The sequence below is a fragment of the Phyllobates terribilis genome, unplaced genomic scaffold, assembly GCF_046119375.1.
Source record: "Phyllobates terribilis strain yellow unplaced genomic scaffold, ASM4611937v1 Scaffold_19__1_contigs__length_20705806, whole genome shotgun sequence".
Classification (NCBI taxonomy): Eukaryota; Metazoa; Chordata; class Amphibia; order Anura; family Dendrobatidae; genus Phyllobates; species Phyllobates terribilis.
In genome coordinates, this window is record NW_027362779.1 from 11,198,460 (window position 1) to 11,270,548 (window position 72,089).

Sequence of the window (72,089 nt, forward strand, 5' to 3'; positions counted from 1 at the left end):
TCCTGACAGTGTAATCTTAGAGATCCCGGAGATCCAAGAACCTGCCGGTGTAAGTATTATAGAGGTAGATGTCTGTGTATCACCAGATCACGTGGTGTGAATGACCCGTCCAGTATTATCCCCCATATAACCAGGGGGCGCCTCTATTATTAGAGGAGATGACACTATTGCATTAGATAATAGCGTTTATATTATAGGGAATCCGTCAGCAGGTTTCTGCTCACCTATCGGATCAGTGACATCAGATGGGACATAATATAGGGGGAGACGTTTCCGCATCTGGAGATTTTCTCCAGCAGCTTCTAGATCTTAATATCATTTCTTCTTCTTCTTCTTTTCTAGGACTTGATGGAATCATTGATCCCGGCGAGAAAGCTGCGTATGAGCGACTACGAAACATCTAAGCTGATCAGCAGCGGATCTTTTGGGTGAGATTTCAGTTGGCATAAGCCACATTTCTCAGGGTTCCCTATGACAATGCTTCATCCTCTGCGCTCTGCCATTCAGTGTTATTATAGGAACATGATCTGAGGTGAAAGGTGATAATGTGACCTGGGTGAGGGTTCGGCAGACGTGGCATTGTGCAGACTTCCCATAGGTGATAATGTGACCTGGGTGAGGGTATGGCAGACGTAGCATTGTGCAGACATCCATAGGTGACAATGTGACCTGGGTGAGGGTGTGGAAGATGTGGCATTGTGCAGACCTCCCACAGGTGATAATGTGACCTGAGTGAGGGTCCGGCAGACGTGGCATTGTGCAGACTTCCCACAGGTAATAATGTGACCTGGGTGAGGGTCTGGCAGACGTGCAATTGTGCAGACTTCCCATAGGTGATAATGTGACCTGGGTGAGGGTATGGCAGACGTAACATTGTGCAGACATCCATAGGTGACAATGTGACCTGGGTGAGGGTGTGGAAGATGTGGCATTGTGCAGACCTCCCACAGGTGATAATGTGACCTGAGTGAGGGTCCGGCAGACGTGACATTGTGCAGATTTCCCACAGGTGATAATGTGACCTGAGTGAGGGTCCGGCAGACGTTGTATTGTGTAGACCCTCCCATAGATGATCTATGTAGTATTATTTAATGTATTTCTAGATGTGGATTTCCAGTAATGGTCGGACTTCTGGTATTAAACATTAGTACAGAAGATCATATAATGACTTCTATAGACGGACTGTTAATAAGGATTCACTATAAACCATGGTTTCTTCTTCTCTCCAGGTCCGTCCACTTAGTTCACCATAAAGACTCACAGAATATCTTCGCTATGAAGAAAATTGCCAAGCGGGACCTGGATACTCCAAAACATGTGGAAGGGGCCTATCTGGAGAGGGACATCCTGACATTCGCTGACTGTCCCTTTGTGACCTCCATGCTCTGCTCCTTCCCTACTAGATCTCACCTGTGTATGGTCATGGAGTATGTAGGAGGTAGGACATGTACATGTATTATATTCAGCCCATGTCTGCTGACATCTTATCACCGCTCATATCATTAGGACTTGTCCCCGTGGACGGTTACATCCCCGCACAGCATTTACTATAGATATTATGGAAAGTCATTGATGTGTGTGATCTCCCTGTATGTCCGCACTGAGCACGTCAGTATCGCCAGCTGTAGACGAGATGAGACATCACTTTATTAGTGACATGGACGACATCTCACCATGACCTCAGACTAATATTCTGTGCTCTATACATTATATCTGTATATATTCTCTCCTGCCCCAATGTCTCCGCTCACTTCTCATGATCCATCGTGGTGATCTGCTGTATAAACCCCTCACCGCTCATATTTCCTTTCTTCTATAGGTGGAGACTGTGGGACCCTCCTAAGCACCAGGGGTCCTTTATCTGTCCCCTTGGCCCGCCTGTACTTTGCAGAAGCGATACTTGCTGTGGAATACCTGCACAGCTATGGTGTGTTGCATAGAGACCTGAAGCCAGAGAAGTAAGTGCCCCCTATAGTTTAATAAAGGGGGGAAAGTTATCATTTATTACCACACAGCCCGTGAGCCTAAAACCATCTTCTCTTTCACAGCCTCCTGATTACACCGGCTGGACACATTAAAGTCGCCGATTTTGGGATTTCAAAAGTTGGTGTCATGATACCAGAAACCAACACCCACAAGGAATCATTGGAGGACATCGCCAGAGAGTTCCAGGACCATGAGGTTGGCATCACTTACAGGAACTTAGATGGTTCTTTACAAATCTCATCACACTATTGTCTCTTCTCTACGTTCTTCATTTCTAGAGAACTTTTCAACTGATATTTTATCTTCTGTCATTGAGTTTTTATGTCGAGAACTTGTCATAATAATAATTTCATCGATTCTCATTTCTACCTTCTGTTGGTTTCCAGGACTGTGGCACCCCGCTTTACATGGCCCCAGAAATCATTCTGAAGAAAGGCTATGGAAGACCTGCCGACTGGTGGTCAATGGGAATCATCCTGCATGAGTTTCTGGTGGGATATGTACCATTTCATGGGGATTCCCTATCTGAGCTCTATAAAAATATTGTCACTGGTAAGTAGAATAATCCGATCATTGCTTTGACTGGCTACATGAATTTAGTTATTTCCTCTACTTTATCTTACAGTCCAAAACAGAGGTTTTATTTTCTGTAATTTTCTATATAACAGGAGACATAATTTGGGATTGGGATCGCGCTCCTCCCCCCGATGCTCAGGACCTTATTAATGACCTGCTCAGAACAAATCCTGCACAAAGACTTGGGACAGGTAACTGATATACTTTATTAGTATTAATATTCACTTTTTACAACGAGGACTCTTCGCTCCTGTCCATGAGGATCAGCACTTCTCTATCTGCTTGCCTATTTCTAGTTCTCCATAATATAACTTTCAGTTTGTTTCCTTCGGTTTTGTCATTACTTAAGATTAAGATATACTGTTCAGATATGGAGCAGCCTCTAACAATGTCCGCATCACTTTTGTTTTTCTTTTTCCAGGAGGAGCATTTGAGATCAAGAGTTATCCATTCCTGAGTGACTTAGAATTTGAAAACCTTCTAAGTCAGAAGCCGGAGTACATTCCTCGGCTTGTTTCAGATGAGGACACCAGCTTATTTATCAGTAAGTAGAAGACGTCATCTAGACTAAGCGGCTGTTTGTCTCGTCTTCAATAATATGTGACAATCGGTTCCCATTAATAGTAGTGATAAATGGTGACTGTGTTATACTGACAACCGCTAATAACACTTCATTACCTATGTCTTGTAGATCACGCTGATACAAACAAGCCTATTGTCTCAGAGGAGGAGGACACAAGTGAGGATAATGAGAGCCTTTTCTTCCAAAATTTTGCAACATCCTCTAAAAGGCTTTCTAAAGTAAGTGATCAATAAATCCAGAATACATAAAAAGACCTCTAAAAGTAAAAAATTGAATTTCATATCTTATTTTTGTCCTTTTTTAGCTCTGTACCACCGCTATCAAGTTTCCTCCAGAGTGTACCCCGGCATCCAGCAGAAACATCTCAGAAATGTGAGTAGATTATGGGGTCATTATTGGGAGCTCCAAGCTAATATATGTGCACAATACCAAATATAGGACATAAATACCATAATATTGAATGCAGCATCCACCGCCCCATGATCAGCGGTCATTGGCTATTGGCTTCAGAATCCGCTGGAGATAACAACCCATAATTGCTGCCGGTCAGGCATTGTTAGTTTTGCCCACACTGCAGGAGATATGTAGTATTACATGCCGGCCATTGTTGCTAGTTGTTTCCATAGAAGGTAGTTTTGAGCAGGAGACTTCCCCACTATGACTTTCATATGTCCTATTAAGCCTTATAGTTGGGGTTCTTCTAGTGAGACAATCCCATTTATACTGAATTTACTTGTGATTTACACGTTTTTCTTCTTCCTAACAGGCAGAAAGGATCTTTTCCTGAATCTGCTAGAGACGATGCTATAACCAGCTTGCCGTCCTCGTCCCCATTGTCAGGTATGTACATGTCTATAGCACAAACAATGTGAATGTTGTCATCAAGGGTGAAATATTTCCACATGGTTTTTCTTTAATGGGTCTCCTATGTTATCCATGTTTCAAGGAACCCAATTACTTTGCCCATGGGCCCATACTGTGTCTCCATTTCTGTAATTTTGTACAGTATTATCATGGATTCTGTGATACATTGTTGCATCCAGTAACCTCCGCCATCATAATGAGATATCGTCTCCTATAGTAGAATATCGCTCATTAGGGATGCACCATATGGCGGCACACAGGGCGTTCACTGCTCCATATTAGTGACACATCTAATGCCCCTCATATGAGGTCATGTCCGGTATATAGGACTTATTCTGCCCTATTGTGTAATACCAGATTGTCAGGACTATAGGGGACAGGACTAGAACAATCTATGTACTATATACAGGAGCGATACAATGCAGACCCCATAACAATATGTCTTTAGTGAGTTGTTGTTTTTTCTTCTTTCTGATCAGAATTTCCAGCTGATGACGAAAAATCAGAAAATGGGAAAAAGGGGAAAAAGAGACGAGGTAAGTGTGAGAGTCATCTCCATGTTGTGTGATGTCGTCAGTGAGAATAATTCATGTGGAGCAGATGTCATCTGTCGGAGATGGGATTGTCACATGTATGATGGCTGACGATGATCCCTGACCTCTGTGTGATGAGATTCCTCTGCCGTCCGGCCACAGTGACCGCACAGTAGTATCATGTCATATGGAGTCCCATCACTTACATTATATTTCCTTCTCTTCTCATAGGTTCCATCTTCCGCCGGATCTTATCATCCTGCCGGCGTGGATTATCCAGGGCTGCTCGCGTATTTGCGTGTTGTCACCGTTCCCCTAGAGACATCTAAAAGACGGTAAGCCTCCGCATCCAGCGCCCTGAAGTCCAGCAGATCCACCATCACTGCTGGAGCTGTACAGAAGGACCTTCACCATCTACCGGTGGCCTTCTGACTGTTACATCTTTGCCCGGACAATCTCAGTATCACCTCTGTCACCAGGCTCCGCGGTATTCATACTGCTCGCAGACGTGGCGGTTACTGATCACCTGGTATCTGACCCCGGCTGTCCTCCTGACTATGAGTTTGCCTACTGATTCTGTTCCTGGTTTTGTCCCTCCCTTCTATCCTAATATTAATAAAAAAAAAATACAATTATTATTACTGAGATCTTGGTTCATCCATCAAACTTTACTCTGCATTTTGTTAACTGATAAAAATAATTTATTGACACTTCTGCTTTTAAAAGGATATATAGAGTATGCTTATAATATATATACAGTATGCTGATTATATATACATGGTGACAAAGTCACTGGCAAAGTGCTGGAGGGGAGGTATGTTTCACTGAGGCTATTAGCTTCAGTGATTTGAAGCCCATAAGTTTTACACCAGCACACTATGTGTTGAGAGGGATTAATCGGCCATTTTAAGGGCTGGGTTTTTGTGAACGACCATAGAACGGGTTGGGAGGTCATTCACCATATCTCCACCCCAGGGTGGGGACTAGGATGTATATAGTCGGCCTTCTAAGGCATTGAGTGTTCAGTAGGGCTGTAGAGAGGAACTCCAGCGCTTTGTGTCCTGAGAAGGAAAAGCTGAACTAGTGGATGGTTGTTCTCCTGAGCGGGCAGATCCCCACAGCAACACGGCTGTATGTTATGTTTTGTTTTTCCTTAGGTCAGAAAGCACGTATTTATTTTTGCTAACTCCTCACTGGCTTATGCAGCATCTACAAATAAACCAGTGAGAGACTTAAGGAGACGGCGCTCCGGTGGCTACTTCTGTGTGCAACTGAGTGGGCCGATCTACCATAGTATATATAAGGCGGCATGCGTGTCTTTGTCTGAAGATTCAATAAACTGCGCATGCGTGATGCGCAGCCTGGCTCCAGAGAGAAGCAGGCATCCAGCCGTTACAGGTAAGAGGAGGTGTATGGCGCCGGAGATCGCGGGATGCGTAGACACTGAACGCATACCGCGATCTCCGGCGCCATACTTACATACTTACCTGACCGGGAGGAGCGTTGCTGCGGCGCCTCTCTTCGCTGGAGACCGGGGGCGGAGTGAAGGCGTCAGATCGACGCATGCGCATTGCGCTATCCGGCGTCATTTTACTGAAGACACATTTACAGTGTGTCTTCAGCAAAATGGCGCCGGACAGTGCGGTGCTCCAGCGCCGCACTCCTCCCCCGGCCTCTGGCAGAAGAGGACGCAGCAGCGCTGGAGTACAGAGAAGAAAGGTGAGTATAACTGTTTTTTTTTTTGTGTATGTGTGTACAGTGTGAAAGGGATGAGGGGGCCACACATAACAGGATTGTGGGGTGAGGGGACCATGCATATATCAGGACTGGGGGGTGAGGGGTACCATGCATATATCAGGACTGGGGGGTGAGGGGTACCACACATACCAGGATTGGGGGGTGAGGGGTACCACACATACCAGGATTGGGGGTGAGGCGTACCACACATACCAGGATTGGGGGTGAGGGGTAACACACATACCAAGATTGGGGGTGAGGGGTAACACACATACCAAGATTGGGGGTGAGGGGTACCACACATACCAGGATTGTGGGGTGAGGGGTACCACGCATACCAGGATTGGGGGGTGAGGGATAACACACATACCACGATTGGGGGTGAGGGGTACCATGCATACCAGCATTGGGCGGTGAGGGGTGCCACACATACCAGAATTGGGGGGTGAGGAGTGCCACACATACCAGGATTGGGCGGTGAGGGGTATCACGCATACCAGGATTTGGGGGGTGAGGGGTGCCACGCATACCAGGATTGCGGGGGTGAGGGGTGCCACGCATACCAGGATTGGGTGGTGAGGGGTAACACGCATACCAGGATTGGGGGGTGAGGGGACCATGCATACCGGGATTGGGGATGAGGGGTGCCACGCATACCGGGATTGGGGATGAGGGGTGCCACACATACAAGGATTGAGGATGAGGGGTGCCACGCATGCCGGGATTGGGGATGAGGGATGCCACGCATGCCAGGATTGGGGATGAGGGGTGCCACGCATGCCGGGATTGGGGATGAGGGGTGCCACGCATGCCGGGATTGGGGATGAGGGGTGCCACACATTCCGGGATTGGGGATGAGGGGTGCCACGCATACCGGGATTGGGGATGAGGGATGGAGTGCCATGCATACCGGGATGAGGGATGGGGTACCATGCATACCAGGATGAGGGATACCATACACACCAGGATAGTGATGAGGGGTACCATACATACCAGGATAGGGATGAGGGGTACCATACATACCAGGATAGGGATGAGGGGTGCCACACATACCAGGATAGTGATGAGGGGTGCCACGTATACCAGGATTGGGGGTGAGGGGTGCCACGCATACCAGGATTGGGGGTGAGGGGTGCCACGCATACCAGGATTGGGGGTGAGGGGTACCACGCATACCAGGATTGGATGGTGGGGACAGGATGGGGGCAGCACAAATACAAGGAGGGGGGCAGCACATACCAGCATGGGAGACCATATACCAATAAAAATGCTCGCCACCCGGGCGTAGAACGGGTTCAATAGCTAGTAGTATATATATGCTGAATGCATATACCGTATTTTTCGGACTATAAGACGCACCGGTCCATAAGACGTACCTAGGTTTTAGAGGAGGAAAATAGAAAAAAAATGTAAGCAAAAAATGTGGTCATTATGCCCTGTTAAGGGGGAGGGGGTCTGCTGCTTACACTGTTATAGGGGTAATGTCCCCCAATTCTGTTAATATCCCCCATCCTGGTATATTTATATATACACTGCTCAAAAAAATAAAGGGAACACTGAAATAACCCATCCTAGATCTGAATGAATGAAATATTCTCATTTAATACTTTGTTCTGTACAAAGTTGAATGTGCTGACAACAAAATCACACAAAAATCATCAATGGAAATCACATTTATTAACCAATGGAGGCCTGGATTTGGAGTCACCCCCAAAATTAAAGTGGAAAAACACACTACAGGCTGATCCAACTTTGATGTAATGTCCTTAAAACAAGTCAAAATGAGTCTCAGTATTGTGTGTGGCCTCCACGTGCCTGTATGACCTCCCTACAATGCCTGGGCATGCTCCTGATGAGGTTGCGGATGGTCTCCTGTGGGATCTCCTCCCAGACCTGGACTAAAGCATCCGCCAACTCCTGGACAGTCTGTGGTGCAACGTGACGTTGGTGGATGGAGCGAGACATGATATCCCAGATGTGCTCAATCGGATTCAGGTCTGGGGTACGGGCGGGCCAGTCCATAACCTCAATGCCTTCATCTTGCAGGAACTGCTGACACACTCCAGCCACATGAGGTCTGGCATTGTCCTGCATTAGGAGGAACCCAGGGCCAACCGCACCAGCACATGGTCTCACAAGGGGTCTGAGGATCTCATCTCGGTACCTAATGGCAGTCAGGCTACCTCTGGCGAGCACGTGGAGGGCTGTGCGGCCCTCCAAAGAAATGCCACCCCACACCATTACTGACCCACTGCCAAACCGGTCATGCTGAAGGATGTTGCAGGCAGCAGATCGCTCTCCACGGCGTCTCCAGACTCTGTCACGTCTGTCACATGTGCTCAGTGTGAACCGGCTTTCATCTGTGAAGAGCACAGGGCGCCAGTGGCGACTTTGCCAATCCTGGTGTTCTGTGGCAAATGCAAAGCGTCCTGCACGGTGTTGGGCTGTGAGCACAACCCCCATCTGTGGACGTCGGGCCCTCATACCACCGTTATGGAGTGGGTTTCTAACCGTTTGTGCAGACACATCCACATTTGTGGTCAGCTGGAGGTCATTTTTCAGGGCTCTGGCAGTGCTCCTCCTGTTCCTCCTTGCACAAAGGCGGAGGTAGCGGTCCTGCTGCTGGGTTGTTGCCCTCCTACGGCCCCCTCCACGTCTCCTGGTGTACTGGCCTGTCTCCTGGTAGCGCCTCCAGCCTCTGGACACTACGCTGACAGACACAGCAATCCTTCTTTCCACAGCTCGCATTGATGTGCCATCCTGGATGAGCTGCACTACCTGAGCAACTTCTGTGGGTTGTAGAGTCCATCTCAAGCTACCACTAGTGTGAAAGCACAACCAACATTCAAAAGTGACCAAAACATCAGCCAGAAAGCATTGGTACTGAGATGTGGTCTGTGGTCCCAACCTGCAGAACCACTCCTTTATTGAGAGTGTTTTGATAATTGCCAATAATTTCCATCTATTGTCTATTCCATTTGCACAGCAGCATGTGAAATTGATCGTCAATCAGTGTTGCTTCCTAAGTGGACAGTTTGATTTCACAGAAGTTTGATTTACTTGGAGTTATATTCTGTTGTTTAAGTGTTCCCTTTATTTTTTTGAGTAGTGTATATATATATATATATATATATATATATATATATACATACACTGTGGCTCTGGGTGTTGGGGGGAACGGCAGTGGCGGAGGAGAGGGGCACAGAAGGCAGCAGCCACCTGCTGCAGCCTTTACCTGAACGGGATTCGGGCATATGATCTGACGTGGCCATAGACTATAATGGTCCAGACAGAGTGAATGTGCCCTCTGTCGTGCATCAGGTGTGTACGCCTACTGGAGGCGCAGTCTACTAAGCCTATGGCCTCGTCAGCACACACTACCGAATCCAGTTTTGTGGGGGAGTTCGGACCAAAGCCCCGACTGGTCCATGTGAAACTCCGTAAGGAAGAATGATGAGATACATACCTGCATAGACAGAGTATGAGAGTGATGAATGGATGGATAGATGGGGGCATTTTTGTCAGGTTTACACAGTGGCTGTTGGGCAGGAAAGAAATCACTTTGTGCAAACGTTGTCCTTATAGCCATGATTCCTTTTTCAGACCCCACCGCTCCACAATTTTACCACGGCCACTGATTTTACCTCGGCTCCCAGGAGGCTTCAGCCGCGCTCAACAGATTCGTCAACTTTCACAGAAGTCCAGTAGGTTCTGCCCTATTTCTGGAAACCTCCATATGGCAAATATGGATGAGACAGACGGATGATTAGATGGATGTCTGAGAAGAGGGCGCCCTGATAATGAGCATATATTACAAAGTCAGTACAAAAACAACAGGGGTCCCGGACCCTGGCCGTGTAGACTGATAACTGGTGTACTGCACTTACAGGGGGACATTAAGTCATAGGGGCCACACCAGGCAGGGACCCGATATTACAGGGTGGCAGGAGGGCGACTATTGCAAACAACATAATTAGAGCTATGGGCCCTTATGTGCAGATTATTCAGGGGCCCCATTATGCAATGCAGGCGGGATACAGAGTCCCAGCAGAGCTCAACAATGACGGATACAATGTTTTATAATGGAATTGACCTAATAACAAGGCACCAGTGTAATGGTATCAGGGGCCCCGGCAGCCGCCTGTACTCAGCTCCTATATATCAGGTGTAAGGGCCACATAGTAATGGTATCAGGGGCCCCAGCAGCCGCCTGTACTCAGCTCCTATATATCAGGTGTAAGGGCCACATAGTAATGGTATCAGGGGCCCCAGCAGCCGCCTGTACTCAGCCCTTATATATCAGGTGTAAGGGCCACACAGTAATGGTATCAGGGGCCCCAGCAGCCGCCTGTACTCAGCCCTTATATATCAGGTGTAAGGGCCACATAGCAATGGTATCAGGGGCCCCAGCAGCCGCCTGTACTCAGCCCTTATATATCAGGTGTAAGGGCCACATAGCAATGGTATCAGGGGCCCCAGCAGCCGTCTGTACTCAGCCCTTATATATCAGGTGTAAGGGCCACATAGCAATGGTATCAGGTGCCCCAGCAGCCGCCTGTACTCAGCCCTTATATATCAGGTGTAAGGGCCACATAGTACTGGTATCAGGGCCCCCAGCAGCCGCCTGTGCTCAGCCCTTTTATATCAGGTGTAAGGGCCACATAGTAATGGTGTCAGGGGCCCCAGCAGCCGCCTGTACTCAGCCCTTATATATCAGGGGTAAGGGCCACATAGTAATGGTATCAGGGGCCCCAGCAGCCGCCTGTACTCAGCTCCTATATATCAGGTGTAAGGGCCACATAGTAATGGTATTGTAGCACCCTGAGGATTCGGCTGCTACAGGGGTATTGCACCTCAGCCAGAGGTGTGATATTCCACTCCCGGGTAAGGATGGAGTGTGGAACTGAGCTTGGTTAGCTGCATGCACTACACACATCCCATTTCCGAGGAACAGACCGACGGTACTCCCACCAGTTTATGTGCAGGTACGACAGTGTCTGTTCCTGGCTGGAGTGGGAGGGGGGTGGAACATCCCAGTAGTATAGGGGCAGATAGGGGGAGCAGTCTGGGTAGAGCTAGGAGCTCATTGGGTGCTGGTCACCTGAGCTCACACATAGAGGGAGTATATAAGGTGGGCACCATCTTAGATCAGGGTCTTTGCAGAGGAGTCTTTTGCAGAAGGCTGGTCAGTCTGTCAGTCTTTTGCAGAGCAGTGGAGGAAAGCAGAGGAGCAGAGCAGCCCCAAGGCCAAGAGTGAGAGAGGAGAAAGAAAGACCCAGAGGGGGAGAAAGAAGGAACTCTGAGAGCCCAAACTAAATCAAAGGGTGAAGAGTTGGCAACAGGGTACCGGATCCCAAGCTGGCAGAGGCTACAGCACACCTTAGCCAGGAACCGGAGGCCGTAGGCAGAATCTGCCACGGCCACCCACTATATCCACCCGGAAGGCAGACCACGCATAGGGTCAGGGATCCCAGAGACAAGGGTTTACCACCAAGAGGCCCGAGGGAGCCGGACATAGGTGGATCCCTGGTGGGGAAGGCCAGAGACGAGGACAGGACAGAAAGGGAGCTCAGAACCACGCTCCAGAACTGCTTGGGGGTTGGCCGAGTCCAGGACCTGGTGGACGCAGCACGGCTCGGGTGGTCACTCAAGGCCGGAGTGACCGGTTCAAGAACAGCAGTAGGTAAACAAACCCTGAACTGCACAGCCCGACTCTGACTCTCATTTCCATCCTCACTGCACCTCCACAACCACCATCCTCTGCACCTGACCCCCTGAGGCTATACCCCTCCCGTTGGGGGTTATTCTACCTGGGCTGCACAAACACCATCAGCCTCAGCGGACCCTGCTGCAGCGGCGGCCGTAGTGACCGCAATTCAACGGGTGGCGTAGTCGACATAAAGAACTTTAGTAACATCATAAGGACTGCCACACACTGAGCTTGACACCCTGGGCACGGACCGGGTCACAGCCACTCGGAGACTACAACCCCCATCTGATCCGGCTCCGGGTATCCCCAACAACACTGGCCCAGGGGGCGCGTCAACTTTGGCGTAGTCGGCAGGATAACGTGCCCGCAACAACCGGGTACTGCGTGCCTGAAGAAAAGTACATCGTTACCTTAAAAAGAAGTCTCCCGCCGGTTCCGGAGGGTCCCCGCCATCGGGCCCCATCACAGGTCGTTTCCCGCCGGTTGTCCGCCATTTGCAGCTTTTTCCCGCCATCCATGGAGTTTCCCGCCACTGGGAGACGATTCCCGCCATTTCCGAAGATTTCCCGCCTTGGAAGAGCGGACGCCATTATGGGCGTGCCAGAGGGTGGCAAAAGGCCACCTCCCATCGTGGGCCAGGTCGAAGAATGGCGCCAAAAGCGGAAACCGCGCCCACCAACAGAGACTGTGATGCTGGAAGTGTCCATCAGCGTAAGAGAACTGCCCCTGGAACTGACAATCACCAAGTTGCCCCGGGACCACCCTCGATGTGGGCGGAGACAGAAGAAGAGAGCAAAGATGGGTGTCGCCTGGAGAAGTCTGGAGAGAGCGCACCCGGAGACAAGACGTCTGGAAGAGAGTCCAGAGAGAGCCTACCCGGAGATGGAGGGAGAGCCAGGCAGCACCGACCCAGTGGTCAGGAGCCTGATGCGGGCCGCCACTCCAGGCAGCACCGACCCAGTGGTCAGGAGCCTGTTGCAGGTCGCCACTCCAGAAGGCCTGCTGGAGATCCTAACACAGCTCCCCCGAGACCGGGAGTGTGCACAGACTGCGCTGGAGGGCCTCGCACAGAGGTTGGCCCGGGTGCAACGAGAGACGTTGGCGGAGTGGAGCCGAGAGATGGCCCAGCAGACCGAGACTCGTCAGCGGAGCACGCCACCCGAGACGAGGAGACAGACCGCCTCTGAGGATGGCGCAGGAGGACTGAAGGCCGGAGACGGCGCCGAGAAGGGAGCCGAACGAATGGAGGCAGGTAAAGGGGACGTCACTACCCCGAGCTGGGAAACCGCGTGCCTGCCCCAGCTCCCCGTCGCAGAGCCCGAAATTCCCCCTGCCGTGCCCGTCGCTGCATCGTCACCGCCGCCGACTAGGCCTCAAACGGAAGCCGCGACCCCTGTGACGTCACACGCCTCGACCTCGAGCGTGGCCAAGCAGGAAATACCACCGGCCTGGTCGCAAGGCCTAGTACCCCCGGGCGCCGCAATACCAACAGCGCCCCCTACCTCCGCGGAGCCCCCGGCCTGGTCGCAGGGCCGAGTAACCACGGGCGCCGCCGTTCTTACGGTGCCCTTTGCCTTTAAGGTGCCCCAAGCCTGGTCGCAAGGCCTGGTCGACCCGGGCGCAGCTACCATCAACGCGCCCTCAACCTCTAGAGTGCCGCACCTGGGTGAGGACCTGTTCGCCCAGCATACGTGCCCGGATGGGCAGCCCTTCGTATGGCCCCAGGAATACATCCAGCTGGAGCTGCAAAAAGCAAGGGCCATGTGCGAACCCCTGATCCCGGCTCCAAAGCCCATAAAGAGGATCACGCCCCCGCTAGAAGAGACCCAGTTTGAGTGGGATCCCACCGGAGAAGACCTCATGGGGTTCACTCAGGAGACTCGGGCAGCCGCAGCGGAGCGTGCAGAGTGCTGCCGCCAGCAGCTCGAGGTCTTTGAGAGGGAGCGGAGAGAGAGGCGGGTCCGGGAACAACAAGCCCAAATAAGGAGCGCGGAGCAGAAGAGCCGGACCAGGAGAAACCCCCGTGCAGCGCATGGTCCCCGTACCATCGGGACTGTGATAAAGTTCAATCTGCAGCATGGGTGGGGTTTCATCAGGGATCACCGCACCCCAGGCGACGTCTTCGTGACCAGGAGAGACGTTGAGTCCCACCTACCGGAGGGACACAGAGGTCGTGACCTGTATTTAGGGGACGAGGTCACCTTCACCCGGCACAAGTGTGCCAAAGGACCCTACGCCCTCCATGTGCATCGCCTGACGGAGGAGGAGCTGCGGTGTGAGGAGGAGCAAGAGGACCCGGACGGGTCTGAAACTGAAACTGTCCACAAAGAAAGAGCAGGAGGACGCCGTCGTTGAGTACGGTAGTGAAGAGACTGTATAAAGTTGCCCGTCGGGGTACAAGAACTGTTCTAGTTAAAATATAGTCCCCGTTGGGACCAGCAAATTGAACTGTTAACCCCGTGTGTCCCTATTCCCACTGACCGAGGACTGAGAGCGGTCAATCCTCCCTAATACCTGGCCGAGGACTGAGAGCGGCCATATTTCCCTTGTATATAGTTGCGCTTCCTAAAGCGCCCCCTACTGGTTTTATAGGAAACTGTTGTTTTTACTACAAGAGACTGTCGCACTTTACCCGGTCACAAGTTGCACCGTGACCAGAGGAACCAGAAACAAGAATGTTTATATGAAAAGTTTATGCTGCTGATAATGTTTATATGTTTTATATGTTTATGTTATGAAAAAAAAAATGTATGTTTGTGGATGTTTGTATCTTACAGCCCGAGGACGTGCTGTGATTTACCAGGGGGGAATGTAGCACCCTGAGGATTCGGCTGCTACAGGGGTATTGCACCTCAGCCAGAGGTGTGATATTCCACTCCCGGGTAAGGATGGAGTGTGGAACTGAGCTCGGTTAGCTGCATGCACTACACACATCCCATTTCCGAGGAACAGACCGACGGTACTCCCACCAGTTTATGTGCAGGTACGACAGTGTCTGTTCCTGGCTGGAGTGGGAGGGGGGTGGAACATCCCAGTAGTGTAGGGGCAGATAGGGGGAGCAGTCTGGGTAGAGCTAGGAGCTCATTGGGTGCTGGTCACCTGAGCTCACACATAGAGGGAGTATATAAGGTGGGCACCATCTTAGATCAGGGTCTTTGCAGAGGAGTCTTTTGCAGAAGGCTGGTCAGTCTGTCAGTCTTTTGCAGAGCAGTGGAGGAAAGCAGAGGAGCAGAGCAGCCCCAAGGCCAAGAGTGAGAGAGGAGAAAGAAAGACCCAGAGGGGGAGAAAGAAGGAACTCTGAGAGCCCAAACTAAATCAAAGGGTGAAGAGTTGGCAACAGGGTACCGGATCCCAAGCTGGCAGAGGCTACAGCACACCTTAGCCAGGAACCGGAGGCTGTGGGCAGAATCTGCCACGGCCACCCACTATATCCACCCGGAAGGCAGACCACGCATAGGGTCAGGGAACCCAGAGACAAGGGTTTACCACCAAGAGGCCCGAGGGAGCCGGACATAGGTGGATCCCTGGTGGGGAAGGCCAGAGACGAGGACAGGACAGAAAGGGAGCTCAGAACCACGCTCCAGAACTACTTGGGGGTTGGCCGAGTCCAGGACCTGGTGGACGCAGCACGGCTCGGGTGGTCACTCAAGGCCGGAGTGACCGGTTCCAGAACAGCAGTAAGTAAACAAACCCTGAACTGCACAGCCCGACTCTGACTCTCATTTCCATCCTCACTGCACCTCCACAACCACCATCCTCTGCACCTGACCCCCTGAGGCTATACCCCTCCCGTTGGGGGTTATTCTACCTGGGCTGCACAAACACCATCAGCCTCAGCGGACCCTGCTGCAGCGGCGGCCGTAGTGACCGCAATTCAACGGGTGGCGTAGTCGACATAAAGAACTTTAGTAACATCATAAGGACTGCCACACACTGAGCTTGACACCCTGGGCACGGACCGGGTCACAGCCACTCGGAGACTACAACCCCCATCTGATCCGGCTCCGGGTATCCCCAACAACACTGGCCCAGGGGGCGCGTCAGTATCAAGGGCCCAGCAGCCGCCTGTACTCAGCCCTTATATATCAGGTGTAAGTGTGGCACCCCAGGGGTCTGATTTCCACAGTAATAGCAATATTATGTCTGAGAGCAGGTGGGAGGTCTCTTGGTCAGGAATCCTGTGCATGCCACACCTCCTGCCCAGTCCTGGGAGGGGAAGAACTTCCCCTATATAAAACTGGGGCTGAGGCAGGGTTAGTTAGTTAAGAAGAGGAGCAGCTATAGGAAAGAAAGATCAGGAGCTCAGTGGGAGCAGTGCTACAAGGAATCAGGGGCTGGCAGCTGAAGAGCTCGCCATGATTGAAGAGTTACCACCGGACCCGGAGTCCGAGGCTGTGGGGACTAATCCTTACCCAGCAGCAGAAACCGACCGGCAGGGGATTTCAGGTCCTCTGGCCAAGAAACCCGAAGGCACGGTCACACGCGTGGGACCAGCACCGCCGTCGTGGAGCGGAAGCCACTAGAAGGCCCCGAGTCACCGGCCATATGGGTGAGCACCACACGGTACACTCAGGGACGTGGGCTACTTTTACCCGCCTCTAGCAAGGTAGCCAGAAGAGTACAATTAGTTGGGGAGGCCTACAACTCCGCCTGGCCAGGGGAAATCCCATCTGCTCAAAGACTGACCAGGCCCCGATCGCTAGCCAGTACTCCGGGAGGGTCTATCTTTATCACCAGTAAAGACCCTGAACTACACCGCATCGTCTCTGAGTGGTTCCTGCTACCCCCATCATCCACGTCGGCTGCCCTGAGGCCATACCCCTCCCGTTGGGGGTTATACCATCTACGCTGCACAATCGTACCACCGGCCTCAGCGGTCTGCCCTGCAGCGGCGGCCTCATAGCCGCATTCAACGGTTGGCGTAGTCGAACACCGTACCATCTACTGCTAAACTCTGCCACACAGTTTGACTCCCTGGGCACGGACCGGGTCACCGCCACGAGACTACTACCCCCAACAGGCCCGGCTCCGGGTAGTCCCCGCGTGCGCAACGCTACACCAAGTAGGCCCAGGGGCGCGTCATAAGGGCCACATAGTAATGGAATCAGGGGCCCCAGCAGCCGCCTGTACTCAGCCCCTATATATCAGGGGTAAGGGCCACATAGTAATGGTATCAGGGGCCCCAGCAGCCGTCTGTACTCAGCTCCTATATATCAGGGGTAAGGGCCACATAGTAATGGTATCAAGGGCCCAGCAGCCGCCTGTACTCAGCTCCTATATATCAGGTGTAAGGGCCACATAGTAATGGTATCAGGGGCCCCAGCAGCCGCCTGTACTCAGCTCCTATATATCAGGTGTAAGGGCCACATAGTAATGGTATCAGGGGCCCCGGCAGCTGCCTGTACTCAGCTCCTATACAGTGGTGGCCAAAAGTATTGGCACCCCTGCAATTCTGTCAGATAATACTCAGTTTCTTCCTGAAAATGATTGCAATCACAAATTCTTTGGTCTTATTATCTTCATTTAATTTGTCTTCAATGAAAAAACACAAAAAGAATTGTCCTAAAGCCAAATTGGATACAATTGGCAATAACTAAATCACACTTGCAGCCAGTTAACATGGATTATGTTATGATCTGCAACATAAACTAAGGAAAGAAAGGGAAAAGCTGTCCCTACAGTAAGACTAAGCTGAATCCCTACGATGTAGCGGGCAGCCTGTTCCTTGTGAACAGACCCGCCTTCGTCCTCGGCTAGTCTGAACAGAGACCTATAGAATAAAGGGAGGGGTCCCTAAAAGAACTAAGGACTGGGACAAAAAATGGACACCTCCTAACAGAAGTTGTTGCAGAGCAAAAATACAAACTGAACAAAAAGTACTAGAGGTCCAGAGGACCAAGCAAACTAGACAGAGATAGGCACCGAAGCACCTGGCTAGAGAGACAGGCAAAAAACACTGAAGTCCAGCAAAGCCAGAAGGGCGGAGCTGGAATATATAGGCAGCTAGTCACGTGACCGCAAAACACAAGATAGCAAAAACTAACAGGAGGGTTCTAACAGAGTAAAGTTGACTCAGCCTCTGTCCTGTGTCCTTGTGTGTACCACATTGAGCATGGAGAAAAGAAAGAAGACAAAAGAGCTGTCTGAGGACTTGAGAAACCAAATTGTGAGGAAGCATGAGCAATCTCAAGGCTACAAGTCCATCCCCAAAGACCTGAATGTTCCTGTGTCTTCCGTGCGCAGTGTCATCAAGAAGTTTAAAGCCCATGGCACTGTGGCTAACCTATCTAGATGTGGACGGAAAAGAAAAATTGACAAGAGATTTCAACGCAAGATTGTGCGGATGGTGGATAAAGAACCTCGACTAACATCCAAACAAGTTCAAGCTGCCCTGCAGTCCGAGGGTACAACAGTGTCAACCCGTACTATCCGTCGGCGTCTGAATGAAAAGGGACTGTATGGTAGGATACCCAGGAAGACCCCACTTCTTACCCCGAGACATAAAAAAGCCAGGCTGGAGTTTGCCAAAACTTTCCTGAGAAAGCCTAAAACGTTTTGGAAGAATGTTCTCTGGTCAGATGAGACAAAAGTAGAGGTTTTTGGGAAAAAGCATCAACATAGAGTGTACAGGAAAAAAAAGAGGCATTCAAAGAAAAGAACATGGTCCCTACAGTCAAACATGGCGGAAGTTCCCTGATGTTTTGGGGTTGCTTTGCTGCCTCTGGCACTGGACTGCTTGACCGTATGCATGGCATTATGAAGTCTGAAGACTACCAACAAAGTTTGCAGCATAATGTAGGGCCCAGTGTGAGAAAGCTGGGTCTCCCTCATAGGTCATGGGTCTTCCAGCAGGACAATGACCCAAAACACACTTCCAAAAGCACTATAAAATGGTTTGAGAGAAAGCACTGGAGACTTCTAAGGTGGCCAGCAATGAGTCCAGACCTGAATCCCATGGAACATCTGTGCAGAGATCTCAAAATTGCAGTTTGGAGAAGGCACCCTTCAAATATCAGGGACCTGGAGCAGTTTGCCAAAGAAGAATGGTCTACAATTCCAGCAGAGCATTGTAAGAAACTCATTGATGGTTACCGGAAGCGGTTGTTCGCAGTTATTTTGGCTAAAGGTTGTGCAGCCAAGTATTAGGCTGAAGGTGCCAATACTTTTGTCTGGCCCATTTTTGGAGTTTTGTGTGAAATGATCATTGATTTGATTTTTGTTTCATTCTCTTTTGTGTTTTTTCTTTGCAAGAAAATTAAATGAAGATAATAATACCAAAGAATTTGTGATTGCAATCATTTTCAGGAAGAAACTGAGTATTATCTGACAGAATTGCAGGGGTGCCAATACTTTTGGCCACCACTGTATATCAGGTGTAAGGGCCACATAGTAATGGTATCAGGGGCCCCAGCAGCCACCTGTACTCAGCTACTATATATGGCCACGGCCGAAAGTGTTGGCAATCTTAAAATTGTTCCAGAAAATGAAGTATTTCTCCCAGAAAATTAGTGCAATTACACATGTTTTGTTATACACATGTTTAATATTCTTTGTGTGTATTGGAACAAAAGAAAAAAACAAACAAAAGGAAAAAAGGCAAATTGGACATCATTTCATACAAAACCCCAAAAATGGGCCGGACAAAATTGATAGCACCTTTCCAAAATTGTGGGTGAACAACTTTGTTTCAAGCATGTGATGCTCATTCAAACTAACCTGTGGCAAGTAACAGGTGTGGGCAATATGAAAATCACACCTGAAACCAGATAAAAAGTGGAGAAGTTGACTCAATCTTTGCATTGTATCTGTGTGTGCCACACTAAGCATGGAGTACAGAAAGAGAAGAGAACTGTCTGAGTACTTGAGAACCAAAATTGTTGAAAAATATTACCAACGGATTTTGGGTCGCAATGTAGTGCCCAGTGTCAGAAAGCTGGGTTTGCGTCCTAGGTCATGGTTCTTCCAGGAGAATGACCCCAAACATACTTCAAGAAGCCCGCAGAAATGGATGGAAACATAGCGCTGGAGAGGTATGAAGTAGCAGCAACTATGAGAGACATGGAGCAGTTTACAAAAGAAGAGTGGTCAAAATTCCAGCTGAGAGGTGTAAGAAGCTTGTTGATGGTTATAGGAAGCGATTGATTGCAGTTATTTTATTCCAAAGGGTGAGCAACCAAATATTAAAGTTGAGGGTGCCAACAATTTTGTTCAGACCATTTTTGGGGCTGTGTGTGAAATTATGTCCAATTTGCCTTTCTTTCTGCTTTTTTGTGTTGTTGCAATACACACAAAGAAAATAAAGTGTGTATAGCAAAACAGATGTAACTGCAATAATTGGGAGAAATACTTCATTTTCTGAAACAATTTCAAGGGAGTGAACACTTTCGGCCATAACTGTATGTGTAATATATACATATATACATACACACACATACAGTTGAAACCAGAAGTTTCCATACACTATATAAAAAGACACATCTGCATGTTTTTCTCAATATCTGACATGAAATCAGAATAAACCTTTCCCGTTTTAGGTCAATTAGGATTACCATAATTTTTAAAATTTGCCAAATGCCAGAATAATGAGAGAGAGAGAATGTTTAAGTCATTTTTATTACTTACTGCAAAGTCAAAAGTTTACACACACTAAGATTACTATGCCTTTAAACAATTCTGGACTGCCCATATGATGATGTAATGTGTTTGGAAGCTTCTAATAGTTTTTTTTTCTGTAGTATCATGGGAAAGTCTAAAGAAATTAGCGAAGATATCAGGAAGAGAATTGTGGACTTGCACAAGTCTGGCTCATCCTTAGATACAATTTCAAGATACCTGACGGTGCCTCGTTCATCTGTACAAACAATTATACGCAAGTATAAACAAGATGGGAATGTACTGCCATCTTATCGCTCAGGAAGGAGACGGGTTCTGTGTCCCAGAGATGAACGTGCTTTGGTCCGACACGTGCATATCAACCCAAGGACAAAAGCAAGAGACCTTGTGAAGATGATGGCGGAAGATGGTAAGATTGTGTCAATAACCACAGTGAAACGAGTACTGTATCAACATGGGCTGAAAGGCCACTCTGCCAGGAAGAAGCCATTACTCCAAAAGAAACATAAAAAAGCCAAATTAATGTTTGCAAATGCACACAGGAACAAAGACCTTAATTTTTGGAGACATGTCTGTGGTCTGATGAAACTAAAATTGAACTTTTTTGGCATAATGACCATCGCTACGTTTGGAGGAAAAAGGGAGAAGCTTGGAAGCCTAAGAACACCATCCCAACTGTGAAACATGGGGGTGGCAGCATCATGATCTGGGGTTGATTTGCTGTAGGAGGGACTGGTTCACTTCACAAAATAGATGACACCATGAGAAAAGAAGATTATGTGGCAATACTGAAGCAACATCTCAAGACATCAGCCAGGAAGTTAAAGCTTGGGCGGAAATGGGTATTCCAAATGGACAATGACCCGAAGCATATTGACAAAATGGGAACAAAGTGGCTTAAGAATAACAAAGTCAATGTTTCGGCGTGGCTATCACAAAGCTCTGATTGCAATCCTATTGAAAATTTATGGGCACTACAAACCTGGATCTGTTACCCCAGTTTTGCCAGGAGGAATGGGTCCAAATTCCGACCAACTATTGTGAGAAGCTTGTGGAAGGATATCCCAAAAGTTTGACCCAAGTCATTCAGTTTAAGGGTGATGGTACCAAATACTAATGAAATGTATGTAAACTTTTGACTTTATATATATCAAAAATTGATTCTGCTATAACCAGGACCCTGGTAGGATAAACAAAAACATGAACACTTCAAATAATATTAACAATATAATTTTATTAGAACATAAAATAACAATAATTAAAATACCAGGGGCCTCAAATGTGAGGGACAAACAAATGCTGTACCCTATATCTGCGCAGCAAGAGTAATAACCATATATTACCCCATTACTGAAATAATGTGACTATACAAATGCACTACAAAAGATTTCAATCTGAATAACCGCTCATGTGGCAAAAATAGAAAGAAAGAAATGCATATGCTATTATAACGGTCACTAGACTATCACTGATGAGTTTGAGATACGCCTATAAAATGTAAAGCGGCAGTGCATATGATGATATAGAGTCGACTGTCCAGCAAAAAAGTGCAAAGTGCTTAGATAAAAGATAACGTATTGTTTCCAGCCTCAAAGAAACTAATGCATATAGTGGTTAATAATGTTAGTATATCTATCAGGGGAGACTGGGTACATAAAAGAGGCTGGGTACGGTCCCATAGAATAACTATAGTGTAATAGTGGCACTGTCCACAAATAGACAAAACAGCTCAACACATCATGAGAAAGAAATACCTGGTTAGAATGGCAGCTTCTAGGCAGGGTAATCACGCGTCCCTCCACCCCGACGCGCGTTTCATCAACACTTCCTCAGGGGTCGTGCCAGGGAGGGGAACGCCAGATGTTATATAGGGAGCCTAATCCAATCATGAACCGAGGCGGAGAGAAAAAGTGTGTCACCTGACTTTCCGGTATGTGTTCTGGCTGGTATACGGCGTGAGACATTCTGTGCCCGCCACAATACATGTGACTCTGCGGCTTCTGGCATTTGACCCGCAAGCCGGCAGTGCAGTCACGGACATGACGGCAGTGCGTGCCAGCAGGGTCTAAGAGCCAGAAACAGCCAAGGTCAGGGGGAGGCGCCCATAAATGCTAGCGCTCAGCAGCCATACACTCTAACCTGATCATACATAATACTAAGATGTGAATAGGCAGAAATTATGGGATTCTATTGTGTCGTGAACAAATATACACACTGATTAGTGATTAGAATAATGTTAAGACTTTGCAGTAAGTAATAAAAATGCCTTAAAACATTCTCTCTCTCATTATTCTGGCATTTGGAAAATATCAAAAATGATGGTAATCCTAATTGACCTAAAACGGGAAAGGTTTATTCTGATTTCATGTCAGATATTGATAAAAACATGCAGATGTGTCTCTTTATATAGTGGATGGAAACTTCTGGTTTCATCTGTATATGTATTGATTTCATGGCTCTAATGATTTTTGGGGGAATTGCTCAAGTTTTTATTGTAAGCATTAAAAATTTTAAAATTTTTTTTACACTTTTATATTTTTTACATATTTCTATGTCGCCAACAAATTCTGCAAAGTTCAGTTTTTTTCTCATTAATAAAACTTGCATTTTTCTAATCATTTATTGTATCATAAAATATTACACACAATGCAGATTGTTCAATTTTGCCAAAATTTGACTTTTCCCATGTGTCCACCAGTCTTGACCAGCACCGGCAAAATTTTGAAGCCTTGCGGAGCTTCTTGGGGAGAGGCTTAACAGCGCCGCAGGTTTTTCCAGCTAATCCTTCACTAAAACAGGCGTGTAAAAGGCCAATCTTCATGAAATGGGACATAATCTTGTGTAACTGTCTGCCCAGAAACAATGTAGGGCTGACAATTATCTAATAGGTTTGAGGCCTTAAAGGGACTCTGTCAGCACAGAATGACTGTTCAAACCAAGCACAGGCACTCGATGCACTCTTGCTGCGGCCAAACAGTTAAGTGCATCTTCTCATCTACGGTATTTCTATCCCTGTTACAAAATGGAGCGTCTGGTTGGATGCCCGACCACTGATCCATTCATTCTCAATGGAGCTGTTGGAAAAAGCAGAGCGCTCTGCAGCCCCAAAGGGCAAGAATGGAGGTCAGACTGAGCATGTGCACCGCTGCCCAATTCCAAAAGTGATAAAAGTGCCGCATTCTGCCCATCAGTGCCGCTCTAAGCTGTTGGACACCACCGATCACCTTGGATAGGTGATAAAGGGGTCGTCTGATGAAAAGAAGTTCTCTTGATTTATGTACGGAAGCATCGTTATAAAATACAGTTTTCTCTCATAAATTGTGAGATTTTAGTATTACGTTATACCAGGGATGGCCAATTTATTTTCCCGAGGAGCCCTCCACTGTTCTGGAGGGAAAAATCAACAGGCTGAAATCAATTCTGCTCAATATTAGAATTGATACATTCCGCTGACTCGCTGCTACATGTTACGATAGAGCTTATTGTATCGTCTATCCTTACTTGTAGTGACTCGCCCCCTGGGCCGTGGGGCTCTCGGAACCAGACAACAGGGCAATGCTGGGAGTAGTAGTGGCGACCCGGTCCCGTGGCTCAGGGTGGTCAGACCAAATGCTGTGGCAGTGTATTTGTAGGTTTTGAAAGTCCGACTACGCCACCTGTGGATTGCGGTCAGGGAGGACCGCCGCTGCGGGGCAGACCGCTGAGGCTGGTGTTGGGGGTGCAGCAGGGAATAGTACAACTCCCCACGGGAGGAGTGTAGCCTCAGAGCAATGTAATAGGATGCTGGGGGTGATGGTGCAGGCGCAGCAGTAATCACACAGAGTCCAATAATGCAGTCCAGGGTCTTTTACTGCAGATCTTATCACAGACCCACCAGGAGTACAGGGAGGAATGGACCTGGGTGTCTGAGGGCATTCGGGCGAGCTCCACTGGTCAGGGTGAGTGGGTAGGCCTACCGTTCTCTCTCTGCCCTTGCTGACTATCTCCCCCTTTAGTGGTATGATAGCCCACGTCCCTGAGCTGGCCGTGTACTACGCCTGTATGGCTTGCGACTCGGGCCCTAGGTACCTATAGCTTGTCTGTGCTGTACTGGTCCCTCTGTGTGGCGGAGCTTCCAGGCTTCTTAGGCCAAGGGACCTAAAATCCCTCGCAAGTAGATGATCTGCTGCAGGACTTGCAATTCTGACAGCCTCGGATCCCAGTGTCCGGTATGTTGTTCTCTCTCAGCCAGGACCAGCTCTCGTCGCCTCTGTCCCTGGCTTGCTGTTCCTCCTTAGCCTCCTGGACTCCTCAGCTGCCGTTGACCTGTCCCTCTCTTCTGGGAACCCTTCTGGATGCTTCAGAAGTGGGTCCTGGTCTCCCTAACCCTGCCCTCAGTACCAGCTTTTATAGGGGCAGCCTGCTCCCCCTACTGGCCTGGGACAGGAGGTGCTGCATGCTAATGGTCCATGACCAGAGAACCTCCCTCCGACTCTCAGACACAGCCTTACAAGTTTGTGGCATCCAGGCCTGGGGTGACACAGTAGCAGCAAATCCACACCATATAATTCAGTGCTTTTTATAAATCATCTGCTCCCGTTATTCAATCATTGTACGATGATAAACAGCTCTTCACACACACATTATGATGCCCCCACAGTACATTCCCCCGACAAAGTATGATGTCCCCACAGTACATTCCACCACACACAGTATGATGTCCCCACAGCACATTCCCCCCCACACACAGTATGATGCCCCCACAGTACATCCCCCCCCACACACAGTATGATGTCCCCACAGTACATTCCCCCCACACACAGTATGATGTCCTCACAGTACTTCCCCCCCCACACACAGTATGATGGCCCCACAGTACATTCCTCCCCACACACAGTATGATGCCCCCACAGTACATTCCCTCACACACACAGTATGATGCCCCCACAGTACATTTCTCCACACACAGTATGATGTCCTCACAGTACATCCCCCCACACACAGTATGATGGCCCCACAGTACATTCCTCCCCACACACAGTATGATGCCCCCACAGTACATTCCCTCACACACACAGTATGATGTCCCCACAGTACATTCCTCCCCATAAAGTATGATGTCCCCACAATAGATTCCTCCACACACAGTATGATGCCCCCACAGTACATTCCCCCCACACACACACAGTATGATGCCCTCACAGTACATTCCCCCCACACACACAGTATGATGCCCCCACAGTACATTCCTCCCCACACACAGTATGATGCCCCCACAGTACATTCCCACACACACAGTATGATGCCCCCACAGTATATTCCCCCTCACACACAATATAATGCCCCTACACAGCATGATGTCCCCACAGTAAATTCTCACACACAGTATGATGCCCCCACAGTAAATTCCCCAACACTCAGTATGATGTCCAAACAGTACATCCCCCCCACACAAAGTATGATGTCCCCACAGTACATTCCCCCACACACACAGTATGATGCTCCCACAGTACATTTCCCCCACACACAGTATGATGTCCCCACAGTACATTCCCCCACACACAGTATGATACCCCCACAGTACATTCCCCCCACACACAATATGATGTCCCCACAGTACATTCACCCACACACAGTATGATGTCCCCACAGTACATTCCCCCCACAGACAGTATGATTCCCCACAGTACATTCCTCCCCACACACAGTATGATGCCCCCACAGTACATTCCCACACATACACAGTATGATGCCCCCACAGTACATTCCTCCAACACACTGTATAATTCCCCCACACACAGTATGATGCCCCCACAGTACATTCCTTCACACACAGTATGATGCCCCCACAGTACATTCCCCCCACACAGTATGATGTCCCCACAGTACATTTCCCCCCAACACACAGTATGGTGTCCCCACAGTACATTCCCCCACACACACAGTATGATGTCCCCACAGTACATTCCCCCCACACAGTATGATGCCCCCACAGTACATTCCCCCACACACAGTATGATGTTCCCCTCTATGCCAGTCTTTTCACCGAGCTAAATACAACTCTCAGCAAAAAAAGTTGTGGACTGGCTCCGTACCGTCTCTGGCCATATTCACCTGTCCACGTGTTTGTGGTTAGGCAGTCCTTCCACTGGGGAGGGCACGGGTAATGTTGTGGGACCCATGCTTGTGGAAGGAGGAGACAATACCGGAAAAAATAATGGCGGCTGGGCACCGAGTATAGATACCCAGTCGCCGCCGCCATAAGATTGTGGACAGCTTCCGCCTCCACGAGCTTAAAAAGCCATATTTCAAGTGCAAGCAGCTGCCCAGAAATCTGGCAGTTTAGTGTTGCGGCCTGTGGGTGGGTGGATGGCTGCATACTTGCACTTGCATTCCAAGTAACAGAAAACTAAGCAGATGGTGGCCTCTATCATCATCATGGCCTCACCTCGGCACTATGAACTCTCCAGAAGGAGAAGCCAGGGCCCGCCGGAGTAGTCTCCGGTTCTCTGGTGGGCCCGTCCAACCCTGCCGAAAAGCTGCCCTGGCTAATAAAATTGTGGGGGAAGGTTTCCGGACACTCTGTGGCTGCTTTTTTAATGTGGATCGGCCATGCTTATGCATGTTATTTCTCAAAAAGCATTACAGATCAGGCCATTGTCCAACTCTGTATTCAAGAAATAAAATGCGAAAAGAAAGATGTGTGTGTGTCAAAGCACCACCGACAAGTGCGAGTTGATGTTGGACGGACTGCCATTGCTTCTGCAACAAGCTCAATTACAGGACTTCCTGGGAGAAATGACACCCAGGTTAGATACGGTTTCCCTCTATGCCAGTCCTTTCACCGAGCTAAATACAACTGTCAGCAAAAAAAAGTTGTGGACTGGCTATGTACCGTCCCTGGCCACGTTCACCTGTCCATGTGTTTGTGGTTAGGCGGTCCTTCTCAGTAAGTGCACTGGGGAGGGCACGGGTAATGTTGTGGGACCCGTGCTTGTGGAAGGCAGAGGCGATACCGGGAAATATAGTGGTGGCTGGGGAAAGAGTATGGACACCCGGCCGCCGCCGACATGAGGTTATGAAAAGCTTCCGCCTCCACGAGCCTAAAAGGCTACATTTCAAGTGCAAGAAGCTGTCAAAAATTTGTCAGTATAGTATTGCAGCCGGTGGGTAGGTGGGTGGCTGCCTGCATACTTGCACTTGCATTCCAAGGAACTGAACGCTGCAGTGGGACAAGGACGTGGATGGTGATTGTTGCAAGTCTGTAACGACAGGTCCATGGCGGGAGGCATCTTCGCATGCGCCAAGCATCTCTTATGATGGGCACACTTTTAGGCAGTGACCTGGGAGTCAGAGATGCTTCCATGCTGTTCCCATGTCTTTTCAGCACTGTATGCATGTGTCTGATGATGTGTCACACAACACATGGCCAGATAAGGTTGTAAAATGTTAAAATGACATTTCCTGGTGAATGCATTTGTGTTGGTTGAAAGCAATGCAAAAGTGCATCAAAAACGCTACGTGTGAACATAGCCCAAGGTGTGGAGGAGTATTTTTGTTTTTGGTTATTTATTTTCCCTTATATACAAGTTATAACCCTGGAAAGGATGTTCCTTAACATACTTCCCAGGAAAATCCATTTTGGTTTCGTTTTTGTATGTTTTATTGTGAGTCCGTAAAAGTGGCGTAAATACTTCTGACAACGTTGTTGACAGCAGTGACCTGGGAGTCAGAAATGCTTCCAGGGGTCTTCCCCATGCTGTTCCCATGTCATTTGAGCACTGTTCCCATCGATTTGGGCAATTTTTAGGCCCTCTGCAGACCGCCGGGGGGAGCCGCCTGAAAAATGCTCGAGTTTCCCATAGACTTACATTGGGCTCATTGCTCGGGTCGAGCAGCCGAGTATTCCAATGTGCTCGACCCGAGCATCGAGCACCCGAGCATTTTAGTGCTCGCCCATCACCATTAATGACGTAAATGATTGATCACTTGGGTCACATCATTAATTCTTCAATATTTGTCACAGTTGTTAATAGTAAACTCTGCAACCAATGAGGTAAATGTTATTGGGTAAAAAAAGACACGCGCGGAATAAATATACACAATATTTCCCATAATATGACTATTATATCTTTGAGTAATGTTCACAAGTGGCAGTTTTTTCAGGGTTATTTTTCTGCTGCTAAAACACTGCGTTTTACAGTACCAGCTTAGTGAATGAGATTTCTAAAGTCTCATTCACATGCTGCGTTTTTTTCCTTTTTTTATTTTAAATTTGCAGGATGTTAATTCTTTCAGGGGTTTTGCAACATTTTTCACCCATTCAAATGAATGAAAAAAAAAAACCACAAGTATAAACACTGCAAAAACACAGCAAATAAGTGTGGATTGTATGCAGTGTTTTTCCTGAGTACAACCTGGTTTTTGGTGTGGAAAAAAATGCTGCAAAAACGCAACGTGTGAACATTCCCTTATCCTGGTTGTGTTGTATTTGGAAATAAAAGAGGACGGCCAAAAAAGCATATTGCTAGGCAGCATGTATGTGTGTAGAGCCACTCCTTGAAGATTCCATCACAAGATTCCATGATGACATCACAGGTCATGGTCGGGCATTATGACATCACAGCTCACAGTCACTATATATACAATGTACACAGGGTCACGGCTGCCTTTGTTGGCTTCATAGTGACTGAGCGCACTTGCAGTTTCTCGCTATTCTATAGTGACTGATCGCACTTGCAGTTTCTCGCTATCCCATAGTGACTGAGCGCACTTGCAGTTTCTCGCTATTATATATAGTGACTGATCGCACTTGCAGCTTCTATGGCTGAATTACTTTTGGACAATCTTCAAGTAGAAGCTCTATGGGAGATTCTTACCACCAATCGCCCTGAGATTGTGCTTCTACCACCCGATGGCGTCCTCAGCTTCACTCACCGGCTGGTGATGGAGCTTGTAAGAGACTGCCTGACCAAATACCACCGAGGTCATCTCACCTCAGAGTATCTGACGGATTTACCTCAGAACATCAGGACATTACTACAGCAGGTAAGTGGCGGAAGCTCCGCATAACACTTCTCAATAATGGATAATAATGGTGGGATAGAAGCAGGAACGTATTAAGAGTAGCCAGGGCCCTGGGCAGTTTAGGAGCCGTGGGCCCCCAGCACCCGATGTATCACATGACATGGCACATAATTCCCTTTGATAGATCATGTGATAAGTCACGCGATTAACATGCAGGTGCTCGGGTGCACTACACATAACAGAGCGCTATACATAATAGAGCAGGGGTGGGAAAGTAATATTACTGAGGGGCCACATGAGAAATGTGACTGTTGTGTAGGCTGAAACAATAGGCTGAAATTAATTCTGCTCAATATTAACATATTAATTATATTTTATATTATTAACTGTATCACTTAATATTGAGCAGAATTAAGTGTGCTGGCATCCCCCTACATACAGAAAGAGCCCACACACATACCCTATATACAGTAAGAGCCCACACACAGCACCCTTTATACAGTAAGAGCCCATACATAGCACCAATGTACAGTATGAGCTCACACACAGAATCCTATTTAGAGTATGAGCCCTCACATAGCCCTCTATATACAGCCAAGCTCTCACATAGCCCTCTATATACAGTATGAGCCCTCACATAGCCCGCTATAAATAGCTGAGCCCTCACATAGCCCTCTATATACAGTATGAGCCCTCACATAGCCCGCTATATACAGCATGAGCCCTCACATAGCTCACTATATACAGCCAAGCTCTCACATAGCCCTCTATATACAGCATGAGCCCTCACATAGCCCCCTATATACAGCATGAGCCCTCACATAGCCCCCTATATACAGCATGAGCCCCCACACACTTTAAATATTGCTTGGCAGCATGTATTTGTGCAGAGCCGCCGCTATAAGATTCCATCACAAGATTCCATGATGACATCAGTAGTGATGGTCGGCCATTAAGACATCAGAGCTCACAGTCACTGTGTACAATCTACACAGGGTCATGGCTGCCGTTGTTGGCTCCATAGTGACTGAGCACTTGCAGTTTCTCGCTATGGAACATCAGGACATTCCACAGCAGGTAAATGGAGGACGCTCCGCACAAATCTTCTCCACAATAATGGATAATAACGGTGGGATAGAAGCTTCTTCTTTCCCCCAATATAAAACAGGACAAGACCCCAGATATGTAGTCAATGTATCTGCAGAGAGGAGCAGACGTCAGATACAATGGCGGCCTTCATTGTGATCTTTCTCATCTCAGAATTTTCATTTGTGTTTCTTTTCTTCTTTATAGGCTGAAAAAAGATCTCAATATAGAGATTTGTCTTTTGTTAAAGAACTGACCGAAAAAGTCCTGTGTGTACTGGAAGGTCCGGCCCGCTCATCGGAACGCCCGGTAAGGATCCATCATCTTCTCTATCACACGTCCTTGTTTTCTGATCTTCTCCAGATCACCAGCCAGATATCAGAAGATCTGGTGTTAGATCTTATCGGCCTCCCTGTCAGCCCCTGGCAAGCACAGGAGGTAATATGGCCGCCTGTCTCTGCTGATGGCAGTCTGTATTCTGCTGATGTAGTCACAGCTCAGTGGTGGGAAGTCTGTATTTCCGCCTCTGTCTCCCTCTATTATCCATATTAATGTTTTTGCAATGTTACCTCATCTTAATCCATTTTATCTGATAAAAGTCCTCATGATGGCATCTGATCTGTATAGTTACAGTTGGTGTGTCTGTAAATGCGGGTTTAGTCCTTCCTGATTTGTGGATTTGGTGATTTAGTGGAAGGTTCCTCGTGGTAATTCTATATATTCTATCAATCAGGAGACACCAGAAGGCGACACCGAAGACGAGCAAAATGTGACCCCAGAGACCCCTGACCCTAATACGAGTCAGCCGGGGCCGAGCAGCGATCTGACTACAGGTGAGCCGATCACACAACCTTCTACCGGAAATATCCGGATATTATAGAGAACAGGGGATAATGTCATAGTTACTCTTTCCACTCTGCAATCAAACATACAGAGAGCCAAAATGAAAAGCTTGGAAAAAGTCACGAGCCAACCAGTATACTGGGTACCACAAAGTCCTCCATAATGAATAATGGGTCTCACATAGTCCTCCATGCAGAATAATGGGCCCCACATAGTCCTCCATACAGAATAATGGGCCCCACATAGTCCTCCATACAGAATAATGCCCCACATAGTCCTCCATACAGAATAATGGGCCCCACAAAGTCCTCCAAACAGAATAATCGGCCCCACAAAGTCCTCCATACAGAATAATGGGCCCCAGATAGTCCTCCATACAGAATAATGGGTCCCACAAAGTCATCCATACAGAATAATGTGCCCCAGATAGCCCTCCATGCAGAATAATGGGCCCCACATAGTGCTCCATGCAGAATAATGGGCCCCACATAGTGCTCCATGCAGAATAATGGGCCCCACATAGTCCTCCATACAGAATAATGGGCCCCACATAGTCCTCCATACAGAATAATGCACCACATAGTCCTCCATACAGAATAATGGGCCCCACAAAGTCCTCCAAACAGAATAATCGGCCCCACAAAGTCCTCCATGCAGAATAATGGGCCCCAGATAGTCCTCCATACAGAATAATGGGTCCCACAAAGTCATCCATACAGAATAATGTGCCCCAGATAGCCCTCCATGCAGAATAATGGGCCCCACATAGTCCGGCACACAGTATAATGGGCACCACATAGTACTCCATACAGTATAATGGGCACCACATAGTCCTCCATACGAAATAATGGGCCCCACATAGTCCTCCATACAGAATAATGGACCCCACATATTCCACCATACAGAATAATAGGCCCCACATAGTCCTCCATACAATATAATGGCCCCACATTGTCCTCCATAAAGAATAATGGCCCCACATAGTCCTCCTTATGGAATAATGGCCCCACATAGTGCTCCATACAGAATAATGGCCCCACACAGTCTTCCACACAGTATAATGGCCCCACATAGTCCTCCATACAGGATAATTGACCCCACATAATCCTCCATACAGAATAATGGGCCCCACATAGTCCTCCATACAGAATAATGGGCCCCACATAGTCCTCCATAGAGATTAATGGGCCCCACATAGTCCTCCATACAGTATTATGGGCCCCACATAGTCCACCGTAGAGTATAAAGGGCCCCACATAGTCCTTCATAGAGAATAATAGGCACCACATAGTCCTCCATACAGTATTATGGGCCCACATAGTCCTCCATAAAGTATTATGGGCCCCACAAAGTCCTCCATAGAGAATCACAGGCCCCACATAGTCCTCCATACAGTATAATGGGCCCCACATAGTCCTCCATACAGAATAATGGGCCCCACATATTCCACCATACAGAATAATAGGCCCAACATAGTCCTCCATACAGAATAATGGCCCCACATAGTCCTCCATAAAGAATAATGGCTCCACATAGTCCTCCATACAGAATAGTCATTTCTCCATTATATTGCTGTATTATGTCTGTAGGATTAATATCCTCTAATACATTTTATTTCTTCATCATTTTATCACTATTTTAGAAACAACTGAGCTGTTGGATCCTGACAGTGTAATCTTAGAGATCCCGGAGATCCAAGAACCTGCCGGTGTAAGTATTATAGAGGTAGATGTCTGTGTATCACCAGATCACGGGGTGTGAATGACCCGTCCAGTATTATCCCCCATATAACCAGGGGGCGCCTCTATTATTAGAGGAGATGACACTATTGCATTAGATAATAGCGTTTATATTATAGGGAATCCGTCAGCAGGTTTCTGCTCACCTATCGGATCAGTGACATCAGCTGGGACATAATATAGGAGGAGACGTTTCTGCATCTGGAGATTTTCTCCAGCAGCTTCTAGATCTTAATATCATTTCTTCTTCTTCTTCTTTTCTAGGACTTGATGGAATCATTGATCCCAGCGAGAAAGCCGCGTATGAGCGACTACGAAACATCTAAGCTGATCAGCAGCGGATCTTTTGGGTGAGATTTCAGTTAGCATAAGCCACATTTCTCAGGGTTCCCTATGATAATGCTTCATCCTCTGTGCTTTGCCATTCAGTGTTATCATAGGGACATGATCTGAGGTGAAAGGTGATAACGTGACCTGGGTGAGGGTCCGGCATACGTGGTATTGTGCAGACTTTCCATAGGTGATAATGTGACCTGGGTGAGGGTCTGGCAGACGTGGCATTGTGCAGACTTTCCATAGATGGTCTATGTAGTATTATTTCATGTATTTCTAGATGTGGATTTCTAGTAATGGTCGGACTTCTGGTATTAAACATTAGAACAGAAGATCATATAATGACTTCTATAGAAGGACTGTTAATAAGGATTCACTATAAACCATGGTTTCTTCTTCTCTCCAGGTCCGTCCACTTAGTTCACCATAAAGACTCACAGAAGATCTTCGCTATGAAGAAAATTGCCAAGCGGGACCTGGATACTCCAAAACATGTGGAAGGGGCCTATCTGGAGAGGGACATCCTGACATTCGCTGACTGTCCCTTTGTGACCTCCATGCTCTGCTCCTTCCCTACTAGATCTCACCTGTGTATGGTCATGGAGTATGTAGGAGGTAGGACATGTACATGTATTATATTCAGCCCATGTCTGCTGACATCTTATCACCGCTCATATCATTAGGACTTGTCCCCGTGGACAGTTACATCCCCGCACAGCATTTACTATAGATATTATGGAAAGTCATTGATGTGTGTGATCTCCCTGTATGTCCGCACTGAGCACGTCAGTATCGCCAGCTGTAGACGAGATGAGACATCACTTTATTAGTGACATGGACGACATCTCACCATGACCTCAGACTAATATTCTGTGCTCTATACATATCTGTATATATTCTCTCCTGCCCCAATGTCTCCGCTCACTTCCCATGATCCATCGTGGTGATCTGCTGTATAAACCCCTCACCGTTCATATTTCCTTTCTTCTATAGGTGGAGACTGTGGGACCCTCCTAAGCACCAGGGGTCCTTTATCTGTCCCCTTGGCCCGCCTGTACTTTGCAGAAGTGATACTTGCTGTGGAATACCTGCACAGCTATGGTGTGTTGCATAGAGACCTGAAGCCAGAGAAGTAAGTGCCCCCTGTAGTATAATAAAGGGGGGGAAAGTTATCATTTATTACCACACAGACTGTGAGACTAAAACCATCTTCTCTTTCACAGCCTCCTGATTACACCGGCTGGACACATTAAAGTCGCCGATTTTGGGATTTCAAAAGTTGGTGTCATGATACCAGAAACCAACACCCACAAGGAATCATTGGAGGACATCGCCAGAGAGTTCCAGGACCATGAGGTCGGCATCACTTACAGGATCTTAGCTTGTTCTTTACAAATCTCATCACACTATTGTCTGTTCTCTACGTTCTTCATTTCTAGAGAACTTTTCCACTGATATTTTATCTTCTGTCATTGCGATTTTATGTCGAGAACTTGTCATAATAATAATTTCATCGATTCTCATTTTTACCTTCTGTTGGTTTCCAGGACTGTGGCACCCCGCTTTACATGGCCCCAGAAATCATTCTGAAGAAAGGCTATGGAAGACCTGCTGATTGGTGGTCAATGGGGATCATCCTGCATGAGTTTCTGGTGGGATATGTACCATTTCATGGGGATTCCCTATCTGAGCTCTATAAAAATATTGTCACTGGTAAGTAAAATAATCCGATCATTGCTTTGACTGGTTACATGAATTTAGTTATTTCCTCTACTTTATCGTACAGTCCAAAACAGAGGTTTCATTTTCTGTAATTTTCTATATAACAGGAGACATCATTTTGGATTGGGATCGCGCTCCTCCCCCCGATGCTCAGGAGCTTATTAATGACCTGCTCAGAACAAATCCTGCACAAAGACTTGGGACAGGTAACTGATATACTGTATTAGTATTAATATTCACTTTTTACAACGAGGACCCATCGCTCCTGTCCATGAGGATCAGCACTTCTCTATCTGCTTGCCTATTTCTAGTTCTCCATAATATAACTTTCAGTTTGTTTCCTTCGGTTTTGTCATTACTTAAGATTAAGATATACTGTTCAGATATGGAGCAGCCTCTAACAATGTCCGCATCACTTTTGTTTTTCTTTTTCCAGGAGGAGCATTTGAGATCAAGAGTTATCCGTTCCTGAGTGACTTAGAATTTGAAAACCTTCTAAGTCAGAAGCCGGAGTACATTCCTCGGCTTGTGTCAGATGAGGACACCAGCTTATTTATCAGTAAGTAGAAGACGTCATCTAGACTAAGCGGCTGTTTGTCTCGTCTTCCATAATATGTGACAATCGGTTCCCATTAATAGTAGTGATAAATGGTGACTGTGTTATACTGACAACCGCTATTAACACTTCATTACCTATGTCTTGTAGATCACGTTGATACAGACAAGCCTATTGTCTCAGAGGAGGAGGACACAAGTGAGGATAATGAGAGCCTTTTCTTCCAAAATTTTACAACATCCTCTAAAAGGCTTTCTAAAGTAAGTGATCAATAAATCCAGAATACATAAAAAGACCTCTAAAAGTAAAAAATTGAATTTCATATCTTATTTTTGTCCTTTTTTAGCTCTGTACCACCCCTATCAAGTTTCCTCCAGAGTGTACCCCGGCATCCAGCAGAAACATCTCACAAATGTGAGTAGATTATGGGGTCATTATTGGGAGCTCCAGGCTAATATATGAGCACAACACCAAATATAGGACATAAATACCATAATATTGAATGTAGCATCCACCGCCCCATGATCAGCGGTCATTGGCTATTGGCTTCAGAATCCGCTGGAGATAACAGCCCATAATTGCTGCCGGTCAGGCATTGTTAGTTTTGCCCACACTGCAGTAGATATGTAGTATTACATGCCGGCCATTGTTGCTAGTTGTTTCCATAGAAGGTAGTTTTGAGCAGGAGACTTCCCCACTATGACTTTCATATGTCCTATTAGGCCTTATAGTCGGGGTTCTTCTAGTGAGACAATCCCATTTATACTGAATTTACTTGTGATTTACACGTTTTTCTTCTTCCTAACAGGCAGAAAGGATCTTTTCCTGAATCTGCTAGAGACGATGCTATAAGCAGCTTGCCGTCCTCGTCCCCATTGTCAGGTACGTAGATGTCTATAGCACAAACAATGTGAATGTTGTCATCAAGGGTGAAATATTTCCACATGTTTTTTCTTTAATGGGTCTCCTATGTTATCTATGTTTCAAGGAACCCAATTACTTTGCCCATGGGCCCATACTGTGTCTCCATTTCTGTAATTTTGTACAGTATTATCATGGATTCTGTGATACATTGTTGCATCTAGTAACCTCTGTCATCATAATGAGACATCGTCTCCTATAGTAGAATATCGCTCATTAGGGATGCACCACATGGCGGCACACAGGGCGCTCACTGCTCCATATTAGTGACACATCTAATGCCCCTCATATGAGGTCATGTCCGGTATATAGGACTTATTCTGCCCTATTGTGTAATACCAGATTGTCAGGACTATAGGGGACAGGACTAGAACAATCTATATACTATATACAGGAGAGATACGAAGCAGATCCCATAACAATATGTCTTTAGTGAGTTGTTGTTTTTTCTTCTTTCTGATCACAATTTCCAGCTGCCAACGAAAAATCAGAAAATGGGAAAAAGGGGAAAAAGAGACGAGGTAAGTGTGAGAGTCATCTCCATGTTGTGTGATGTCGTCAGTGAGAATAATTCATGTGGAGCAGATGTCATCTGTCGGAGATGGGATTGTCACATGTATGATGGCTGACGATGATCCCTGACCTCTGTGTGATGAGATTCCTCTGCCGTCCGGCCACAGTGACCGCACAGTAGTATCATGTCATATGGAGTCCCATCACTTACATTATATTTCCTTCTCTTCTCATAGGTTCCATCTTCCGCCGGATCTTATCATCCTGCCGGCGTGGATTATCCAGGGCTGCTCGCGTATTTGCGTGTTGTCACCGTTCCCCTAGAGACATCTAAAAGACGGTAAACCTCCGCATCCTGCGCCCTGAAGTCCAGCAGATCCACCATCACTGCTGGAGCTGTACAGAAGGACCTTCACCATCTACCGGTGGCCTTCTGACTGTTACATCTCTGCCCGGACAATCTCAGTATCACCTCTGTCACCAGGCTCCGTGGTATTCATACTGCTCGCAGACGTGGCGGTTACTGATCACCTGGTATCTGACCCCGGCTGTCCTCCTGACTATGAGTTTGCCTACTGATTCTGTTCCTGGTTTTGTCCCTCCCTTCTATCCTATTATTAATAAAAAAAATTACAATTATTATTACTGACATTTTTTTTCATCCATCAAACTTTACTCTGCATTTTGTTAACTGATAAAAGTAATTTATTACCACTTCTGCTTTTAAAAGGATATATAGAGTATGCTTATAATATATATACAGTATGCTGATTATATATACATGGTGACAAAGTCACTGGCAAAGTGCTGGAGGGGAGGTATGTTTCACTGAGGCTATTAGCTTCAGTGATTTGAAGCCCATAAGTTTTACACCTGCACACTATGTGTTGAGAGGGATTAATCGGCCATTTTAAGGGCTGGGTTTTTGTGAATGACCATAGAGCGGGTTGGGAGGTCATTCACCATATCTCCACCCCAGGGTGGGGACTAGGATGTATATAGTCGGCCTTCTAAGGCATTCAGTGTTCAGTAGGGCTGTAGAGAGGAACTCCAGCGCTTTGTGTCCTGAGAAGGAAAAGCTGAACTAGTGGATGGTTGTTCTCCTGAGCGGGCAGATCCCCACAGCAACACGGCTGTATGTTATGTTTTGTTTTTCCTTAGGACAGAAAGCACGTATTTATTTTTGCTAACTCCTCACTGGCTTATGCAGCATCTTCAAATAAACCAGTGAGAGACTTAAGGAGACGGCGCTCCGGTGGCTACTTCTGTGTGCAACTGAGTGGGCTGATCTACCATAGTATATATATACTGAATGCATATACCTTATTTTTCGGACTATAAGACGCACCGGACCATAAGACGTACCTAGGTTTTAGAGGAGGAAAATAGAAAAAAAATTGAAGCAAAAAATGTGGTCATTATGCCCTGTTAAGGGGGAGGGAGTCTGCTGCTGACACTGTTATAGAGGTAATGTCCCCCAATTCTGTTAATATCCCCTATCCTGGTATATTTATATATACACTGCTCAAAAAATAAAGGGAACACTCAAATAACCCATCCTAGATCTGAATGAATGAAATATTCTCATTGAATACTGTGTTCTGTACAAAGCTGAATGTGCTGACAACAAAATCACACAAAAATCATCAATGGAAATCAAATTTATTAACCAATGGAGGCCTGGATTTGGAGTCACCCCCAAAATTAAAGTGGAAAAACACACTACAGGCTGATCCAACTTTGATATAATGTCCTTAAAACAAGTCAAAATGAGGCTCAGTATTGTGCGTGGCCTCCACGTGCCTGTATGACCTCCCTACAAAGCCTGGGCATTCTCCTGTTGAGGTTGCGGATGGTCTATTGTGGGATCTTCTCCCAGACCTGGACTAAAGCATCCGCCAACTCCTGGACAGTCTGTGGTGCAACGTGACGTTGGTGGATGGAGCGAGACATGATGTCCCAGATGTGCTCAATCGGATTCAGGTCTGGGGAACGGGTGGGCCAATCCATAACTTCAATGCCCTCATCTTGCAGGAACTGCTGACACACTCCAGCCACATGAGGTCTGGCATTGTCCTGCATTAGGAGGAACCCAGGGCCAACCGCACCAGTATATGGTCTCACAAGGGGTCTGAGGTTCTCATCTCGGTACCTAATGGCAGTCAGGCTACCTCTGGCGAGCACATGGAGGGCTGCACGGCCCTCCAAAGACATGCCACCCCACACCATTACTGACCCACTGCCAAACCGGTCATGCTGAAGGATGTTGCAGGCAGCAGATCATTCTCCATGGCGTCTCCAGACTCTGTCGCGTCTGTCACATGTGCTCAGTGTGAACCTGCTTTCATCTGTGAAGAGCACAGGGCGCCAGTGGCGATTTTGCCAATCCTGGTGTTCTGTGGCAAATGTCAAGAGTCCTGCACGGTGTTGGTCTGTGAGCACAACCCCCATCTGTGGACGTCGGGCCTTCATACCACCCTCATGGAGTCGGTTTCTAACTGTTTGTGCAGACACATGCACATTTGTGGTCTGCTGGAGGTCATTTTGCAGGGCTCTGCACAAAGACGGAGGTAGCGGTCCTGCTGCTGGGTTGTTGCCCTCCTACGGCCCCCTCCACGACTCCTGGTGTACTGGCCTGATTCCTGGTAGCGCCTCCAGTCTCTGGACACTACGCTGACAGACACAGCAAATCTTCTTGCCACAGCTCACATTGATGTGCCATCCTGGATGAGCTGCACTACCTGAGCAACTTCTGTGGGTTGTAGAGTCCATCTCAAGCTACCACGAGTGTGAAAGCACAAACAACATTCAAAAGTGACCAAAACATCAGCCAGAAAGCATTGGTACTGAGATGTGGTCTGTGGTCCCCACCTGCAGAACCACTCCTTTATTGAGAGTGTTTTGATAATTGCCAATAATTTCCATCTATTGTCTATTCCATTTGCACAACAGCATGTGAAATTGATTGTCAATCAGTGTTGCTTCCTAAGTGGACAGTTTGATTTCACAGAAGTTTGATTTAATTGGAGTTATTATTCTGTTGTTTAAGTGTTCCTCTTATTTTTTTTGAGTAGTGTGTATATATATATATATATATACTGTGGCTCTGAGTGGTGGGGGGAACGGCAGTGGCGGAGGAGCGGGACACTGAAGGCAGCATGGCTGCGGTGGCTGCAGCCTTTACCTGAACGGGATTCGGGCATATGATCTGACGTGGCCATAGACTATAATGGTCCAGACAGAGTGAATGTGCCCTCTGTCGTGCATCAGGTGTGTACGCCTACTGGAGGCGCAGTCTACTAAGCCTATGGCCTCGTCAGTGCACACTACCGAATCCAGTTTTGTGGGGGAGTTCGGACCTAAGCCCTGACTGGTCAATGTGAAACTCCGTAAGGAAGAATGATGAGATACATACCTGCATAGACAGAGTATGAGAGTGATGAATGGATGGATAGATGGGGGCATTTTTGTCAGGTTTACACAGTGGCTGTTGGGCAGGAAAGAAATCACTTTGTGCAAACGTTGTCCTTATAGTCATGAATCCTTTTTCAGACCCCACCGCTCCACAATTTTACCACGGCCACTGATTTTACCTCGGCTCCCAGGAGGCTTCAGCCGCGCTCAACAGATTCTTCAACTTTCACAGAAGTCCAGTAGGTTCTGCCCTATTTCTGGAAACCTCCATATGGCAAATATGGATGAGACAGACGGATGATTAGATGGATGTCTGAGAAGAGGGCGCCCTGATAATGAGCATATATTACAAAGCCAGAACAAAAACAACAGGGGTCCCGGACCCTGGCCGTGTAGACTGATAACTGGTGTGCTGCACTTACAGGGGGACATTAAGTCATAGGGGCCACACCAGGCAGGGACCCGATATTACAGGGTGGCAGGAGGGCGACTATTGCAAACAACATAATTAGAGCTATGGGCCCTTATGTGCAGAGTATTCAGGGGCCCCATTATGCAATGCAGGCGGGATACAGAGTCCCAGCAGAGCTCAACAATGACGGATACAATGTTTTATAATGGAATTTACCTAATAACAAGGCACCAGTGTAATGGTATCAGGGGCCCCGGCAGCCGCCTGTACTCAGCTCCTATATATCAGGTGTAAGGGCCACATAGTAATGGTATCAGGGGCCCCAGCAGCCGCCTGTACTCAGCTCCTATATATCAGGTGTAAGGGCCACATAGTAATGGTATCAGGGGCCCCAGCAGCCGCCTGTACTCAGCTCCTATATATCAGGTGTAACGGCCACATAGTAATGGTATCAGGGGCCCCAGCAGCCGCCTGTACTCAGCTCCTATATATCAGGTGTAAGGGCCACATAGTAATGGTATCAGGGGCCCCAGCAGCCGCCTGTGCTCAGCCCTTATATATCAGGGGTAAGGGCCACATAGTAATGGTATCAAGGGCCCAGCAGCCGCCTGTACTCAGCTCCTATATATCAGGTGTAAGGGCCACATAGTAATGGTATCAGGGGCCCCAGCAGCCGCCTGTACTCAGCTCCTATATATCAGGTGTAAGGGCCACATAGCAATGGTATCAGGGGCCCCAGCAGCCACCTGTACTCAGCCCTTATATATCAGGTGTAAGGGCCACATAGTAATGGTATCAGGGGCCCCAGCAGCCGCCTGTACTCAGCTCCTATATATCGGGTGTAAGGGCCACATAGTAATAGTATCAGGGGCCCCAGCAGCCACCTGTACTCAGCCCTTATATATCAGGTGTAAGGGCCACATAGTAATGGTATCAGGGGCCCCAGCAGCCGCCTGTACTCAGCCCTTATATATCAGATGTAAGGTCCACATAGTAATGGTATCAGGGGCCCCAGCAGCCGCCTGTACTCAGCCCTTATATATCAGATGTAAGGTCCACATAGTAATGGTATCAGGGGCCCCAGCGGCCACCTGTACTCAGCTCTTATATATCAGGTGTAAGGGCCACATAGTAATGGTATCAGGGGCCCCAGCAGCCTCCTGTACTCAGCTCCTATATATCAGGTGTAAGGGCCACATAGTAATGGTATCAGGGGCCCCGGCAGCCACCTGTACTCATCTCCTATATATCAGGAGTAAAGACCACATAGTAATGGTATCAGGGGCCCCAGTGGCCGCCTGTACTCAGCTCCTATATATCAGGTGTAAGGGCCACATAGTAATGATATCAGGGGCCCCAGCAGCAGCCTGTACTCAGCTCCTATATATCAGGTGTAAGGGCCACATAGTAATGGTATCAGGGGCCCCAGCAGCCGCCTGTACTCAGCCCCTATATTTCAGGTGTAAGGGCCACATATTAATGGTATCAGGGGCCCCGGCAGCCACCTGTCCTCAGCTCCTATATATCAGGTGTAAGGGCCACATAGTAATGGTATCAGGGGCCCCAGCAGCCGCCTGTACTCAGCCCTTATATATCAGGTGTAAGGGCCACATAGTAATGGTGTCAGGGGCCCCAGCAGCCACCTGTACTCAGCTCTTATATATGAGGTGTAAGGGCCACATAGTAATGGTATCAGGGGCCCCAGTAGCTGCCTGTACTCAGCCCTTATATATCAGGTGTAAGGGCCACATAGTAATGGTATCAGGGGCCCCGGCAGCCGCCTGTACTCAGCTCCTATATATCAGGTGTAAGGGCCACATAGTAATGGTATCAGGGGCCCCGGCAGCCGCCTGTACTCAGCTCCTATATATCAGGTGTAAGGGCCACATAGTAATGGTATCAGGGGCCCCAGCAGCCGCCTGTACTCAGCTCCTATATATCAGGTGTAAGGGCCACATAGTAATGGTATCAGGGGCCCCAGCAGCCGCCTGTACTCAGCCCCTATATATCAGGTGTAAGGCCCACATAGTAATGGTATCAGGGGCCCCAGCAGCCGCCTGTACTCAGCCCCTATATATCAGGGGTAAGGGCCACATAGTAATGGTATCAAGGGCCCAGCAGCCGCCTGTACTCAGCTCCTATATATCAGGTGTAAGGGCCACATAGTAATGGTATCAGGGGCCCCAGCAGCCGCCTGTACTCAGCTCCTATATATCAGGTGTAAGGGCCACATAGTAATGGTATCAGGGGCCCCGGCAGCTGCCTGTACTCAGCTCCTATACAGTGGTGGCCAAAAGTATTGGCACCCCTGCAATTCTGTCAGATAATACTCAGTTTCTTCCTGAAAATGATTGCAATCACAAATTCTTTGGTCTCATTATCTTCATTTAATTTGTCTTCAATGAAAAAACACAAAAAGAATTGTCCTAAAGCCAAATTGGATACAATTAGCAATAACTAAATCACACTTGCAGCCATTTAACATGGATTATGTTATGATCTGCAACATAAACTAAGGAAAGAAAGGGAAAAGCTGTCCCTACAGTAAGACTAAGCTGAATCCCTACGATGTAGCGGGCAGCCTGTTCCTTGTGAACAGACCCGCCTTCGTCCTCGGCTAGTCTGAACAGAGACCTATAGAATAAAGGGAGGGGTCCCTAAAAGAACTAAGGACTGGGACAAAAAATGGACACCTCCTAACAGAAGTTGTTGCAGAGCAAAAATACAAACTGAACAAAAAGTACTAGAGGTCCAGAGGACCAAGCAAACTAGACAGAGATAGGCACCGAAGCACCTGGCTAGAGAGACAGGCAAAAAACACTGAAGTCCAGCAAAGCCAGAAGGGCGGAGCTGGAATATATAGGCAGCTAGTCACGTGACCGCAAAACACAAGATAGCAAAAACTGACAGGAGGGTTCTAACAGATTAAAGTTGACTCAGCCTCTGTCCTGTGTCCTTGTGTGTACCACATTGAGCATGGAGAAAAGAAAGAAGACCAAAGAACTGTCTGAGGACTTGAGAAACCAAATTGTGAGGAAGCATGAGCAATCTCAAGGCTACAAGTCCACCTCCAAAGACCTGAATGTTGCTATGTCTTCCGTGCGCAGTGTCATCAAGAAGTGTAAAGCCCATGGCACTGTGGCTAACCTCCCTAGATGTGGACGGAAAAGAAAAATTGACAAGAGATTTCAACGCAAGATTGTGTGGATGGTGGATAAAGAACCTCGACTAACATCCAAACAAGTTGAAGCTGCCCTGCAATCCGAGGGTACAACAGTGTCAACCCGTACTATCCGTCGGCGTCTGAATGAAAAGGGACTGTATGGTAGGATACCCAGGAAGACCCCACTTCTTACCCAGAGACATAAAAAAGGCAGGTTGGTGTTTGCCAAAACTTACCTGAGAAAGCCTAAAATGTTTTGGAAGAATGTTCTCTGGTCAGATGAGACAAAAGTAGAGCTTTTTGGGAAAAAGCATCAACATAGAGTGTACAGGGAAAAAAAAGAGGCATTCAAAGAAAAGAACACGGTCCCTACAGTCAAACATGGCGGAGGTTCCCTGATGTTTTGGGGTTGCTTTGCTGCCTCTGGCACTGGACTGCTTGACCGTGTGCATGGCATTATGAAGTCTGAAGACTACCAACAAATTTTGCAGCATAATGTAGGGCCCAGTGTGAGAAAGCTGGGTCTCCCTCAGAGGTCATGGGTCTTCCAGCAGGACAATGACCCAAAACACACTTCCAAAAGCACTATAAAATGGTTTGAGAGAAAGCACTGGAGACTTCTAAGGTGGCCAGCAATGAGTCCAGACCTGAATCCCATAGAACACCTGTGGAGAGATCTCAAAATGGCAGTTTGGAGAAGGCACCCGTCAAATATCAGCGACCTGGAGCAGTTTGCTAAAGAAGAATGGTCTACAATTCCAGCAGAGCATTGTAAGAAACTCATTGATGGTTACCGGAAGCGGTTGTTCGCAGTTATTTTGGCTAAAGGTTCTGCAACCAAGTATTAGGCTGAGGGTGCCAATACTTTTGTCTGGCCCATTTTTGGAGTTTTGTGTGAAATGATCAATGATTTGATTTTTGCTTCATTCTCTTTTGTGTTTTTTCTTTGCAAGAAAATTAAATGAAGATAATAATACCAAAGAATTTGTGATTGCAATCATTTTCAGGAAGAAACTGAGTATTATCTGACAGAATTGCAGGGGTGCCAATACTTTTGGCCACCACTGTATATCAGGCGTAAAGGCCACATAGGAATGGTATCAGGGGCCCCAGCAGCCGCCTGTTCTCAGCTACTATATATGAGGTGTAAGGGCCACATAGTAATGGTATCAGGGGCCCCAGGTGCCGCCTGTACGCAGCTCCTATATTCAGCCACGGCCGAAAGTGTTGGCAATCTTGAAATTGTTCCAGAAAATGAAGTATTTCTCCCAGAAAATTATTGCAATTACACATGTTTTGTTATACACATGTTTAATATTCTTTGTGTGCATTGGAACAAAAGAAAAAAACAAACAAAAGGAAAAAAGGCAAATTGGACATCATTTCATACAAAACCCCAAAAATGGGCCGGACAAAATTGATAGCACCTTTCCAAAATTGTGGGTGAACAACTTTGTTTCAAGCATGTGATGCTCATTCAAACTAACCTGTGGCAAGTAACAGGTGTGGGCAATATGAAAATCACACCTGAAACCAGAAAAAAAGTGGAGAAGTTGACTCAATCTTTGCATTGTGTCTGTGTGTGCCACACTAAGCATGGAGAACAGAGAACAGAGAACAGAGAAGAGAACTGTCTGAGTATTTGAGAACCAAAATTGTTGAAAAATATCAACAATCTCAAAGTTACAATTCCATCTCCAGAGATCTTGATGTCCCTTTGTCCACGGTGCGCAACATAATTAAGAAGTTTACAAGTCATGGCACTGTAGCTAATCTCCCTGGACGTGGATGGAAGAGAAAAATTGATGAAAGGTTGCAATGCAGGATAGTCCGGATGATGGATAAGCAGTGCCAATCAAGTTCCAAAGAAATTCAAAGTTGTCCTGCAAGCTCAGGGTGCATCAGTGTTAGTGCAAATAAGCGCTATGGCAGGAGACCCAAGAGAACCCACTGCTGACACAGAGACATAAAAAGCTACACTAAAGTGTGCCAAAATGTATGCAAGCCAAAATCCTTCTGGGAACGCATCTTTTGGACAGATGAGACCAAGACAGAGCTTTTTGGTAAAGCACATCATTCTACTGTTTACTGAAAATGGAATAATGCCTACAAAGAAAAGAACACACTACCTACAGTCAAATATGGTGGAAGTTCAAAGATGTTTTGTGGTTGTTTTGCTGCCTCTTGCACTGGGTGCCTTGACTGTGTGCAAGGCATCATGAAATCTGAAGATTACCAAAGGATTTTGGGTCGCAATGTAGTGCCCAGTGTCAGAAAGCAGGGTTTGCGTCCTAGGTCATGGTTCTTCCCGGAGAATGACCCCAAACATACTTCAAGAAGCCCGCAGAAATGGATGGAAACATAGCGCTGGAGAGGTATGAAGTAGCAGCAACTATGAGAGACATGGAGCAGTTTACAAAAGAAGAGTGGTCAAAATTCCAGCTGAGAGGTGTAAGAAGCTTGTTGATGGTTATAGGAAGCGATTGATTGCAGTTATTTTATTCCAAAGGGTGAGCAACCAAATATTAAATTTGAGGGTGTAACGGGTCTGGGAGGCGGAACCTCTGAGCAGCTATACAAGGGGGCGGTCCTTGTAAGGAAGCGGGTGGCTCCCAGGGAAGACGGGCAGGTAGTCACGGCAAGTGACAGGGACAGTCTCTGGGTAGAAGGGCAGGTAGTCACGGCAAGTGACAGGGACAGTCTCTGGGTAGAAGGGCAGGTAGTCACAGGGACAGTCTCTGGGTAGACTAGCAGACAGGTAGCAGGTGGACGCTCCCAGGTGAGCGGGCAAGAGTCTCTGGACGGGCAGGTGGTCACAGCAAGCGACGGCAGAGCCTCCAGGTAGGCTAGCAGGCAGGTAGCAGGTGAGCGCTCCCAGGTGAGCGGGCAAGAGTCTCTGGACTGGCAGTTGGTCACGGCAAGTGACGGCAGAGCCTCCAGGTAGGCTAGCAGGCAGGTAGCAGATGAGCGCTCCCAGGTGAGCGGGCAAGAGTCTCTGGACTCTCAGGTGGTCACGGCAAGTGACGGCAGAGCCTCCAGGTAGGCTAGCAGGCAGGTAGCAGGTGAGCGCTCCCAGGTGAGCGGGCAAGAGTCTCTGGACTGGCAGGTGGTCACGGCAAGTGACGGCAGAGCCTCCAGGTAGGCTAGCAGGCAGGTAGCAGGTGAGCGCTCCCAGGTGAGCGGGCAAGAGTCTCTGGACTGGCAGGTGGTCACGGCAAGTGACGGCAGAGCCTCCAGGTAGGCTAGCAGGCAGGTAGCAGGTGAGCGCTCCCAGGTGAGCGGGCAAGAGTCTCTGGACTGGCAGGTGGTCACGGCAAGTGACGGCAGAGCCTCCAGGTAGACTAGCAGGCAGGTAGCAGGTGAGCGCTCCCAGGTGAGTGGGCAGGCTGGTCCATAGACAGACTGACAGGTGTCGGAAGGCAGACCGTCGGACCGCAGGCTTGCAAGCAGGTAAGCGGATATCAGGCAGGTATCAAGCAGGAATCTGGCAGGTGACTGGCAGGTAACTGGTAACGGGACCTGAGGGCTGAAGCAGAGTGAAGGCTTTGCAGCAACAATGCTCGGGCACCTCTGTGGCACCCCAGGGGTCTGGTTTTCCACAGTAATGTAATGTTATGTCTGAGAGCAGGTGGGAGGTCCTTTGGTCAGGGATCCTGTGCATGCCACACCTCCTGCCCAGTCTTGGGAGGGGAAGAACTTCCCCTGTATAAACCCGGGGCTGAGGCAGGGTGAGTCAGACAAGGAGAGTGGAGACAAGAAGCAGCATAGGAAACAGCAGAGTTACAAGGAGTCAGGGGCTGGCAGCTGCAGAGCTCGCCCTGACTAAGAAGATTCTTTACCGGACCCGGAGTCCGAGGCTGTGGGGACTAACTCCTACCCAGCAGCAGAATCCGTCAGGCAGGGGATTTCAGGTCCTCTGGCCCAGAAGCCCGAAGGCACGGTCACACGCGTGGGACCAGCACCGCCATCGTGGAGCGGAAGCCATTAGAAGGCCCCGAGTCACCGGCCATACGGGTGAGCACCACACGGTACACTCAGGGACGTGGGCTACTTACATCAGCTTCTAGCAAGGTAGCCAGAAGAGTACAGTCAGTTTGGGAGGCCTACAACTACGCCTGGCCAGGGGAGATCCCATCTGCTCAAAGACTGACCAGGCCCCGTTTGCTAGCAAGTACTCCGGGAGGGTCTGTCGTTGTTACCAGTAAAGACCCTGAACTACACCGTACCGTCTCTGAGTGGTTCCTGCTACCCCCATCATCCACGTCGGCTGCCCTGAGGCCATACCCCTCCCGTTGGGGGTTATACTATCACGCTGCACAATCCTACCACCGGCCTCAGCGGTCTGCCCTGCAGCAGCAGCCTCCTGGCTGCACTCAACGGGTGGCGTAGTCATCAACTATTTACTACTAATAGACTGCCGTCTAGTTTGACTCCCTGGGCACGGACCGGGTCACCGCCACGAGACTACAACCCTCCACTGATCCGGCTCCGGGTAGGCTCCCGCGTGCGCAACGCAGCGCGACACAGGCCCAGGGGCGCGTCAACTTTGGCGTAGTCGGCAGGATTTCGTGCCCGCAACCACCGGGTACTGCGTGCCTGAAAATCAAAGACTGTTCAAACTTACCAGTGGTGAAGGTTTCCCGCCATCCGGCGCCATCTTCTACCTTCTTCCCGCCATCCGCGAAGTTTTCCCGCCATCCGGCGCCATCTTCGACCTTCTTCCCGCCATCCGTGGAGTTTTCCCGCCATTGGACGCCATCTTGAGGACGCCGCGCGGGAAGAAGAGGGGCGTGGACTCCGAAAGCGCGCGAGAACTGAAGCCCCGCCTCACGTCCGGACGTTGCGTAAGGTCCTGGAAGGAGCCCAGCAGACGCCGACGTCACAGGAGCGCGACGGAAGGTCCTCAACCCTGACGATCCACTGCGGAGCCGCGGCCTACGGAAGAGGATCATCGCAAGGTAGGCCACGGTCCACTAGGGGGGAGGAAGATGTCGGATACGGAGGAGAGCTTCACTGCCTCAACCCCCGCCAGCGCTACCGCTGCTGCAGTTATGCCCTTCACCATGCCCTATATCCCGGGAGCAGCTTGGCTACCCCAGTACTCAGGGGAGTCACATACCCTGCATGACTTTAGAGAAAAGCTGGATAGCCTCTTCCAGGTGTACCCCCTCACAGAAGAGCAAAAAGTGAGCATCCTGGTGGCCCAACTAACCGGGGCAGCCAAAAGGGAAGTAAAATCCTGGCCACCTGGGAGGAAGACTGTCGCAGGGATACTAACCCGGCTGAAGGACACCTTTGATACCCGCACCTCAGCCGAGATTAAGCTTAGATTCTACGGGTGCAAGCAGCGAGCGCATGAGAGTATAAGGGACTATGCACTAAACCTACAAGAGGCCCTGAGGGCCATAAAGCAGACCGACCCTGATGGGGTGGGAAACGAGGACAGGCTATTGACTGAGCAATTTATAGAGGGTTTATATTGCAATGCCCACCGAACCCAGTTGCGGGCAATGGCCTTACAGGATCCCCATCTGGACTTTGCACAGTTCAAGGATAGAGCTATCCGGGTGCTCCGAGAACCAGCACCGGGTGGCGTTGTTACCCACAGGCGCCCAGCTATCACTTACCACCAGGAGGCGGCGCCCTTGTCGGCAGGGCCTGTGGGAGCTGATGCGCAGGCTTTGGACAATGACCCGGCTCCAGACCTACACCATCAGGTCCAAGAGCTAGCTAAGAGCGTTGCTGCGCTAACCCGAACTGTGCAGTCTTTACAGGTTTCCACCCCAGGGAAGATCCAGCTGGCATCCGGACCGGAGGACATCCCGTGGCGTCGACCAAGGAGGACCCCACCGGCCAGAGGAAGACCCAGTGACCGATACAGCGAGGACGGACGACCCATCTGCCGCCGCTGCAATCAACCCGGACATATGGAAAGGTACTGTTCTTTAAACGGGCACAACCTGGGGTAGAGGGCCAACCCCCAGGAAAAAGATCACCAGGCCCATCGAACTGGCGCGACAGATATGTGGGAGGACGTCCAGTCTTGCCTGTGGTACTGGATGGCATTCCCATGAGTGCCCTACTGGATACCGGGTCACAGGTCACCACCATCCCGTACGTGCTCTTCAAGCAGTACTGGAATGACTCGGATATTACCCGCTACCCTGACGACGACTTGAGTATCATCGCCAGCAATGGCCAGCCCGTGCCACAGATCGGATTTAAAGAGGTGACCCTCAAAATCGGTAGAGTCGAACTGGCCGCACAGGGACTGATCATTGTAGATATTGATAAACATGAGAGTCACCCAAAAATAACTCTAGGAACTAACGTAATTGAAAATTGTCTTGCAGAGGTGATTTTCCTTTTACAGCAGGTTGCCAAGAACGCCAGCTCCGGCGAGCAGCGGGTGCTCCAGAAAGAGATCCGGGCACTGATGCAACGGCAACAAGTGGAACTCTCCGGCGGTGAGATTGGTAGCGTAAGAATGTGTGACCCTTTTCCTATTGCCATGCCCCCAAAAAGTGAAATGATGATTTGGTGCCGGGCAGCTATTGGTCTGAGAGGTAGAGATTACCAGGCAATGGTAGAACCAGTTTACTCAGACAGTAGGCCCACCATTTTGACAGCACGGGGGGTGGTCAATGTACGCCATGGGAGGGTGCCCATTCGCATAATAAATATCGGGGAGAGGGAAGTGTACCTGCCCCGGTATGCCACGCTAGCCAAATTATATACCACTAATCAAAATTCTATACAATCTGTGGAACCCTTGCCTCCATCTCACCCGGAGGAAGGTAACGGCTCTAAGAAAGACATGGAGGACTGGTGTCAGCAACTACATTTGGGTACTGATTCCACTCCCTCACATCAGAAACAAGGAGTCTATCGGGTGGTTCAAGAGTATGAGAGAGTGTTTAGTAAACACCCGTTAGACTTCGGGCGAGTCAAGGGGGTAGAACACCGCATCCCCACGGGAGATCATCCTCCCATAAAAGAGAGGTATCGACCCGTACCCCCTGCACATTACCAACACGCCAAGGGGATGCTTAGAGACATGAAGGAGGCTGGGGTAATCCGGGATAGCTGTAGCCCCTGGGCAGCCCCACTAGTTTTAGTCAAAAAGAAAGACAACACCATGAGGATGTGTGTAGATTACCGGAAAATCAACCGTATCACACACAAGGATGCGTACCCCTTACCAAGGATAGAGGAGTCATTGGCTGCTTTAAGATCTGCTAACTTCTTCTCTACCTTGGATCTCACTAGCGGGTACTGGCAGGTTCCTGTAGCAGAGGCGGACCGGGAGAAGACCGCATTCACCACCCCGATGGGACTTAGCGAGTTCACCTGCATGCCGTTCGGACTCTGCAACGCCCCAGGAACCTTCCAACGATTAATGGAGTGCTGTCTGGGCCACAGAAACTTCGAGACGGTCCTGTTGTACCTGGACGATGTCATCGTATACTCCAAAACTTATGAGGACCACCTGAAACACCTGGCGGAGGTGTTCGAAGCTCTGGCGAGTTACGGCCTAAAGGTGAAACCCTCCAAGTGTCACCTCCTGAAACCAAAGGTGCAATACCTGGGACACGTGGTGAGCGCTGACGGAGTGGCTCCCGACCCCGATAAGATCACCGCAATTAAGGGATGGCCAAGCCCCTCCAGCGTAAAAGAAGTGCGGCAGTTCCTAGGGTTGGTAGGCTACTACCGAAGGTTTATTCCCGGTTTCACCAAAAAGGCAGCGCCTATGCAGGACCTCCTGATAGGCCAGTCCCGAAAGGCCAAGAACCAGAAGCCGCCCTTCAAATGGGAAGAGCTAGAAGAAGAGTCCTTCCGCCAGCTGAAGATGGCCCTCACGGGGGATGAAATCTTGGCGTACCCGGATTATAGCCAGCCCTTTATCCTCTACACCGACGCCAGTAACATAGGGCTAGGAGCCGTACTGTCCCAGATCCAGCAGGGGAAGGAACGAGTAATCGCCTACGCCAGCCGAAAACTGCGACCCACCGAAAGGAACCCCGAGAATTACAGCTCATTTAAGTTAGAGTTCCTGGCCGTAGTATGGGCAATCACTGAGCGCTTTAAGCATTACCTCGCTTCTTCCCGGTTCACCGTGTACACGGATAACAACCCGCTGACACACCTGGACACGGCAAGACTCGGTGCCCTGGAGCAGAAGTGGATGGCCCGTCTGTCCAACTACGAGTTCACAATTAAATACCGGGCAGGACGCTCCAATACCAACGCGGACGCCCTGTCCAGGATGCCCAACCTGCCGGACGGAGGAGAAGATCCGGAGGGACTGGAAGAAGTTGAACTCCCTGCGTTCCACCGTCATGGGACTATTCAGTATTCCCACCGGGTAAGGAGTAAGCAGGCTGCTACGTTGAACCCCTTACCCCACTACAACTGGGCGGAAACGCAAGACAGCGACCCTGCCGTCCGACTGGTGAAGGAGATGCTGACTCGGCCGGAGGCTCGCCTTGAACCAGACGCTCCGGAGGAAGCCAAACAACTATGGGCAGAGAAGAGTCGACTGTTCCTTTACAAAGGGAAGTTGTGCCGCAGAATGGTTAACTCCCGGACGCATGAATTACTCTGGCAAGTAGTGGTGCCACGAAGAGACGCAGCCATGGTGATGGAGGCATACCACGACGGAGCTGGACACTTTGGGTGGAAAAAGCTGGAGTTCCTGCTGCGCGAGCGGTTCCACTGGGTAGGCATGAGGGGAACCATCGAGAAGTGGTGCAGAGATTGTGGCCCGTGCAACCTGAGAAGGAAGGACCGAGCCAGCCAGAAGACTCCCCTGCAGTCCATCGTCACCCGGCAACCGTTGGAACTGGTAGCCTTGGATCATGTAAAACTGACCCCAAGCAGAAGTGGCTACGTCTACGCGTTAACCATCGTGGATCATTACTCCCGGTTCTTGGTTGTCGTCCCCGTCAAGGACTTAACGGCTCAAACAGCAGCTAGAGCCTTCCAGCAGCACTTCTGCCGTCCACACGGGTACCCGGACCAAGTGCTGACGGACCAGGGACCTGCCTTTGAAGCGGAGGTCTTTCAGGAATTCTGCAATCTGTATGGCTGCCGGAAGATAAGGACGACACCCTACCATCCGCAGACTAATGGACTTTGTGAAAAAATGAACCAGGTGGTAATGGATCTTCTAAAAACGTTGCCCCTGGAAGAACGCAGTCTGTGGCCTGAAAAGTTGCCCGATCTGGTGGACCTATACAACCACATCCCGGTAGGTTCCACCAACTGTACCCCGGCTTACCTAATGAGGGCAAGACCTGGTAAGTTACCTGTTGACCTGGAAATGGGAGTCCTGACCCCCGAGGACACTTCACCAGAAACAGACTGGGACACAGAGAGGCAGCAGCAGTACCGGAGAGTACAGGAGAGCGTGGAGCGAAGTCTCTGTCAGGCTAGGGAAAGACAAGAGAAAACTTACAACCAGCATGCTCCCGCTGTTCCCCTGGTACCCGGAGAGCAGGTCTTGAAGAGGAAGAGACGGCTCCACAAGTTGGACGACCAGTGGGAGAAGGACCCGTACACCGTACTGCCCTCAAGCCACGAGAACCCGAAGGTCTGTACCATCAGTAAAGACGGAGGGGAAACCACAGCCATTGTATCCCGGGACCACCTGAAGAAGTGTCCCGAACAACTGAGGAACCCTGAAGAGGAACAAGAAGACCATCGACCCGTGGAAGAAAGGGAAGATATGGTTAGTACCGTGCTCGGGGACTTCCCTCAGTCTTGGACTCAAGTCAATGGTGCAGTTGTGGTACCCGTACTCACCTTCCTCCAACCATCATCCCAAGAACCTACGGAGCAACGGGTAGAGCTGGAAGAACAGCCGGTCCAGGAGGCAGAAGACTCCACACAAGCAGAACAGGAGAATCAACCCTCTGCTTATAGTGAGCCTGCCGTACCCCTAGTGAGACAAAGAGCCGGTAGACAGCTGCCCAGTTTACCCTTGACAGCTCCTACACCCTGTAGTTCAGGGCCAGACAGTCAGCTCCGTAGGTCCACTCGGGCCACTAGAGGCCAGTTACCCGCACGCTGGAGAATTTAAAGTGTATAAATTGTTTTATTTATGTTTTTCTGTGTCTTGTTGCTTGTGTATAATTTTGTGTTTCTAGTTATTTTTAGAAATCCTTGGTGGATTTACCGGGAATCCTTGTATATAGTTGGAGCGTAACCCAGGATGGACTAGAGACTGTTAAGGACTCGGGGTAGGACAGACCCCTACCTGGTTACGTCTCCCTGTGTTGGTGAAATGGACACCTTTGCTTTTCTTCAGAGACTGCATCCGGTTGCGGACACGCCGTAACCATCTTATGTGTTTTTCTTATAGTATTGTTATTGTTATACTTTGTTATGTTTTTCTAAATGTGTTTAGTCCCGGAGTACTAAATTTCACTAGGGGGGAATGTGGCACCCCAGGGGTCTGGTTTTCCACAGTAATGTAATGTTATGTCTGAGAGCAGGTGGGAGGTCCTTTGGTCAGGGATCCTGTGCATGCCACACCTCCTGCCCAGTCTTGGGAGGGGAAGAACTTCCCCTGTATAAACCCGGGGCTGAGGCAGGGTGAGTCAGACAAGGAGAGTGGAGACAAGAAGCAGCATAGGAAACAGCAGAGTTACAAGGAGTCAGGGGCTGGCAGCTGCAGAGCTCGCCCTGACTAAGAAGATTCTTTACCGGACCCGGAGTCCGAGGCTGTGGGGACTAACTCCTACCCAGCAGCAGAATCCGTCAGGCAGGGGATTTCAGGTCCTCTGGCCCAGAAGCCCGAAGGCACGGTCACACGCGTGGGACCAGCACCGCCATCGTGGAGCGGAAGCCATTAGAAGGCCCCGAGTCACCGGCCATACGGGTGAGCACCACACGGTACACTCAGGGACGTGGGCTACTTACATCAGCTTCTAGCAAGGTAGCCAGAAGAGTACAGTCAGTTTGGGAGGCCTACAACTACGCCTGGCCAGGGGAGATCCCATCTGCTCAAAGACTGACCAGGCCCCGTTTGCTAGCAAGTACTCCGGGAGGGTCTGTCGTTGTTACCAGTAAAGACCCTGAACTACACCGTACCGTCTCTGAGTGGTTCCTGCTACCCCCATCATCCACGTCGGCTGCCCTGAGGCCATACCCCTCCCGTTGGGGGTTATACTATCACGCTGCACAATCCTACCACCGGCCTCAGCGGTCTGCCCTGCAGCAGCAGCCTCCTGGCTGCACTCAACGGGTGGCGTAGTCATCAACTATTTACTACTAATAGACTGCCGTCTAGTTTGACTCCCTGGGCACGGACCGGGTCACCGCCACGAGACTACAACCCTCCACTGATCCGGCTCCGGGTAGGCTCCCGCGTGCGCAACGCAGCGCGACACAGGCCCAGGGGCGCGTCACCTCCATTTTGTAGGAGGTGCCTTATATATGGTGAGGTCCTCCGGCCATTGGCCGGGGACTCCTTAGGACGGCGCGCGCGGCCCCTTCAAGAGAGGGGGAGCGAGCGCGCGCGCGCCCTAAGCACAGTGGCCGGGAAGCAGTGCGCGCTGCCAGCAGAGCGGGAGGAGGACGCCGGGCACGGAGCGGAGAGGTGAGGGGAACAGCGTCCCTGCCTAGCAGGAGGCAGGGAAGCCGACGCTACAGTACCCCCCCCCTTTAGGCCCCCCCTTTTTTAGGCCAGACAGAAATTTATCAAGGATGAGTGGGGCATGGATGTTCTCCTGGGGCTCCCACGTTCTCTCCTCAGGACCAAACCCCTTCCAATCTACCAGAAAAAAGGTTTTTCCTCTTACCCTTTTGGTGGCCAGAATGTTCTCTACCTCAAACTCGTTTTCAGCGGAAACCGGAGCAGGAGGCGTACCTGTAGACTTGGAAAAAGAGTCAAGTACCACGGGTTTGAGGAGAGATACATGGAAGTAGTTAGGGATCCGCAAGTTGGCCGGGAGTTTCAATTCATAGGCCACTGGGTTGATTTGTTTGATAACTTCTAGTGGGCCGATGAACCGAGGCCCTAACTTGTAGGAAGGAATCTTGAGCCGGACATACTTGGACGAGAGCCAGACTTTATCTCCAGGACGGAATTGTGGAGGATCCAGGCGTTTTTTGTCAGCGTGTTTTTTCATCCGCTCGGACGACTGAAGGAGTGCGGATCGGGTACTCTCCCAAATGGAGGAAAATTTGCTAACGAGAGATTCCGCAGCCGGATTGTCCACCGAGGTGGAGACGGGAAAAGGGATCCGAGGATGCTGACCGAAGACTACAAAAAACGGGGATTTGGAGGAAGATTCGCTCTCGTGATTATTGTAAGAGAATTCGGCCCATGGCAGGAGATCCACCCAGTCTGAATGGTGGGCATTAACGAAGTGCCGGAGGTAACTGGTCAGGATCTGATTGATCCGCTCCACTTGACCATTGGACTGTGGGTGGTATGCGGAGGAGAAGTCCAGGGTGATGTCTAGCAGCTTACATGTGGCTCTCCAGAAGCGTGAGGTAAACTGAACCCCACGATCCGACACGATGTGGAGGGGCAGGCCATGGAGACGGAAGATGTGGCGGATAAAGTCTTTAGCCAGCTCGGGTGCAGACGGGAGGCCTGGCAGGGGAATGAAATGAGCCATTTTGGAAAAGCGGTCAGCGACCACCCAAATGACCGTACAACCGGCAGAGACAGGGAGATCTGTTATGAAGTCCATAGCTATATGCTGCCAGGGGGCAGCAGGTACTGGAAGAGGAAGGAAGCGACCGGCTGGCAGGTGTCTCGGAACCTTGTTGCAGGCGCAGGACACACAGGCAGAAACAAAGTCTATTAATTCCTTGTGCAGGGTAGGCCACCAGTAGTGCCGGGTGATAAGCTGGAGGGTCTTTTTCTGACCGGCATGGCCAGCAAGCTTAGACGAGTGACCCCAGTGTAGGATCCTCTCCCGATCAGGTACCATTACGAACGTCTTTCCGGGAGGGAGACGATTTAGACTCACGGGGGCCACCTGCATTACTCTGGCGGGATCGATGATGTGTTTAGGTTCCTCCTCAAGATCAGACACCAGGAAGGATCGGGACAAGGCGTCAGCTTTGATGTTTTTGTCAGCCAGGCGAAAATGAAGAACAAAATCAAAGCGAGCAAAAAACAAGGACCACCGGGCTTGGCGCGGGTTAAGTCTCTGGGCACTCTGGAGGTAAGTCAAGTTCTTGTGGTCCGTGTAAATTATTACCGGGTGAAGAGCCCCCATCGAGCAGGTAACGCCACTCCTCCAATGCCAGCTTGATGGCCAATAACTCTCGGTCTCCTATAGAATAGTTGCGCTCGGAAGAGGAGAAGAGTTTGGAGAAGAAGCCGCAAGTTACCATTCTCCCGGAAGACGATTTTTGGGTAAGTACCGCTCCGGCTCCAGAGGAGGAGGCGTCAACTTCCAGGAAGAATTGTTTGTTGCCGTCCGGGCGATGCAGCACCGGGGCGGAAGAGAAAGCCTGTTTTAAGGAAAGAAAGGCTTCCTCAGCTTCGGGCGGCCATTCTCTGGGATTAGTGCCCTTACGGGTGAGCGCAGAGATTGGGGCAGTCCGGGAAGAGAAGTGCGGTATGAAGAGGCGGTAGTAGTTGGCGAAGCCCAGGAACCGCTGAATAGCCTTCAACCCCTCTGGTCGAGGCCACTTCTCGATGGCAGACAGTTTCTCAGGATCCATTCGTAGGCCGGTCTGAGAAATTATGTAGCCCAAAAACGGAAGCGAGGTCTGCTCAAAGAGGCACTTCTCATATTTAGCGTAGAGGTGGTTCTGCCTGAGCCTGAGCAGAACCTGACGAACATCCCTCCGGTGTGTGGGGAGATCCGGAGAGAAGAGCAAGATGTCGTCCAGGTACACCACTACGCAGGAGTAGAGAAGGTCCCGGAAGATGTCATTGACCAACTCTTGAAAGACAGCGGGAGCGTTACAGAGACCGAAGGGCATTACCAGGTATTCATAGTGGCTGTCCCGGGTGTTGAATGCCGTCTTCCATTCATCCCCCTGACGGATACGGACCAGGTTATACGCCCCACAGAGGTCCAGCTTGGTGAAGATTCTAGACCCCCTCAGACGATCAAATAATTCCGGAATGAGCGGAAGGGGGTATTTATTCTTCACCGTGATCTGGTTAAGGCCTCTATAGTCTATACAGGGACGGAGTGAGCGTGAGCCGTCCTTCTTTTTGACGAAGAAGAAACCTGCTCCTGCCTGGAAAGTAGATTTCCGGATGAATCCCCGGGCCAGATTCTCCTTAATATATTCTGACATGGATCGGGTATCAGCAGCGGACAAAGGGTAAATGCGCCCACGGGGAGGAGTAGCGCCGGGCATCAGGTCGATTGGGCAGTCGTATGGTCTATGAGGGGGTAATGTCTCTGCCTCCTTTTTATTAAAGACGTCCGCATACGACCAATAAGGAGCCGGAAGACCAGGTAGATTGGCTGGAGTAGGAGAAGGACGGACAGGATGGATGGGAACTAAACAAGTCTTATGGCAGTCCTGTCCCCAGCGAAGGACTTCTCCGGTCTGCCAATCAAGCACGGGTGCATGTCTCTGAAGCCAAGGTAGGCCTAGTAAGAGGGCGTGAGAGAGTCCAGGTAGAACATGAAAGAAGATGCTCTCAGAGTGCAGCATTCCCACCTGCAGGGTTATGGATTCGGTGATGAGTTGGATGGGATGTGGTAAGAGGCCCCCATTCACGGCAGCGACAGATAAGGGTACAGCTAGAGGTTTGGTGGGAATGCGGTATTTCTCTACCAGAGACTGAGAAATGAGATTTCTGGCAGCTCCAGAGTCAAGTTGGGCTAGTTCAAAATAACGGTTCTCCCCGCAGATGATAGAGACCGACAGCAACAGAGATGGAGAGGGTTTACTCTTGTCTAGGACGACCTCTCTGAGCGATCCTAGACACAGGCGTTTCCCGACCTCTCCGGGCAGGAACGGATCCGGTGCTTCTCACTGCCACAGTAGAAGCAGCTCCCCTCGGCACGGCGTAACTCTTGACGAGTTTTGACCATCTTGGTCTGGTCGACCTGCATAGGCTCGGGTGAGTGCGCCTGGGGAGTAGCGGGAGAAGTGACAGGTTTCTGAAAGGTAGAGGCTAGACGTGGAAACCTCCTCTCACGGGTGACCTCTTTGGCGCGTTCCTGGAACCGGATGTCAATCCGGGTGGCAAGAGTTATTAAGTCGTCGAGAGTGGTAGGTATGTCCCGACCGGCGAGTTCATCTTTAATACGGCCGGACAGACCCTCCCAAAAGACAGACACCAGGGCGTCGTTATCCCAGGCCAGCTCCGAAGCAAGGGTACGGAACCGTATGGCATATTGGCCCACGGTGAGATTTCCTTGATGGAGGCATAGCAGAGATGATGTGGATGAGGTCTTCCGTCTGGGTTCGTCGAAGACTTTCCGGAAAGCCGTGAGAAAGGCTGGCAGGTTGGACACCAGGGGGTCTCCTCTCTCTCATAGAGGATTTAGCCAAGCCAGTGCCTCCCCCGTGAGATGGGACATGATGAAGGCTACTTTGGCCCGGTCGGAGATAAACTGGTGGGACAGGAGTTCAAAGTGCAGGGTGCACTGGTTTATGAAGCCCCGAGCTTGAGCGGGGTCGCCTCCGAAGCGTGGAGGTGCAGAAAGCCGGGGTCCGGGGCAGGATGCCATGGTATTGATGGGCAGCGGCGCTGCCGGGCTGAGAGTCATGACACTAGTGGTGGTTGCTGATGGAGCAGTCAGAGTGTCCAGGCGAGAGTTGACATTACGTAGATGACTCAGGATGGACTCCTGTTGGGATATCTGACGGGACAGTTCATGACATAGGTCCGAGAGCGAGGGAGCTTGGGTGCCACCGGGTTCCATGGCCCGAGCAAACTGTAACGGGTCTGGGAGGCGGAACCTCTGAGCAACTATACAAGGGGGCGGTCCTTGTAAGGAAGCGGGTGGCTCCCAGGGAAGACGGGCAGGTAGTCACGGCAAGTGACAGGGACAGTCTCTGGGTAGAAGGGCAGGTAGTCACGGCAAGTGACAGGGACAGTCTCTGGGTAGAAGGGCAGGTAGTCACAGGGACAGTCTCTGGGTAGACTAGCAGACAGGTAGCAGGTGGACGCTCCCAGGTGAGCGGGCAAGAGTCTCTGGACAGGCAGGTGGTCACGGCAAGTGACGGCAGAGCCTCCAGGTAGGCTAGCAGGCAGGTAGCAGGTGAGCGCTCCCAGGTGAGCGGGCAAGAGTCTCTGGACTGGCAGGTGGTCACGGCAAGTGACGGCAGAGCCTCCAGGTAGGCTAGCAGGCAGGTAGCAGGTGAGCGCTCCCAGGTGAGCGGGCAATAGTCTCTGGACTGGCAGGTGGTCACGGCAAGTGACGGCAGAGCCTCCAGGTAGGCTAGCAGGCAGGTAGCAGGTGAGCGCTCCCAGGTGAGCGGGCAAGAGTCTCTGGACTGGCAGGTGGTCACGGCAAGTGACGGCAGAGCCTCCAGGTAGACTAGCAGGCAGGTAGCAGGTGAGCGCTCCCAGGTGAGCGGGCAGGCTGGTCCATAGACAGACAGGTGTCGGAAGGCAGACCGTCGGACCGCAGGCTTGCAAGCAGGTAAGCGGATATCAGGCAGGTATCAAGCAGGAATATGGCAGGTGACTGGCAGGTAACTGGTAACGGGACCTGAGGGCTGAAGCAGAGTGAAGGCTTTGCAACAACAATGCTCGGGCACCTCCATTTTGGAGGAGGTGCCTTATATATGGTGAGGTCCTCCGGCCATTGGCCGGGGACTCCTTAGGACGGCGCGCGCGGCCCCTTTAAGAGAGGGGGAGTGCGCGCGCGCGCCCTAAGCGCAGTGGCCGGGAAGCAGCGCGCGCTGCCAGCAGAGTGGGAGGAGGACGCCGGGCACGGAGCGGAGAGGTGAGGGGAACAGCGTCCCTGCCTAGCAGGAGGCAGGGACGCCGACGCTACAGAGGGTGCCAACAATTTTGTCCAGACCATTTTTGGGGCTGTGTGTGAAATTATGTCCAATTTGCCTTTTTTTCTGCTTTTTTGTGTTGTTGCAATACACACAAAGAAAATAAAGTGTGTATAGCAAAACATGTGTAACTGCAATAATTGGGAGAAATACTTCATTTTCTGAAACAATTTCAAGGGAGTGAACACTTTCGGCCATAACTGTATGTGTAATATATACATATATACATACACACTCACACACACAGTTGAAACCAGAAGTTTACATACACTATATAAAAAGACACATCTGCACGTTTTTCTCAATATCTGACATGAAATCAGAATAAACCTTTCCCGTTTTAGGTCAATTAGGATTACCATAATTTTTAAGATTTGCCAAATGGCAGAATAATGAGAGAGAGAGAGAATGTTTAAGTCATTTTTATTACTTACTGCAAAGTCAAAAGTCTACACACACTAAGATTACTATGCCTTTAAACAATTCTGGACTGCCCATATGATGATGTAATGTGTTTGGAAGCTTCTAATAGTTTTTTTGGCAACATCTGAGTTAATTAGAGACACACGTGTAGATGTATTTTAATGCACACCTGAAACACACTGCTTATTTCTGTAGTATCATGGGAAAGTCTAAAGAAATCAGCGAAGATATCAGGAAGAGAATTGTCTGGCTCATCCTTAGATACAATTTCAAGATACCTGACGGTGCCTCGTTCATCTGTACAAACAATTATACACAAGTACAAACAAGATGGGAATGTACTGCCATCTTATCGCTCAGGAAGGAGACGGGTTCTGTTTCCCAGAGATGAACGTGCTTTGGTCCAACATGTGCATATCAACCCAAGGACAAAAGCAAGAGACCTTGTGAAGATGATGGCGGAAGCTGGTAAGATTGTGTCAATAACCACAGTGAAAGGAGTACTGTATCAACATGGTCTGAAAGGCCACTCTGCCAGGAAGAAGCCATTACTCCAAAAGAAACATAAAAAAGCCAAATTAATGTTTGCAAATGCACACAGGAACAAAGACCTTAATTTTTGGAGACATGACTGTGGTCTGATGAAACTAAAATTGAACTTTTTTGGCATAATGACCATCGCTACGTTTGGAGGAAAAAGGGAGAAGCTTGGAAGCCTAAGAACACCATCCCAACTGTGAAACATGGGGGTGGCAGCATCATGATCTGGGGTTGATTTGCTGCAGGAGGAACTGGTTCACTTCACAAAATAGATGACACCATGAGAAAAGAAGATTATGTGGCATCTCAAGACGTCAGCCAGGAAGTTAAAGCTTGGGCGGAAATGGGTCTTCCAAATGGACAATGACCCGAAGCATACTGACAAAATGGGAACAAAGTGGCTTAAGAATAACAAAGTCAATGTTTTGGCGTGGCTATCACAAAGCTCTGATTGCAATCATATTGAAAATTTATGGGCACTCTTGCTGTGAGCAAGGCGACCTACAAACCTGGATCTGTTACACCAGTTTTGCCAGGAGGAATGGGTCCAAATTCCGACCAACTATTGTGAGAAGCTTGTGGAAGGATATCCCAAAAGTTTGACCCAAGTCATTCAGTTTAAGGGTGATGGTACCAAATACTAATGAAATGTATGTAAACTTTTGACTTTATATATATCAAAAATTGATTCTGCTATAACCAGGACCCTGGTAGGATAAACAAAAACATGAACACTTCAAATAATATTAACAATATAATTTTATTAGAACATAAAATAACAATAATTAAAATACCAGGGGCCTCAAATGTGAGGGACAAACAAATGCTGTACCCTATATCTGCGCAGCAAGAGTAATAACCATATATTACCCCATTACTGAAATAATGTGACTATACAAATGCACTACAAAAGATTTCAATCTGAATAACCGCTCATGTGGCAAAAATAGAAAGAAAGAAATGCATATGCTATTATAATGGTCACTAGACTATCACTGATGAGTTTGAGATACGCCTATAAAATGTAAAGCGGCAGTGCATATGATGATATAGAGTCGACTGTCCAGCAAAAAAGTGCAAAGTGCTTAGATAAAGATAACGTATTGTTCCCAGCCTCAAAGAAACTAATGCATATAGCAGTTAATAATGTTAGTATATCTATCAGGGGAGACTGGGTACATAAAAGCAGCTGGGTACGGTCCCATAGAATAACTATAGTGTAATAGTGGCACTGTCCACAAATAGACAAAACAGCTCAACACATCATGAGAAAGAAATACCTGGTTAGAATGGCAGCTTCTAGGCAGGGTAAGCATGCGTCGCTCCACCCCGACGCGCGTTTCATCAACACTTCCTCAGGGGTCGTGCCAGGGAGGGGAACGCCAGATGTTATATAGGGAGCCTAATCCAATCATGAACCGTGCTGGAGAGAAAAAGTGTGTCACCTGACTTTCCGGTATGTGTTCTGGCTGGTATACGGCGAGAGACATTCTGTGCCCGCCCCACATGTGACTCTGCGGCTTCTGGCATTTGACCCGCAAGCCGGCAGTGCAGTCACGGACATGACGGCAGTGCGTGCCAGCAGGGTCTAAGAGCCAGAAACAGCCAAGGTCAGGGGGAGGCGCCCATAAATGCTAGCGCTCAGCAGCCATACACTCTAACCTGATCATACATAATACTAAGATGTGAATAGGCAGAAATTATGGGATTCTATTGTGTCGTGAACAAATATACACACTGATTAGTGATTAGAATAATGTTAAGACTTTGCAGTAAGTAATAAAAATGCCTTAAAACATTCTCTCTCTCTCATTATTCTGGCATTTGGAAAATATCAAAAATGATGGTAATCCTAATTGTCCTAAAACGGGAAAGATTTATTCTGATTTCATGTCAGATATTGATAAAAACATGCAGATGTGTCTCTTTATATAGTGGATGGAAACTTCTGGTTTCATCTGTATATGTATTGATTTCATGGCTCTAATGATTTTTGGGGGAATTGCTCAAGTTTTTAATGTAAGCATCAAAAATTGTAAAAAAATTTTTACACTTTTATATTTTTTACATATTTCTATGTTGCCAACAAATTCTGCAAAGTTCAGTTTTTTTCTCATTAATAAAACTTGCATTTTTCTAATCATTTATTGTATCATAAAATATTACACACAATGCAGATTGTTCAACTTTGCCAAAATTTGACTTTTCCCATGTGTCCACCAGTCTTGACCAGCACCGGCAAAATTTTGAAGCCTTGCGGAGCTTCTTGGGGAGAAGCTTAACAGCGCCGCAGGTTTTTCCAGCTAATCCTTCACTAAAACAGGCGTGTAAAAGGCCAATCTTCATGAAATGGGACATAATCTTGTGTAACTGTCTGCCCAGAAACAATGTAGGGCTGACAATTATCTAATAGGTTTGAGGCCTTAAAGGGACTCTGTCAGCACAGAATGACTGTTCAAACCAAGCACAGGCACTCGATGCACTCTTGCTGCGGCCAAACATTTAAGTGCATCTTCTCATCTATTTCTATCCCTGTTACAAAATGGAGCGTCTGGTTGGATGCCCGACCACTGATCCATTCATTCTCAATGGAGCTGTTGGAAAAAGCAGAGCGCTCTGCAGCCCCAAAGGGCAAGAATGGAGGTCAGACTGAGCATGTGCACCGCTGCCCAATTCCAAAAGTGATAAAAGTGCCACATTCTGCCCATCAGTGCCGCTCTAAGCTGTTGGACACCACCGATCACCTTGGATAGGTGATAAAGGGGTCGTCTGATGAAAAGAAGTTCTCTCGATTTATGTACGGAAGCATCGTTATAAAATACAGTTTTCTCTCATAAATTGTGAGATTTTAGTATTACGTTATACCAGGGATGGCCAATTTATTTTCCCGAGGAGCCCTCCACTGTTCTGGAGGGAAAAATCAACAGGCTGAAATCAATTCTGCTCAATATTAGAATTGATACATTCCGCTGACTCGCTGCTACATATTACGATAGAGCTTATTGTATCGTCTATCCATACTTGTAGTGACTCGCCCCCTGGGCCGTGGGGCTCTCGGAACCAGACAACAGGGCAATGCTGGGAGTAGTAGTGGCGACCCGGTCCCGTGGCTCAGGGTGGTCAGACCAAATGCTGTGGCAGTGTATTTGTAGGTTTTGAAAGTCCGACTACGCCACCTGTGGATTGCGGTCAGGGAGGACCGCCGCTGCGGGGCAGACCGCTGAGGCTGGTGTTGGGGGTGCAGCAGGGAATAGTACAACTCCCCACGGGAGGAGTGTAGCCTCAGAGCAGTGTAATAGGATGCTGGGGGTGATGGTGCAGGCGCAGCAGTAATCACACAGAGTCCAATAATGCAGTCCAGGGTCTTTTACTGCAGATCTTATCACAGACCCACCAGGAGTACAGGGAGGAATGGACCTGGGTGTCTGAGGGCATTCGGGCGAGCTCCACTGGTCAGGGTGAGTGGGTAGGCCTACCGTTCTCTCTCTGCCCTTGCTGACTATCTCCCCCTTTAGTGGTATGATAGCCCACGTCCCTGAGTTGGCCGTGTACTACGCCTGTATGGCTTGCGACTCGGGCCTTAGGTACCTATAGCTTCTCTGTGCTGTACCGGTCCCTCTGTGTGGCGGAGCTTCCAGGCTTCTTTGGCCAAGGGACCTAAAATCCCTCGCAGGTAGATGATCTGCTGCAGGACTTGCAATCCTGACAGCCTCGGATCCCAGTGTCCGGTATGTAGTTCTCTCTCAGCCAGGACCGACTCTCGTCGCCTCTGTCCCTGGCTTGCTGTTCCTCCTTAGCCTCCTGGACTCCTCAGCTGCCGTTGACCTGTCCCTCTCTTCTGGGAACCCTTCTGGATGCTTCAGAAGTGGGTCCTGGTCTCCCTAACCCTGCCCTCAGTACCAGCTTTTATAGGGGCAGCCTGCCCCCCCTACTGGCCTGGGACAGGAGGTGCTGCAGGCTAATGGTCCATGACCAGAGAACCTCCCTCCTGCTCTCAGACACAGCCTTACAAGTTTGTGGCATCCAGGCCTGGGGTGACACATTCCCCCCTAGTAAAGTTTAGTACTCCGGGACTAACAAGAAACACGAATACCGGGTATAAATTATAACATAAACACAACAGAGAAGAAAACAACAAACAACACCACATATTGAGTTCTTTAGGTCACAGCGTGGTCTGTGACCGGGTGTCCGTTTCACCCAGTAAGGCGAAGTCTTAACCGGTGCGGGGACATGTCCAAAGCAAACCCCAAGCGTTGGCCCTGGGCGTGGCTGCAAGGCGAAGCAAACTACTTTGGACCACTCGGGGCCACGCCAGACAGGTTTTTCTTCCGTGGCCGTCTTCGCAAGAGGCACCAAGTGCAACTATTTACAAGGTAGTTCGGTTATCCAAAGTTCATAACCTGTCAGTCCATATATGTAGAAAAACTGGAGAAAACACTATTAGTTACAGTTAAAAAATATATTAAATATATACATGGTACGTTTAGATCTCGCACTTATATCCTCCAGCGAGCTGGTGTTTGTCCCCTAGTGCTGCTGGTTGATCTCCTTAACCCACTGTCTGGTGGTGGACCAACCTGGCTTTCCCCACTACCATTGAGGGTACAGCTACTAGCTAGGTTCATAGGTAGGGCAGGCAGCTGTCCGCAGGTTCTTTGGCTTACCGCAGGCATGGCAGGCTCACTGTCAGCAGAGGGATGACTCTCCTGGGCTGCTGGCATGGGTTCTTCTGCCTCTGGGGCTGCTTGTGTGTCACCCTGGCCTGGATGCCACAAGTGTAATTAAAGCTGTGTCTGAGAGCAAGGGGGAAGTTCTCTAGTCAGGGGAACATTAGCATGCAATGCCTCCTGTCTCAGGCCAGTAGGGGGAGCAGGCTGCCCCTATAAAAGCTGGTGCTGGGGGCAGGGTTATGGAGAACTGGATGGCCTGTCTCAGCATTGAGACTTGTCCCAGAGCAGAACAGGGACAGACAGTTGCACTGCACCTAAGAGGAAGTGTGGCAGGAGGAGAGCCACAAGCCAGAGACAAGAGGCGAAGCAAGCCTGTCTTGGCAGATAAGAGACTGACTTTACCAGACTTTGGTGTCTGAGGCTGGGAGGATTCCACATCCTCCAGCAAAGAACCAGTCCGCAATGGACTGTATATTCCTTGGCCTAAGAAGCCTGGAGGCCCTGCCACAACCGAAGGGACCAGTAAAGCCGTACAAGGCTGGGAGCAGAAAGGAACCCACGTCGCAGGCCATACAGGCGAGAATACACAGAAAGCTCGGAAACGTGGGCTGTTACCCTATAACGAGGAGATAGCCAGAAGGAGCGCAGAAAGCACGGTAGGCCTACACCCTCACCCTGACCAGGGCCAATTTCCCCGTTGCTCTCAGACATCCAGGTCCCCTCCTAGCTGGGACTGTTTATGGGTCAGTTTACCTGTTTCAGTAAAGACCCTGGACTGCAACCTATTGTCTGTGTGCTCCTTCGCGCCTCCAGCACTACCGGTACTGGGACTCTCACCACCATCACTCCCAACATCCATTATACTGCCCTGGGGCCGCACTCTTCCCGTGGGGAGTCACACTACCCTAGCTGCACACCTCATCAGCCCCAGCGGTCTGCATGCAGCGGCGGTTCCTAATAACCGCAATCCACGGGTGGCGTAGTCGGACATAAATATCAGCACATAATGGACTACCACTGGCCTGACCACCCTGAGCCACGGAACCTGGTTGCCACTACTACTCCCATCGGTCCCCCACTGCCCGGATCCGAGTGCCCCACGGCCCAGGGGGCGAGTCAGCTTTGGCGTAGTCGGCAGGATTTCGTGTCCACAACCACCGGGTACTGCGTGCCTGAAAAAGACTTTTGTAACTTACCTGTGGCGAAGTTTCCCGCCGTCCGGAGTCGTTTCCCGCCATCCGGAGCCGATTCCCGCCATCAGACGCCATCTTGGACCGTTTCCCGCCGTCTTCTGCCGTCTTCCCGCCATCCGCAGCTGTTTCCCGCCATCGGACGCCATCTTCAGGACGCCGCGCGGGAAGAAGAGGGGCGTGGACGTCAAAACCGCGCGAGATCCGAAGCTCCGCCCACCGCACCGACGCTGCACAAGGTCCTGGAAGGGAGAGAGAGTGACGCTGACGTCATCAGGACGCGACGCCAGGTCCTCGTCCATAGCAGCAGCAGCGGAGCCGCGGCCTACAGAAGAGGATCGTCGGAAGGTAGGCCACGCTTAACTAGGGGGGAGGAAGATGTCGGACACGGAGGCGCCCACTACCACCAACGCAGCTGCAGCAGCGGTGATGCCATTTTCCCTGCCCTACATCCCTGGAGCAGCCTGGCTGCCCAAATACTCAGGGGAGCCCCATGCCCTAACTGACTTCAAGGAAAGGCTATACAGTTTGTTCCACGTTTACCCCCTGACAGAGGAACAGAAGGTCAGCATACTGACAGGGCAGTTAACTGGCGCAGCCCAAAGGGAGGTAAAATCATGGCCCACTGAGGAGAAAAGGACTGTGAAGGGTATTCTGGCCCGGCTGTGGGGTACCTTTGACACACGTACCTCTGCTGAGATTAAAATGAGGTTCTATGGATGTAAGCAGCGGGCACAGGACAGCATCAGAGACTATGCCCTAAATCTGCAGGAAGCCCTGAGGGCTATTCAACAAACTGACCCTGGCAGTGTGCAGGAAACGGATAAGCTGCTAACAGAACAATTCATAGAAGGTCTGCTGTCTAGCGCCCACAGGGCCCAACTGCGCCTCATGTTCTTTCAGAACCCCGACCTGACCTTTGCCCAATTTAAGGACAGGGCCATAAGGGTGCTCCGTGAATCTGCAACCAGTGGCGCTATAAACCCCTGGCGCCCTGCTCTCACCTACCACCAGGAGGCGGCGCCCTCCTCTATGGACCCCGTGGGGGCTGATGCACAGGCCCTGAACCAAGCCCCGTCGAAAGACCTGCACCACCAAGTCCAGGAGCTGACCAGGAGCGTCGCGGCGTTGACCAGGACCGTCCAGGCGTTACAAGTGGACCCGTCAAGACCCATCGAGCTGGCTTCAAGTCCGGAGGATGTCCCGTGGCGTCGACAGAGGAGGATCCCGTCGTTCCGAGGGAGGCCCACAGACCGCTACGCAGAGGATGGACAGCCCATTTGCCGTCGATGCAACCAGCCTGGACACACTTCCAGGTACTGTAATTTAAACGGGTCCAACCTGGGGCAGAGGGCCAACCCCCAGGCATAAGATCACCAGGCCCTTATAATTGGCGTGATAAGTACGTTGGGGGGCGCCCGGTTTTACCCGTGGTGCTGGACGGTATCCCCATGAGCGCCTTGCTGGATACTGGGTCGCAAGTAACCACTATCCCTTATGTACTTTTTAAGCAGTATTGGACTGATGCTGATATTGTCACGGGTGTGTCGCCACGAAGATCGTCACGATTACACAGCCTGACTTCTCGCAGCTGACTTTTTGGTGCTTGGTGTTTTCGGCAGTGAGGGAGTTAATTCTCTCTCTCTCTGTGCTAGACGAGGTCCAGCCTCGCCCAGCTGCAATCAATGTTGCTGTAATGAGACTCCTTCATATGCCTGCTGGTCTGTTTGGGAAGTGTCGGTGAAAGCATTTCACACAGACTTACAGAGCGGATCGTTGTATTTGGAGTTTCTGAGATAAGTGTATTTGGAGTGTTTTTTCCCTTCCTCGCTTTATCATTTATCTCCTTTCCCGTTGGAGTTCCCTCTGTTGTAGTTGTGTAGTTTTTGTATGCAAGGTGGTTTTGGTTTTTCCCTTGTACTGTCTCGTTCGTCTAAGTACTGTGTGTGGGCATATTATTACTTGTCCTCTTTTGTTGTGATCGGGGTCCTTCTCAGGACTAGATTACTTAGGTGCAGGGATCCTCAGGAGGTAGGGGTTACGCTGGCGGCCTGGACCTCTGTACCTTTAACAGTACCTCCAGGTTGAGGGATTAGTCAGGGCCCCAGCTTAGGGTCAGCTTAGGCTCCCTACCTCCAGTATACAGAGACAGCGTGACATTTTCACCGACCCACTTAGTTTTTCTCCAGCTACCATGGATCCAGTAGCCGGTCTAGCTCGGCAGTTGCAGAGTTTGTCCATGGAGCTGGCGGACGTTAGGTCAAAGGTTTTGCATCCTCTGGAGCAAGCCGGACCAGAACCTAAAGTAGCTCTCCCTGACAGGTTCACTGGGGGGCGGGACAAGTTTTTTGTTTTCCGGGAGGCATGCAAATTGTACTTTCGGCTGCGGCCTCGGTCATCGGGGAGTGAAGAACAAAGGGTGGGAATTGTCATCTCGCTCCTACAAGGGGACCCACAATCTTGGGCGTTCTCTCTTCCCCCGGGCTCCCCGGCTCTCCAGTCAGTGGATAGGTTTTTCGCTGCTCTGGGACTCGTATATGATGACCCAGATCTCCCTTGCTGAGTCTAAGTTACGTAGGATCCAGAAGGGAGATCGTCCGGCGGAGGAATTCTGTTCGGAGTTCCGTAGGTGGGCCACGGACACAAAGTGGAATGACCCGGCTCTTAGGAGCCAGTTTTGTCAAGGTTTATCCGACAAATTACAGGATGTGTTGGCACAGTATGACTCTCCCGCGTCACTGGAAGCCGCTATGGCCCTGGCTATTCGCGTTGACAGACGGCTTCGGGAGAGGTGCGGGATAACTCGACCCCCTGTGATGACTCCACCTCCTACAAGGTCCCCTCATATGGTGGTTCCCCTGGTCAGTCCAGAGGAGCCTATGCAATTAGGAGGGACATCTTTTCGGGGGAGGGGACCGGTGGTGTGCCATAAGACAGGAAGGTGTTTCTTCTGCGCGAGAAAGGGACATTTTATTGGGGGGTGTCCATCCCGTCCCTTGCAGAGTGAAGAGTCGTCGGAAAACTGTTGATCCCAGGTTGTGTGGTGGACGGCAATCTGGGAATAGGTATTTCGTCCCTAGGTTCGTCTCAGTTTCTCGTACCGGCGGAGGTGGTGGTGGGTACGAGAACTGAGAGGATATCTGTTCTTCTGGATAGTGGGGCCGGGGCTAATCTGGTTGATGCTCGGTTTGCCCGGGTTCAAGGTATGCGATTGAGTGAGTTGGCTAAACCCATCCCCATATTCTCGATCGATGCCAGGCCTCTCGGTCAGGGAAGTTTTTTGCAAGCTGTGCATGACGTAAAACTTCAAGTGGGGGCGATACATAAAGAACTGTTGTCTTGCTACGTGTTGGAGGGTCTTCCCGCTCCTATAGTGTTGGGCCTTCCTTGGTTAACTAAGCATAACCCGGTTATTAATTGGCAAACCAGAGAGATAAGCCAATGGAGTAAATTCTGTAATATAAACTGCATGAACACGGTCATCGGTGCGGTTACTCCTTGGGTCTTACCTCCATTTCTGGCGGACTTTGAGGATGTATTCTCGGAGAAAGGGTGTCAGGAACTACCTCCTCATCGCGAGTATGACTGTTCTGTAAAACTGCTCCCTGAGGCCAAGTTACCTAAAGCTAGGTTGTATAACCTTTCTGGTCCTGAGAGGCAGGCCATGAAGGATTATATTTCAGAAAGTCTGGCTAAGGGGCATATTAGACCTTCATCTTCACCGGTGGCTGCGGGGTTCTTCTTTGTTAAGAAGAAAGATGGAGGCCTACGCCCTTGCCTGGATTTCCGTGAACTTAATCGGATTACGGTCCGAGATCCGTATCCACTCCCACTTATTCCCGATCTCTTTAATCAGATCGTGGGCGCCAAATGGTTCTCTAAGTTGGATCTCAGGGGGGCGTACAATCTGATTAGGATGAAGGAGGGGGATGAGTGGAAGACGGCGTTTAACACTCCGGAGGGGCATTATGAGAACCTTGTCATGCCATTCGGTCTGACTAAT